The sequence below is a fragment of the Pocillopora verrucosa genome, chromosome 4 (assembly GCF_036669915.1).
Source record: "Pocillopora verrucosa isolate sample1 chromosome 4, ASM3666991v2, whole genome shotgun sequence".
In the NCBI taxonomy this organism is placed as follows: Eukaryota; Metazoa; Cnidaria; class Anthozoa; order Scleractinia; family Pocilloporidae; genus Pocillopora; species Pocillopora verrucosa.
Genome location: NC_089315.1, coordinates 4,604,805 through 4,665,005, shown reverse-complemented (window position 1 = coordinate 4,665,005; position 60,201 = coordinate 4,604,805). Strand labels below are relative to the sequence as shown.

Sequence of the window (60,201 nt, the reverse complement as noted above, 5' to 3'; positions counted from 1 at the left end):
AACAGTAAATCAACCTGAAGACAATAATTTCAATTGCTTACACTGTATGACTAAAATATTTCCATATTGATAGCTGCTACTGTTGTCATTGTCAATTTTGATACTGTTTAAAGCCTGTTTCTATCAGTTGAGTATTCTCCACCAAGTTTGGTCTTCATTTGTGAGGTCTACATGTACAAAGGTGTATTCTGATCAAAGATGGAGCAAAAAGAAGGAAAGCACACCTTTATCATTTTAGCTAATGGCCCAACATAAAAGACGTCATTTTGAATTGTGTTCAACTTCAGTTGATAACTCCAAGTACTCAGGCAAAAATTTTGGCCTTTGTCCCACACCCCCCAGATATTTGAACAGAAGACTATAGTCCAACCTTGGGGACAATAGAAAACCCAGAAGGGGAGGCAGGGGATATAATGCCATGAGGTAAAAAAGTAACACAGTGACCACAGACTGTCCTCACTGTTAAAGAACCACAAATTATCTGAAGAACACTAGCTTTAATCTTTGAACATTTGCTGAAATTCAGCCCAAACCTATTTTAGTTTGATCACAAGGATGTATTTTTTCCATGTTTTTCTACCATCAGGGAAATGCGCGAGCTTCACAAATACTCGTCTACATAAATTTGCTTAACAATGGTTTTTAGTGGATATTAGGGCTACAGATCTAAGATACTGTCTCAAAATTACCACTCTCTTGTTTTACCTAGTAAATGGTTGTTAAGGCATCACCAGTGTGTTTATGATAAGCAGAGGCATTACCCAGCTCTGTCTTATTTAGCTTATGATAAACTTATCACAACACAAAGATATTTAATTTTCTCTAATAATTAACCTCAATGCCCGTAATCTTCTTGGTCAGAAAAAAAAATTGTTTTGATAATTCACCTGACAACCCATTAAAGCAGGAGATTCTGCCTAATAGAATAACCAGTCTTCCGAAGGGCACAAAGATTTTCCCAGCAAAAATCATTTTGAATTTCATTCTTCACCAAAGCAAGGTCAATCTCTGAAGAATAATGAGGATCTTTACGAAATACCCATTCTTGAGAGAAGGATAGAAACTCTTTAGAGAAGAATCACAAAATGACACTCCTCCCTGACAAATATTGAGTCTTCGGGGAGGAACAGTAATACTTCTGATAAACTTGCTTAAATGTGAGATTCTGCTGAAATGAATATCGTATCTTTTGAGGTAAGCAGTGTTTCTATTCAGAAGAATACCTTAATGCCTGGCTCTTGTCAGAAGAGTTTTGTTTTCTTTTGGTAGAAAAGGAGAGGGAGGACTACAGTCCCTTCCTTGAGTACCTGATTTATTCTCCCACGAATAACAACTCTTCTCTGGGGTCAAAGAATCTAGACTTATAAATTCTTCTCTGAAGGGGCATGAATCTTTCATAAAAAATCAATTAATTTTCAAAAGAATTGAACCAAAGAGTGATACTGAAATAAGAAAGCTATTGAAATTAACAATAATATGCATCTAGCAAACAGTGATAATTGTAGCTTGCCTTTTTTCTCTCTCTTTTTGTTTTTGTTTTTTATTTATTTGAGGGTTTGTGTAATTTCATGCTGAAATAAAATGAATGAGGCCAGATTTAAATCCAAAAAAGAGAGCCGAAAGCTCTTTAAAGAACATGGGATAAGTGAATAGGGTAACGTCGATATATGCAATATATCATAAAATATCATAAAAGGTTTAGTATTAATTTGAAAGTTGTTATTCTAAATGTCACGCATCATGAAACAATTAATGTCCATTCAACTAAAAATAAAGCTCGTTTACCTCGGTAATCGACGCCATTATTGAGCTTCACCACGACAGGACGGCCTATGATTTGCTTCAGGAAGTCACTTGGAGTTTGTTTGCGACTCATGTCTGAATTGCTGGAGCCAAAACACGAAATACAGTATACTCCGTAGTTTTCAAGATGGTGGTGCTTGGAACTCGTCCCAGTATTTCTCGCCTAGCTAATGAGGTTGGAAAATTATTAATCGTGGCCTACTCGAAGTGAAATCAAGGACGGGAGAATACTTCTTATTAATCTTCTACTCTCAGCTCTCATGTACGTTTAATTATAAATGAAATTTTTTTTTTCTGCTGTTGCTTAAAATAGCCCGTTTCATTTATTTACACCCTAACTTACCTAGAGGATGACAGGAATCTAATAAATCTGATAAAGTGGGACATTGTGGATAAGCAACAGAAGTTGCGAGAATAAATAAAGAGGTTCCTATATTTAACACAGGGTTGTTTCTATAGTGCACAATTTAACAAACAATGTTTTTTACTTTATTGTGCGTTTGCACTTATATATAACCCCTTCCGTACACACACCTCTCTTCCGCAATTTAACCCGTAGGACAATTTTGTAACTATATAAATATATTTTTTTGGTACATTTTTTAAAATTTCTATTATATAACCTCTGACCACCTCATTGATGTCTTTGCTGCATTCTTAAATCCTGGAATTGGAAAGCACTGAGATCATTTATCCTTACGACCAAGATTGCTGAGGTGTGCTCATGAATCTGCGAGGCAGGGACAAATTCGTGTGAGGCACACGTAAAAATTTGAGAAGTCCGAAGGTCGTCGGAGGCAGGCACTAGTTCACAGTTCATTCTCTGGCATTTTAGTCTCTGGTTTTCGTGGTCAGTTTTAACAAGTGACTGGATCATGGATCATGGAAGGATTTATCTTCTTGGAACCTCGTTAATCCTTTTATTCCCCGCATTCATCCTTTCCCTAAGGTAATCAGCTTCATAAAATTATATTTAGTGTAGCTTTTAAAGTTCTTTATCAACGTAATGTCTTTTTTATCATCGCATTCCTGAAAAATAGATGGTACATGTAAATATACAAGTGCAAAGTCTGTTGGAGGAAAACGAAATAGGTCTTGCTGTTCATTACATTTATCGTTGCTTGCGAAGTTTACTACGCAACCAGCTATTCGCTGGGAGACTGAAACTATGTTTTGGGGCATCTTTGAAGATACCTAGCATCACTTCATTTCAAGAATACAATTCATACCTAAATGTACCAACTCCTAGGGAAAATCTCCGATAAATAGTAAGTAATATACCAAGAGAAGAAATCTAATATTTCTACCTTCACCAAATCAACTTTATCTACGCAGTTATCAGCATCCGAAATCATGGGAAGCGTCAAACTCGTTTTCTTTGGATGAATGAAAGGGAAGACTTCTCCGCTCACTTCGACGGATCTACACGTGGATGAGTAAGAAAACCAATGGAATTCTGCAAAGGTGCAATTAGATTATGAAAGGAACGTAAATCGACTTTTTTTATCCAAGAAGTGATAGAGCTTTGTCTAGTTATAAAAAAAGGGTTCAGATTTTCGCCCGCACATTTGTTTGCTGTCTTTGTGTCATGGAAAACGGTTGAGTTCCTTTTTGCATGTAAATTTTCCAATTTTCGCTCTATATTTCTGTTCCCTGAAGGGAAAATTTCAAAGTCTTCACAGTTAGAAAATTTGGACAAAAAACTGTTGTATTCATTAAATATATTATCAGATTCCTCCCGTGCACGAGCTATCGAAGGTTTCCCAGCTTTATATGACGAAAGACTTGTAAGAGATGGTTTCCATGGATTTTGGCTCAAAACAAAATCATTTGCTTCAGCTATCGGTGCGGTCGGTATCGAGATTAGGAGCTTTAGAAATTTGGATTATTTCACAGTCTAATTTGAGAAAAAAACTATTTACAACAAACAAAAAAGAACAAGTATTATAAAAACCAAAACGCAAAAAACAAAACAGACTATATTTGAGTGGCCGAGCGAAAGAAAACCGCGGGTGAAACGCGATGGCTTCGTGGCTTCACCCCGAAAAGAAAAGCAACCAAAATCTTCTTCCACCTCTGCGACAGAAATCAAGAATACCAGTCAGAGTGACTCATCTGAGCAGCGAAAGTAAGGGAAGTTTGGATGAAAAAGCGCTTCTGCATAGAGATTCAGACAGAAAACTTCAAAATAAGCGGCCATCGCGGATTCCGATAGTGGTGGATGAGAAGAAGAACAAAGTTGATACTAAAGAAAATCTACCCGTGTATTTTAAAATACAAGGAGAAGAACCTCTTGGAAAACATTCAGGTATGTTCTTTTCCTAGCAGCTTCATTCTTTTCATTCAAGTGTTACGTATGGCAATTTAAGAGATCAAAGAAAACGGTTTCAGGTGAATGGCTGGAATAACTCAATCGATTGTATCATACCATACACCGTAGGTTTGATGAACTGAGATAAATTGTATTACATTTTTACCGAAACCATGTTATACAGGGTTGTAAAAAGACATTTTTTTAATGTTTTCGATTTATAAAATTCGACGAGTAAGACTTTTTCTTAACTTTAGTTCTTATCATTGTGGAAAAGAATGTTACGAGTCGCCATCATTTATTATTCTGTTTATTTCTTTATGCAGCTCTTCATTTTCTTACATCCTCTTATACTTTTATTTATTTATTTTCACCTTGATTTCCTGATTTAAGTTCAACCCCAGCATGTAGAGGTTTTGAGCCGTAAAAAAAAAACAAAAACAAAAACAAAACAGGAGAGAGGCCGCTGTACACCGCTCTTATCAGCTATCTTGTTTATTTCAATCCACTTGCTTAGTTGATGCTCGTTTGCACAAACTGGAGGCAGATTCCTACATTTAAAACTTCACGATATTTTCTGAGGAAATTACATGTTAGTGAGTGATTTTTGTCAGAAGGAAATAACAAGTGATTTTCATACGATCACAGGTATTAAGCTAAAAGATACTCAAGGAAAAGAGGAAAAGAAGAAAGCAAGTACCATTTCTTCGACCGCAGCTAAATATGGCAGTTATAGGCGTGCTAAAGAAACGATGCCAAACGTCAGGCGGCGAATACCACGACAACTTACACCCTTAGAGACAGACTCGAAACAGGTAAATCTAATAAAAATCGATGATTTGAAGTGAGACAGCGAGAAACCCTTTTCATGAGCAAAAAAAATAGGTGAAAGACCGTAATAAACACCGTCTCTCTGGAGGACGTGGAAGTTAACTTGAATTTACGTTTCTGAGAAGAAAAGTGAGAACGCCGAAAAAAGAATAGTGCATCCTAATTAGGACTCATGACCACCGCGTTTGTCTCGGCCGGTTGACACTTTACTTTTAAATAAACAGGTCTGCAGCGATGAGAAAGAACCACGAGAAGAAAGCTCAGCTGGTGAGGTATCATCCTCAGCCAGAACAGAAGATGTCACGCCAGATTTTGAATGTAACGTTGCACCTGTGCTCGAGGAAGAGCTCCGTATTGGGGCCGAAGCAGATTTCAGTGGCAGTGAGTTTGGCGACGACTTTGAACGTCACTCAAAATCTAGCGACGAAAAAGCAATGCCCAACGTACCCCCATGGCTAAGAGAGGAGTGCAAGTTAGTATTTTAAATAACTTATTTTGTTGTTGTTGTCTTTCTCTCTTTTATTTACACTTCTTGCGCCAGACTTCGAGAGGTCGGCGCGGCGCGCAAACATCAATTTTTTTTCGCTGACTTTTTTTGTTTTTACTCGTGCAACGGACTTCACAGAAAAAGATAATCTGCGTAGTCTTTTCATTTGCAGTCAGTGAACTCTTGTTTATGAATTTCACGTTTTGAGGTAAGTAAGGAAGTGTATGCGCGTGATACCATTTAAAAACTGTAAACTGTAGACAAAGAAATCGCAGAAAGTAAAGCCGGAAAACTGAGCGAATTCAAGCCTTTACGGCGTCTGAGCTCATTGTTTCACAACAAATGATATCTGGGCATCAAGCCGAGGGCTCGATCCTCGTCGAAGCCTAAAATAATTTTTTCAGGCTTTTTTTGTGCGATCAATTTGTCATTTATCACCTACAGTTCATTTGGTATTTCATACTTCCTAGATATAGAACATATTTCCAAAAATAACGAGGTATAATTTGACACTAAAATAAATAACGCGAATTGTGGATTTTTGGAGGTTTCTATGACTCAAGATAGTAGTAAAATTGGCGGCCTACGTTATCCTTTTTTGGTTAAGAAAACGATCCCAAATTTTTCAAAGCCTCAAGGTTTTGCTCAATATTGAAAGTTGTAATATTCTAGGCACCCGTTTATTTTGTTTATGAAGCGAATTCTTCACTCTAATGACCAAGATTCCTTGAGGGAGTTGACTATTAGAGACTTCGATTTAGTTGATCAAAATAAATTTATTTTATGCAGGAAGAGAGAAGAAATCACCCTTAACAAAAACATCGTGAAGGATGACACCGCCGTGACAAACGCGGCACAAAATATCAGGCTTGAACCAGAGCTTGATACAGAGGACAAAGTGGACAAATGTGGTTTGAGCGAGGAAGAGTTGGACTGTAGTTCTTTCACTGAGTCCAGCGGATACAAAAGGAAAATGGCTGAGCTGGACGAAAAATCCAGACGGCTCAAGGCACAGTTTGCAGAAGAAAACAGACAGGCTATCGAATCTATGAACAAGATCGTAGAGGAGATCAAACAGAGCCAGGCAAGGGAAGATAGCATTACAAATGATATACAGGAGATGAGACGGAGACAGGATGAAATAAAAGACGATCTTAAACGCCTTGATGAGATTGGCCAAAGACGAGAGCTCGAGGATAAAAAATGGAGAGAGAGGATAGAAAAGAAAAAGAAAAAAGTCGCACGTAGACTGGAGAAGATAAGAGCCGAACGACGTAAATATCAAGAAGAGACAGCTGATGAAGACGGCTCAACAGAAGAGCACGAACAACCGGATGAGAATTTAAATGAAAATCGAGAAGGGGAGAAATGCAAACATGTCACCATGGAGAACAAAACTGTTGTCAGCGAAGAAATTGACGACAACAAAGTGCTATATGAGCCTCACGAGATCAAAGAGTACAAAAGTGTGAAGGAGCTGGAAAAGAAGCGGAAAAAACTAAGACGGTTGGAGAGACTGGAAAAGAAGGCAATTAAAAGAGAGAAGTTAGAACAAAGAGAACGAAAGAAGATCGAAAAACAAAAGCGAAAAGTTGCTCGCAAACTTGAGAAACTTTCAGGTAAGACTTCGAAGATTTCGGAAGGAACCTCAGAAGCTTCTAAATGTAAAAATCAGCCCATGGAGGCTTCGAATACTACGACGAAGGAGAACTTAGATGAAACACCGAGAGTGAGTAAAAGTAAACCGTGCACCGATAAGACTTCAGATGGGAAAGAGTCCAAGCAAGTCCAAGCAGCTCATTTTCCTGGATTGCCCACCAATGGAGTGGAGGTTGAGAAAATTGAAGAGAAATTGGCTGAAGTTGAAAATAAACAGCATATAGCTTCAGATTCAGGCGCACCCGCTAAAGTAGGATGGGAAAAAGAGTCTTACAGTGACGCCGCGAAAAAAAAGGAGAAGGCATGTAACTATCCTGACGAACAGATAAAGAGAATCGATGACAATACTGATGCCGAAGTAGTGTCCGCGGGGAGAGAAGACACACTAGATGATATATCTATCGAAGAACTTGGGTTGGAAGAGGCGCTAAACTTCGATCAAGAAACAAAAGGTGAAATTCAAATGGGGCCCGAAAATAGAGACTTCCTCTCGGACAACTCTGGATCAGTTTTATCAAGGACTGGATGTCAAGAACCCTTCAGACAAGAAAAAGAGAAACGCCCTCAGGGCGAACCTGTTGCAATGAGTCACGTAAGCTATTTCCCTTCGCCTGATTGCAGCAAACACGATGAATATCGTGCAGCAGACGAGCCTGTTTACGAAGATGTCTCGGTTTCAAACTGCGAAAAAAACAACGGCTTTGGCGATTATAAGCGAGACCTTTTCAGCAGCTTTAGCCCAGTCACTGATCAGACATCTCCACTGACACGAAAGACGTCAGGCAGATTTACATCGTTTGACCTGCAGCCGTTGTGTCGCTCACCTGAGATGGGAGAGGAAAACCCAGTAATGGAAGACTCGCACTCGAATGTCAACGAATTATTGGACAGCGAACGCACTAGCCAAAATTATAGAAACGAGGAGGTCCCTCTACAACTAGAAAACAGATCAACCGAAAACAAAGAAAATAGTGGCGAGGATCAGTCGCAGTTAATGAGCAAAGGAAGCCATAACCATAGCGATGAAACACCAGAGCAAGTGAAGTGTCCAGTCACCTACCAAACTGCTCCCCTGACAAGAAAGGTCTCAGAAAGGTTTACACCGTTTTGCCTGCAGCTGTCGTGGCGCTCACCTGAGATGGTAGAGAACAATCTAAGATCGGAAAATTCGGACTCTATCGTCGACGAATCAGTTAAGAGCGAACACATTGACCAAAATGACAGCAACGAGGAGGTGCCTCGACAGCTCGAGAAAATATCTCCCGAAAACAGAGAAAACGATATCCAGGATCAATCGCAGTTGATGAGAGAAGAGAGTCATAGTCATAGTGATGATACATTCGATTTAGTCAATCACAGAGTCACTAACCAAACTACACCCTTTACAACGTTTGCTCTACAGCCGTTTTGTTGTCTACCTGAAGAGGCAGAAGATAATCAAATATTGCAAGACACAGATTCTACGGTCGACAAATTAGTGGACAGCGAGCATAGCAATAAAAAGTATAGTAACGAGGAGGTCCCTCAACAGCTCGAAAACAGATTCGCTGAACACGAAGTCAAGTCAAATAAAGATGATGCCAACCATACGACCTCCAGCGACATTCTCGAAGATTTTCAGGGGACGCTTTCCGAAAGTAGAGTTCCATGCCCAGATAACAAAACTGATAAAGATACTGACTCTGAAATAAGTTGCGGTGAAGAAACTCGCCGTTTATTTAAGACGGACCCGTTCGCCAATTTCGTCAAAGAAGCCGGCGATGAAAGCCGTACCAAAAAGGCACTAGCTGAGCTAATACAAGAAGAGCTGATATCTACATTGGAGAGTCCAGCTAAATGCTCTTTAGCTGTCGAAAATGGAAACAACAATGAGAGGCCTTTAAAAGGCAAGGGAAGCCCTAGCCACAAAGACGATATTTGTGATCAGTTTAAGGACAGAGACCAATTTACTGGCTCGTCTTTTCACTCACCTGAACTAGGAGTAGGCAATGAAAAGTTGGAAGTTACGGCCTCTACAACTAATCAATTGGAGGGTAATAAAGAAAACGAACCTGAGCGACCTAACTTGGAGGACTTATCTTATATGACTACAAACAACATAAAGTCATATAATGACGCTAACGATACATCCTGCAACGATATCCCTGAAGAATTAGAAGAGATACTTTTGGTGTCAGGGGTGTCCTCTCATACGGAAGAAGAAAGCGTTTACGAGACGGACGTGCAAGTAATTTGTAAAGAAGAAGATAGTTGTGCCTCTAGCTCTGACGCACTATCTACCTCCTGCCGTGGTGATATCTCGATGGGAGCTTATGAGATCGAAACGGAACGCAGAAAAGAAAACGTGTTAAGCGATGGAAGTGGACAAATGTACAACGTAGATGATATAATTGACGATACAGAAACAGCTGTAATCCCGGAGGAATTTAGATTTGAGAACCGTAACTCTTTCTCGGAAGAACAAAGTGAACATTGGCGCTTAGAGATAGAGAACACGTTATTAGCTTGTAACTACGAGAAGGAGCAACTCGAAAAAGAATTGGCTGAAAAGGAAGACAAGTCCTGTAATGATGTCGACGATACAGTCTATAGTGATAGACCCAAATGGATAGAAATGGGGCATACACGAGCTTGCAGGGAAATAAAAACTACTCCAGATAACTCGTCTTTCGTCCAAAATGATGACAAAACTATAGAGGGATTAAAGAACATCTTTCAAACTGGCGAGAAGCAAAAGATGACTGAAAATAAAGAAAATCATTGGAAAGAAGCCGAGGTCCTCGTTAAATATTCAGATGCCTCGTTCGATGACAAAAAAGGAAGTCTTTCTTCGATTGACGACAAAGGCGACTCCGTCCTACAACAACACAAAACAAAAGTATGCAAAAAACGAAAGAAGGTTTCCGATGACATGGCAAAATTTTCTTTGGTTATAGAAAATTCGATTGAGGACGAATTTATTGATGACTTCGACCGTTTCCTTGATGAAGTTGAGGAAGATATATTAACAAAGGAAAGCATGTCTCAGATTTCACACAGTGTTGAGAAAGAAGACGATGAGAAAAATGTTGATGAATGCGGTGCTTTGCCAAGTCACGAGCGATCGGTAGCAGCAGTCGTAAACACTTATGAATACTTATTCCAGTCGTTTAGTTGTTCACCTGAAGAGGCAGAAGATAATCAAATATTGCAAGACACAGATTTTACGGTCGAAAAATTAGTGAACAGCGAGCATAGCAATAAAAAATATAGTAACGAGGAGGTGCCTCAACAGCTCGAAAACAGATTCGCTGGAAACGAAGTCAGGTCAAATAATGATGATGCCAACCATACGACTTCCAGCGACATTCTCGAAGGATTTGAGGGGACGCTTTCAGAAAGAACTGCTCCTTGCTCAGATGACAAAACTGATAAAGATACTGACTCTGAAATAAGTTGCAGTGAAGAAACTCGCCGTCCATTGAAAACAGACCTGTTCTCCGATGTCATCAAAGAAGCCGGTGATGAAAGCCTTAACAAAAAGGCGCTAACGGAACTAATACAAGAAGAGCTGATATCTTCATCGGAGAGTCCAGCTAAATGCTCTTTAGCTGTCGAAAATGGAAACAACAATGAGAGGCCTTTAAAAGGCGAGGGAAGCTCTAGCCACAAAGACGATATTTGCGATCAATTTAAGGACAGAGACCAACTTACTAGCTCGTCTTTTCCCTCACCTGAACTAGGAGCAGGCAATGAAAAGTTGGAAGTTACGGCCTCTACAACTGACCAATTGGAGGGTAATAAAAAAAGCGTACGCAAGCAACCTAACTTGAAGGACTCATCTTATATGACTACAAACAACATAAAGTCATATAATGACGCTAACGATACATCCTGCAACGATATCCCTGAAGAATTAGAAGAGATACTTTTGGTTTCAGGGGTGTCCTCTCATACGGAAGAAGAAAGCGTTTACGAGACGGACGTGCAAGTAATTTGTAAAGAAGAAGATAGTTGCACCTCTAGCTCTGACGCACTATCTACCTCCTGCCGTGGTGATATCTCGATGGGAGCTTATGAGACCAAAACGGAACGCAGAAAAGAAAACGTGGTTAGCGATGAAAGTGGACAAATGTACAACGTAGATAATATCATTGACGATACAGAAACAGCTGTAATCCCGGAGGAATTTCGATTTGAGGACCGTACACATTCTTTCTCGGAAGAACAAAGTGAACACGGGCGCCTAGAGATAGAGAACACATTATTACCTTATAACTACGAGAAGGAGCCTCAGCAACTCGAAAAAGAATTGGCTGGAAAGGAAGACAAGTCCTGTAACAACGCCGACGATGCAGTCCATAGTGATAGACCCAGAGCTACTCCAGATAACTCGTCTTCCGTTCAGAGTGATGACAAAGCTAGAGAGGGATCGAAGAACATCTTTCAAACTGGCGAGAAGCAAAAGATGACTGAAAATAAAGAAAATTATTGGAAAGAGGCCGAGGTACTCGTTAAATATTCAGATGCCTCGTTTGATGACAAAAAAGGAAGTCTGTCTTCGATTGATGACAAAGGCGACTCCGTCTTACAACAACACAAAACAAAAGTATGCAACTTTGATTCGTTGAATGACAAAAAACGAAAGAAGGTTTCCGATGACATGGCAAAGTTTTCTCCAGACAAAGAAAATTCGATTGAGGACGAGTTTATTGAGGACTTCGACCGTTTTCTTGATGAAGTTGAGGAAGATATATTAACAGAGGAAAGCATGTCTCAGATTTCACACAGTGCTGTGAATGAATGCAGTTCCTTACCAAGTTACGAGCGATCGGTAGCAGCAGTCGTAAATATTTCTGAGTATTTATTCCAACAAGAGTTTTCTAAGGCTTTGGAAACTACTATACCTGACAGTAAGAAAGAGTATACATCGCAATCGGAAAAGTCTTCAGAGGAAGAACTCGAACTAGAGAAAAGGAAATATTTGGCGAAAGATGTCTACCGATCAGAAGATGTTTCTGAGTACAGATACGTCATTGGAATAGCCCTTGACAAGTTGAATCACATAAACTCAGTGCTAACAGACGCGGGAGAACAGTTTCTTGACAGGAGAATAAAACATGGACGTTGCGCCGTACACGGGGATATCGACTCAGGTACAAGGCTACTTAACAGTATTGATGTACTCAATGATAACGTTAAAGGCGCGGTGAAAGATTTCAAACTTGCAATTCAAATGACTGAGGTAGAACCAAAGTTCCACAAAGAAAACGACGTGGTGAAACTTGGACAAATTAGAAAGGAAAATACCGAGCTTGAAATACAGATAAACGTCATTAAGGAGGAACTTGAGACGTACCAAAAGAGGATAGAAAATTTGCAGGCTGACCTGGATGAGAGCAAAGATGAAGTAAGGCGACTACAGTTAAAGGAAGAATACAAAGAAAGGGAGGTGTCTAATTTAAAACGTGATATTCAGAGCAAGGAGCGAAAATGGGAAGAAGGAAATGAAACCGTGGAAAAGGTTATGGGGGATATAAAAGAATTATGGGATGATGTCGATTTCTTGGAGGAAAGCTTAAAGAACAGTCAAAAAAGCAATGAAGATCTGATGTTTCAGGTTGATGAGCTGAAGAAAACGATAAAGGAAATGAAAAAGGAGTATTGGATGGAACATAGTCGCGGTGGGTGCGGGCATCTACGCGAAGAAGTAGAATTATTAAACGGATCCCTAGAATTGAAGGAACAGCGATTAGTTCTGTTGGAAGGACAACAGGCTAGACAATTTTCTCAGCACGCAGTAAAGGATAAAGAATTGAGTGAACTTAAAGACGAAAATTTGAGAGTAGTCAGCAAATTGGAAGATCAGCTTGCAAAGCTTAGCAGAGAAAATTCAGCGCTCACTACGGAATTGTTAAAAGTGTCAGGGAAGGACGATCAAGTGGGTGAAGTGAAGGATGAAACGTCGAGCATTATAAAACATCTCAGGAAAGTAAAAGTTGATTTAAGCCAAGAAAATTATACGCTAACATCAGAACTATCACAGGCGTTGGTGGAGAATGAATCTTTGAAGAAAGCAAACAGCCAAGTGTCGAACATGATGAGGCAATTTGAAGATGAGCTTGCTAGGCTCAAGAAAGAACACTCCATGACAGATCTGCGAGCTGCATCAGACGAGAATAACCGTTGGAATGGGATTAAAGAAGAGACGTTTGGTGTTGTGCGTCAACTTGAAAATAAAATTTCGAGACTTCTGGAAGAAAACTTAACCATAGCCGTGAAATTGTCGGAGGAATCAGAACACAAGACACAGTTAAACGAGCTAAAATGTGAAACAACAAAAACGATTAGCGATCTTAATGATGAAATTGCGAAGTTGCAAAGGGAAAAGTCCATATTGTCCTCGGAACTATCAGCAAAGGAATCAGACAAAAATAACCAGTTGTATGAGTTAAGATGTGAAAAATGGAAGATTGAAAGAAAACTTGAAGGTGAAATCACAGACTTAAGTCGCGAAAACTCCACTTTGACCGCAAGACTATCAAAGGCATCCGAAACGAATGACAAGCTCAAAGAACTGAGAGAACAACTGGTGGCCTTAAGCTGTAACAATAGCGCTCTTAAAGAAGAGTTAATGAAAATTAAAAATCGTTCTGCGAAAGATTTGGAAAGTGTTCATAATGATAGCTGTGAATTCGCTCAAGATGAAAAGTGTTTAAGTGGAGGCCAGAAAAAGAAAAGCCCTGAAATCAAAGTTTTAAAGAAACGCGTCCGTCGATCTGAACGAGAACTTGTTATCTTAAGGAAGTTCCTTCGACAAAGGGGTCTTGACTTTGGAGAAAGGCTAACAAGCGTTGTTGATGGAGATGTAACAAGTACAGGCGACGAGGAAGTGAGTGCAACGGACACTTTGCATCTTTCTCGAGAAGTCAGGCTGGACGAAGGTAAAAAATATAAAGTGCAAGAAACGGAAAAAACCATCAGAGATCTCCGACAAACTCTGCAGCAGACGGAACGTACTTTGGAACATACAAACAGTGCTTTGAGATTGAAGACAGAGAAAACAGATATTTTAGAACGCTGCTTGAAGGAAAAGGAAGAAATGCTCCAGATGAAAAGCCAACAGAGCAAGCAGGACATAGAGCAGACCGAAGGAACTTTGAGATGGCAGAAAGAAAGAACTGAGGAACTTAAGGTTCAGTTGAAAAATCTAACTGAGGCGGCGGAGGCTTTCATGAAAAGTAAAGCAAAGGAGGTGGAGGAAGCTAACTGCTGTATCAAGGAGCAAGATGAGACGATAAAAAATTTACTCGAAGAGATAAGGCAGGAAAGATGTGACAAGGACCGCCGCGTATTACAGTCTGAAAGAATAGGAGAACTTGAGACTCAGTTGCAAAGAATGGAAGAAATGAAAAGAAGCACAGTTCACCGAATTGATGCCTTGGTGCTCGAAGTGAGGAAACAACGTTCAGAAAAAGAGCGTTTAAAAAGGGTCATAGAAGCTAAAGAGTGCACTTGTTGTGAAGACAAAGACCTTATGAAGATAACTGAAAATCAAGAGAATCAGTTACGCAAGAAGGATGACCTGACAAATGCCACTCTCACTTTAAACAACAACAAGAGGTCACTACAGGAAGCTAATAGCACTATCGATATGCTACACAAACAGTTGGAGCGGGAAAAGTCGGATAACGAGAATCTGAGAAGGGCCTTGAAGGCGTCAGAGTATGATACTAATGAAAGAAACAGATTGACTCAGAAAATTGAAAAACTAGAGAATCAACTACAAGAGATGGATGATCTACGGGAAAATACTTTACGGTCTCTTCAGGGAAAAGAATGGTCGTTAGAAGAGGCTAGTAATAAGATCAAAGAATTAACACGAGAAATAGCACGAGAAAAGTCGGACAAAGAGTATTTCAAGAAGAAAGTCGATGCTGGAGAGAATACCTCTAAAGGGGAGAGATTACTATTGGAGAAAACAGAGAAGAAGCTACGAATAATGAATGAGAGGCACGACAGGGCACAAGAATCTCTTGAGGCTAAAGAGCAGAAATTGAATGCAATGCACGATGGAATTGAGAGAAAAGACAACAAAGTCAAGAAATTAAAGAAAGAGCTCCAAAGGGAAAGGTCTAAGAAACGAAGTCTTAGAAAGGCGATGGAAACAACTAAATCTAATGCTCAGAAGCAGAGGGAGCTATTGGTTGAGAAAGATAACGAAGTGGACAAACTGAAAGAGTTAGTTTATGATTACAAGGAAAAGGTTGAAAAACTCAACATTAACTTGACAAAGCTTAGAAAGGAGATTGAAATCGCCAGAGAGCTCCTGGCTCATAGGAATTTTGAGAATGACAATTTGCTGTCCCCACAGGGAATAGAACATAATCGCCTGAAGCTCGTTAAAAAAGAGACCATCAGAAAAGCAGAACAGACGGGTTGCCTAATGGCACAGGTGGGAAAAGGGCTGAGGAACTTGGTTCAAAGACAAAGAGAAGTGTACGCATCGAGCCTGATAATGAAGAAGACGGAAGCCTATACAGCTAGTGTTGTGGAAAAATTGAGAAAAGATTTGAATGAGAGAGAAGAATCCGTGGAATACTTAAGGAGTTGTTCGCAAGACAGTGCTAACGAATGCTCGTTCATGCGACGGCTGCTTGAAGATATTCAATGCGAAAATGCTCACCTCAGACGGTGTCTGGGAGACAAGGATGAGAAAGTAAGAATGCTCGAAACAATTGTCAAACAACTGGAGGAAGATCTTCAAAAGACACAAAAGTATTTAAAAGAAAAGGAAGTCGGGTTTGTTGACGCAAATGAAACCCTACGATTGAAATGCTCGCTTCTCACAACTATGGAGGCCAAATTATGTTTAAGGAATAAAGAGATTGACGAATTAACACAAACAAACAAGGAGAAAAGTTTAGAGCTAACTCGCATTGAGACCACCCTTAGAGAAGTGAAAAAAGAGTTAGATATTGCTGCATCCATCATCGAGAAGCAAAATGAACAATGTACTAACCTTAAGAATTGTGCAATGAGAAAAACCCGAGATGCGGAAGAGATGCATGACGAATTGAAACGCTTGTCAACTCAGCTTGTATGTAGCAAGGAGGAGAAGTCAAACCTTCACAGAGCAGTGTTAGTTGCCACATCGCGCTTGGAATATGAAAGGTTTTTCGCAGAAAGAAAACAGAAAGCTCTACAGGTGGAGGTGAAGACGGGTTTGAAAGAATTCAATACCAAAAGTAAACAGTTTTGGGATATGAAGATGGACCTTCGGGAGGCTGCAGCTCGGATCTCTGTACTTGAAGATGAAAAGGCAGAGCAAGAGGAAAACTTGGCAGCCTTTAAAGGAAAAGTATCACGAGAACTTGACCTATTAAAGGAGACACGGCATGAAGGAAATGAAGAGTCGAGTTCGCTTCAGTTGACGATTGGTTCAGCAGAACGTGAGATAGCCAAGCTGACAAAGGAGAATCAAAAGCAGTTCAGGATTGAGTTATTGCACAATGGGCTCGAAAACAAGTCTTCTGAGTCGTCATGTGAGGTAGGATATTTTCATTGCTAAGTGCAAGACGCAAGAGCGAGTAAGAACGACCCGAAAGCGCGAGACGATTAACACGAAAACTAACTAAATTCTGCTGTTAAGTTATATTTTTTAAGTGTTCAGGTTTAATTAACAAGGCGGAAATTGTGACACGCATGTTTTTTAAACATGCAATTCATTTTTGTTCATATCATCTACAGAAAAGTACCTTTCGCACCCTAGAAACCACGAGAGGAAACGCTTTGGCAGCCAGTAGTCAGGGAGACACTCAGAGTAAATGGTCAGTGATATTCTATCCTAACTAAAACGTTATAATAAAGTTTTTGGTAAAGTTGCAAAACCCGTGACTTTTTCCATTTTTATTGTTGATTATTCAAACATTTCACCGAAAAACAAGCTAAACAAAATTTAGGAGGTCTTGGAACCTGACGCACTCCATGATTATTACCAACGCCATAATGCTGGGATACTCATCACGCATTAACAATTGTCAGATAATGCGATTACCTTCCAAGGTATTTCCATAATTTCCCCAGGTTTTCCCTGTCATCTTTTATTGGGCGATTTGATAATTAAAATGTTTCCTACTTTTCAATGCAGGGTGAATAACTCCAGATTTGAGAAACGTTTTGAAACAAGGGGAGATAATCGTTTCAACCGCACTGGTACTATCACAGCTCGTGGATCATCTAATACAGTTTCGATCCTCCTCTACAATGGTTAAGGTTTTGCAGGTGGACTTACTCTGCGAAATATTAGCAAAATGAATGAAACGTAACAGTATTTCTGTGCATCCTTGAAAATTTTGCATGCAATTGGTATAATCGTGAGATTTATATGAGAGAGTGTTTGCCTTTCTGCAAAAATGGATGTATTTTCTATGCTTTCGTGCATTGACATTAAGTGGAAATATATGAAAATAATTTAAAGTTGTTCGTTTTCGTTCTGTAGGAGGGAAGGGAACAATGCGGAATGGGTGAAGAGGTAACATTCTAAATGGAAACCAAGGGCCCTAACTTTGATTCTAAATGGGCCTTCCCCTATCCCTCAGTCCTTCTGCTTTCGCAATATTCAATTGGAGCTCTCTAGATTCACGTCCGTTGGAGCTCAACTGGAGGGAAAAGGAAAAAAATCCACACGTCGGCGAAATAAAAAATCCCAATTTCTACTCATTTTGTTCTTTAATTCGACTTCATTTACAGACTTTGCATAAAAGTGTGCTGGGTCAATGGCTACAGATAGATTAGAAAATGAAATTCATCGTGACTTATGAAATAATGTCTAGGATAGGTTCCCAACACGACTTTTTTTTAATCGGCTCAGTTATCTGATCACTCCAAGGAAAATATTTCAAAAGAAAATAATTTTTATTTCCGTTCAAACTTTCATCAAAGCCTTAGAACGAAGCCAATGTTGGGTCTAAAGCGCAGATAAAGCCTATAGTTACTTGATACCACATATGGTTCACTAGCTCTATCATCTTGTTAGATTGATGTCAGTGTCTGATTAACTAGTCATAAGCTGAATTGGAAACTATACAAAGACTGCACAGGTTTTCAAAATTAATTGAATGTTATAGTTAAACGTCTTGGATTGGTCCCTTGAGACACTCTAGCCAACATGCAAACATCCAATTAAGTTTCACTCTAGCAAGTGAGGTAAGCGAGTACTTTTCTCTCACCACTGTAACCAATGCGTCCATGCTGAACGGCTAAGTTATCCAATGCCAGTAGGTCTCCTGCTCGCCACTGAAAACCAACTGCGCATGACCAGGTTGTTGCTCGTATGTGTTGTATTACTTCCGGTTCAATCGGACTTCCGTCTCCATAATATGTGTTGGAAGGGCATTCGTCATCCGGGATACCTTTACCAATAAACGTGGGCATAATTTGGTAATAAGAGCTGTGCATGGCCGCTATCTGATTGAACCAAATCTTATTTCCGGTCTGCGGGTGCTGTATCGACACAGGTCTGTTTTGCCAGAGACGTAAGTCTTGCGTTTCATTCCAGCTCACGTGGTACCCTTTACCTTTTGCTCGCCTCTCTGCTTCCTGAAAAATTGCGTCATTAATCAAAGCGCGAGGTCAAAATGATTGGATATTGACAAAGTACTTTTGGCGTTTTATTACAAGAGCGAAGAGGAGAAGTCCACTGGGAAAATAACAGGGACAAAATAACAGGGACAATATCCTGTACTTATGGGAACCTCTTGCCGGTTAAAAATAGAGTTTATATGGATTACTTATCAAGGCAGCGCGTAAGGAGAGTTTGCACTTTGAATAGTGTCCCTTAAGACTCATCCTACTTTGTTCCCTCTTTGCAATTTTCTCTTTGTAAAACAAGAATTAGGCGTGATTTATTTTTGCCTTCAGGGTGCTCAAGTCTTAGGGCTTGGAATGTTGGACTGACAGGGCAAAATAGACGAGTGGCTTACCTAATTCGTGGTCTGACACATGTCGATATAAGCCGGGAGTAGTTAGCGTCGTTCATAGAGTACTGACAAATTTAGATTAGGAAGTAGTTCCTTATAACTTATTCAGCCTAAGAGGGCAGGAATCTTTTTTGAGCACGCCTTTCTGAATTCAATACCAAAGAGTAGCAAATCGTACCTTTTTATCTTCAGTGCCAAACATGTGTTGCCAATTCATGTATTCATCGTGGGATTTGTCCCGCAAATATCGTACATATCGCACACCCTTTTCTTCAAACTTCGCCACTACTTTGGGATCCAATTTGGAAAGGAGTTCGCTGTTCTTGACCAACGGTGTTTCACCACCACAATTATCGTCAGCCTCCTTTACACTGTAAAAGAAAAGCTAAAGAAAGATAACAATGAGAGGACATGGTAACGACCCACGCAAATATTTGGGGACAAGGTGGTACCCAGTCCATCGTGTTGCAATGTTTCCGCACGGTCAGAGATGCATAAGGGAGGAAAAATTGAAAATTGAATTGAAAATTGAAAATTCTTATATTGATAATTGCCCAATATAAGTCTATAAATTAAGTCTATGAGGGAGAGTGGCCTCCTTTCAAGCTTTTCTTTAGTCTCGTCACGCAACATGGCAATGACAATAACAACAACAACAAAACACGACAACAACTGCAAAAACAATATCTCTCACGACAACGAACCTTTTTGGGCCAAGTATTGAGATAAGACATCTCGTTGTGCGTATCCATAGTAACCTCTAATGGATCGTCGCTAGCGGTATAAGTCTTCACACTTTTGTCAACTTGTTTACGATATGTACTGCCACCGACCTCATACGACAAAGGCTTTCCGGGAATGTTACCAGCAATAGTCGAGAAGTCATCGGCTGTTCGAGCCGGAAGGCCACGAAACAAAATAGCCGGACATTGTGAATGATTTTCTTCCATGAATTCCATACACTTCGCGGTCAGTTGAGCGAGAGAGGCCTGGTTAGGATTGTGGACGCGTACACCAAGTGGAAGGGAATCTCTTGGTTCCGCTAAGAACTCTGGGAAACCACCTTGTGTGGAACCTGGTGTAAACTCTCTGTCACGTAATTTCGACTTAAATTTAGTAACAAGTTCTTCTCTTGGCAATGGTTCAAAGATCTCTGTGTTTGTTTTACTTTTGTTCATTGAAGCAAAGCGAATGCCATGAACCATAAACGCTGCCCTGGCAAAAATTTGGCTTCCTTGGTGAGGGTGATACACACGACTGACCAGCATGATCTATATATTAGACTGAAATAACAAAGATGAGTGAATTTTGCTTAAGACGCAGTCTCTCTAAAAACCTGTCCGGTGCGTTTCGGGTCAAAAATCGATTTCTTTCAGATTGTTGCAAGGAATCAGTCTTAGTCTAAAAGAAATCGAAACCACCTTAGTTTTTTTCAAATAAAGCCGAATGTTCCTTTTTTTTTTTGAGCAAAAATCGCTTCAGCGCTCAAATGCCTGTACTTAACATCACCGATTATTAAAAATAGCACAAATTGCCTAGCTCGTCTTTTCACAAAATTCTAGTCAGAGGATTTTATTTCGTTTCGCACATCTAGATCAACCCTTCATAGGAACAAAGCACATAAGTTTTGTTTTTTTCAAACGGTTATTTTTCAAAGAATTTTTGTTGCTTTATCATGTAAATTGGCCACCGTAAAGAGTTCCTTACGCTGACGTTTCGTGCGCAAGTTCTTTGTTACAACGATGGACTAACGCTCGAAACATCAGCTTCAGCAACCCTTTCAGGAGTCCAATTTACATTATCAATTCATTTGATAAAACCAACTTATTTCGTAACAACCCCCACCGAAGCAGCACCACAGTTAATTATCAACTATTTCAGATCCCGTGATATGAAAGACTGCCCCATATTCTACAAATGTGTCTTCACAAAAATAGAAAGCAGTGACATTTCTTGAAACTCATAGCAAACAATCGCAGCGAAAATTGTCTATCCATTGGAGTGTAATAATCTCTCACCATCCTCAACAGTACATGACCAAAACGCCTACGTTGCCTTTTACAACGACGCGCTCCTCTTCTTATCAATTACTTTAGAGTAGAGCAGAGTAGCAGCGATTTGGCGGCTAGAATTGTGAAACTGGAAATACTCAGTGCGCATGTTCACGGCGAAAACTCTCTTTCTTTCTCGTGAGAATTAAACAGAGAATTCGATATTTTCCCAGAAAAGATTATAATCCCAGATTAAGTTCAAATCGGAGATATGCATCTAGTATTTTCTTCGAGGGAGAATAAAAACTACTGGAAAAATAGGAATGCAAAGATCACCTTGACGCCACATTCGAATCGATGATCCAACGGGAGTTCCGCTATGAAGTTAATTCCCCTTATTCCTTTGTCTCTAGGGGATTGTAACCGCAATACTCGTGGGACCCATGCCTACGCCTTATTCTCAGTTTCGATAATCTACTACTGGATCGTACCGAGTAAGACGCGCTGTTATATTCACATAAAGATCCACATTTGGTCAAATGTTGATCGTAAAATAACTCCAATAAAAAAAATTATTCCCTTTACAGTTTGGAAGGAAACAACAGGCCTCAAACCTTAAGACCCCTGCAAGGTTTATTGTCAGTTCGTGCCATAGACAGTTTTGTCTATACCATGACGTCATGCAACATGGCGTCAAGGTTCTGCCCCCTCCAGCCCCCTGTTCGCGGGGGCACGCTACCCTATACCCCTCCACCAATGTAGAACAAACAAAGGATTTGATCCGGTAAATTGGCCACACAAAAGCTGACAAGGCAACGGATATTACAGTTGCAGTTGACGAAGATATTGGATACCCGTACAAGAGTTAAATTCCTTAGCGAAATGAAAAAAGCAGTAAGGAATGCATGCAAAGGATAAAGTCTTCTGAGTAATGATGAAACATAAAAAAAGATTTTACGCCAGAAACCACAACCGTAATTTGGCTCAATCGCTGTGAATAAATACAGTAAAATTTTACGCCGTTAACCAACGGCATAATTTCTTTAAGTCTGTAGCTACACCTGCTATAAGATTTTATTTCGTTAACTAACGGCATAATTTATTAAAGTCTGTAGCTACGCCTACTGAAAGATTTTACGCAGTTAACTAACGGTGTAATTTCTTTCAGTAAGAATAAATACATACAGTTAAATTTTACGCCGTTAACTAATTTTTCTAGTCAGTAATCTACATACTGTAAGGGCCTGTTTACATGGAGGTGGGGGACCCCAGGTAGGTAAGGTAACCCGCCTAGCCGCAGTCGAAAAATAAAACGCGTTTACATGCAATCTTACAACCCCGGGGTGCTGGGGTGTTGTGGCACATGCAATTAAGGAGTCTGAGCAGAGGCGTCCTAAGCTCACATCTCGAAAAAGACGAAAGATTAATTCTCGGACACATATGTATTTATTCATGAAAGCGTCACGCGTTGTGTTACGCGGTGTTTGGTTTCGCGAGAAACCGTTGGCTTAATACGTTATACAGGATAGTTTGGGAAACCAAATAAGGTCGATTTACAACGCTAAATATTCCGAAATGTGAACATTTTACACTCCTTGTGTGTCCGTTGCGGTTTCTGGTGATTTCTGCCATGAGACGGCTAGGAAATGTACAAAGTTTTAAAACACACGTTTCGCTTTTGAGCTTTTTGACATGAACGCAACCCCCGCAACCCCGACACGTTTACATAACAAATTGTTACCCCGGCTGACAGGGTTACCCTAGGCGGGTCACCCCACCTATCACGTAAACGTGATCAAAATAAAACAGGAAATTATATGAACAGGCGGGTTACCTCACCTACCCGGGGTCCTCCAACTTCATGTAAACAGGCCCTTAGCACGTATCACGCCGTTATTCTATAGGGATTGTGACAAAATTATCAATCGCTTGTGATGAAACTCAATCGTTAATGCTAGCAACAAATCTTACTCGTATATCAATCTAGTTTCCGTTCAGAAATGGTCCACGTAAGTGCTGAACCTCAATCGCTTGTGTTGTTGCACCACACGCCGTTGTAAGATTCCAATTGGAAGCCCTTATTATAAATCGCTAGTGTTCTGAGGCAGATCGATAGCGCTAAATATCAGTTATAGATTTTTGTGTCAATCAATAGTTTACAACCTTTATGGCTTGTGATATTTTTAAAATACAGCAATCATAACGATGTTCGACAAGCCACTTACAAGCTAAACAAGCGGGAGACTGGTTCAAGTTAGAATCACTGACAAGTCGATACTAAGCGCTAACGACTGATGTTTTGCGGTAGCAATTGCAATTTCTACTCATTACAAACAATCGGTGTCAAAATTGACGATTGACAGCGTGAGCGTCGTTTTACAAAGCGCTGTGACTAAATGCCCCGAGCACTATCTCAAAATAGATTAAATGCTTGGCTGTCAGAAATTTTCTCAGAATTTCCACTGAACGGTTCCTTCAAACTTTTGAGGAATATCAGATCTTTGCTAGAAATGTCACGCGATTCTAAAAATTAACTTGGTTTTTCAGTAAACATATTCGCCGACCTTCTGCATACTCTGATATCGCTCGGTTGTCGACACATAGAAATACGCTATTGTACGCTACTGATCGGGCTACTACGCACCGTCTCGAATAGACATAATGCCCGGTAGTTAGAACCATATTTTCTTAGGATTGACGTTGTCTCTGGTTTAGCTCGGATCGGACGTGACTTTGAAAGGTTTATCTAGTATTTCCTTTGAGAGAGAATAAACATCATTTGAAGCATAAAAGGACATCACTCTCCTGAGGGCTGTATTTGAATCGATGATCGAGTAAAACTTATTGTGAAATACCGCCATCGCGTCGAGTCCAAGTTGTCCAAGTTACGGCGATTTGATAGTGTGCAAGATGGTTTAAATGGCAAAACTATTTCCATGTTTCTTTGGTTTTGAAAATTTGCCAGCACTGGAGCGTACAGAATAATACTTTCTTAATCTGCATTAAATCGACTTGCGAAATCGACTTGCGAAAATAACTCCGATAATTTGAACTTCCACTCTAGATTTTTTCAGAAAATTGCAAATATAGCCGAATCTTAAGAATCTATCCCTTACCTTTTCTCAGCGGTTGCAGTTCCTTTTAACTCCAATGATCTTTAGTTAGGGTTAGGTTAAGGTTAAATATTTGCATTACAGTCGAATTTGAAAGTAAACCAACGGCAGGGACTGAAAACAAATTAACGAAGAAATATAGAACGGGGAACGGGGGACGGGGAACGGGGAACAGAGAACGGAGAACGGAGAACGGAGAACGGAGAACGGAGAACGGAGAACGGAAAACGGAAAACGGAAAACGGAAAACGGAAAACGGAAAACGGAAAACGGAAAACGGAAAACGGAAAACGGAAAACGGAAAACGGAAAACGGAAAACGGAAAACGGAAAACGAGGAACGGGGAACAGGAATCCGGAATCCAAAAGGAAAGGAGGGAACAGGAATAGAGACTAGGAGTGAGAGTAAACGCCACCGAGAAGCGGTAACAGGAAATCAAATGTTCAGTTCTTTACGTTCCATCTAACCAGTAGATTCCATGCTGCAGTGAGTCACAATGATTAGTAATAGATCACATCACAGATGAAGTCAAAATGTGGTAAAAACAAAAAGGTGGCACTCGAAGCACAGCCACTGATATCCTTACCACATTTTAACGTCTAAAGAGAAGAAGAAATGAAAATTGGTAATGGTGACGTCATCTGTGCGTCTGTCAAGAACCAATCAAAATGCACGCGCACTGAAGCTTATCATATGATTCTTTATTAAGAAATCTCCAGCATGGAAGGATAGTTGGTATACTACAGCACAAGTAACATGAAATCTAAGCCAGATGGGCTAGAGGGAATACTTAGGACCTTTTCTAGTCTAGCTCGCTGAAATATTTGAAGACAATTACAATCAGAATGATGAAATAACAGGAACGGGTCCTTAAGTTTGTCGATGAGAAATTCACGATTAACATCAATAGCGGGCCCCCTGCCAAAATAAGAAAAAAAACGCTATTTTGTTAGTGCACGCGTTTGTAACGTTTGTAAAAAGCATTGATTGTAAGACAGCGCCGTGCGATATTATCGTAAGCGATAAAGGTGTTATTCCACGTCAAGGAGATTCTGTCTACAATATCAACAGATTTTCAATTATGAATGTGTTAAGAAGAAAGAAAATGTCAACCAAGGTTCATCGTTTCACTTAAGTCCATATGAAATGTGCGGCAGGGAGTGTAGAGAATCGATATTTCGATATTGAGTGTTGAGGCGCACAACCTACACGGTTGAATAGTTATATACAAACAGACAAAGCGTAGCAATTTACTTAAGAGATGTGACATTTGAGTTAAAGAATACAACTGTAATGCTAATATTCTCTTGCTTTCTCCCAAGCTGAAACCACCAGAAAAGGCTTCCGACATTACCTTTGGCGACTTAGCCGATTAAGGTGCACAATCTGCTTGGTTGAAAAGTTAATCGCAGAAAAGAAACTACTCAATTTGCAAACAGACAATGTGAAGGAATGCACTTAACAGATGTGTTATCTAAGTGAAATAATACTATTGTAATGTTAATATTCTTTTTCTTTCTCCCAAGCAGAAATCACCAATGAGGGCTTCCGGCATAGCCTTTGACGAATTCCCAATTTCAAAGGCGCACAATTCACATGGTTGAACATCAACTTAGTTGAAAAGTTACTTGCAGAAAATAAACTTCTCAATTTGCAAACAGACAACGTGAAGCAATGCACTTAATAGATGTGACATTTGAGTGAAATGTTACAATTGTAATGTTAATATTCTCTCGCTTTCTCTCAAGCAGAAATCACTAATGAGAGCTTCCGACATTGCCTTTGGCAAATTCCCAAGTTCAAAGGCGCACAATTCACATAGTTGAATAGTTATTTATAGAAAATAAACTTTTCAATTTGCAAACAGACAATATGAAGCAATGCACTTAATAGATGTGTTATCGGTAAAGTTTCCGCACAGCCCCATACTATTGTAAAACAAATCTGTTTTCCCAATGGAAATGTATTGTATTTGTTATCGTTTTCTCTGTTCAAGAACTGAATGTATAATGTAGGATGGGGCTGTGCGGAAATTTTACCGTGTTATCTGATTGAGAGAATATAATTGAAATGCTAATATTCTCTTGCTTTTTCCGGAGCAGAAACCACCAGAAAAGGCTGTCGAATTTGCCTCTAGCGAATTCCTACGTTCAAAGGCGCACAATCCACTTGTAGTTTGCACTTAATAAATCGGTAACATCTGAGTGAGAGAATACAATTATAATGTTAATATTCTCCTGCTTTCCACTAGAAAAGGCTTTCGACTTTGCCCTTGGCAAATTCCTGCGTTCAAACAGTATATTAAACTTGGTGTGACGATTCATCTTCACACTATAGCTAGGTCACTTTGTTTGTCTTGAAAGAGAATTATCAATTTACCGTATGTGAACTCGCAGAAGGAAATAATTGCAAGCAACAAACAAGCAAGGCTCTGAAGTCCTATAAAAGAGGTTTTACTGTACGGAAAGGTAAGACATTACTGGTTTGTACTTGGTCAGATTATCGTCAAGGTTTGAAGAACTGAATTTTTATATGAAGCAAGGCTGATCGAAATAACTCCCAACTTGTTCCAACCAAGCTGCAAAAACAAAGCATGCTTAGATTTCGCTTTTAAAGAACCAATAGTTTATGTATTACAAGACACACTGACTTGGAAATAGATTTGTTGAAATAAGATAATTCCTTAAAGTGCCGCTCTCGCTAGGGGTGATCCCCTTGGAAAAAAGGTTTTATTTTATTTTTTGCTCATGAAAAGGGTTTAGGACACTTGTCTCAAAAATAGTTTAGTAGTTATTCAATTCTCTGTTTTTGCGTCGTCATAAGCCAAAACTGATTTTTGGCTAAACCATCCGTGTGGACAGCGATTGAAAGTGTAAATTTCACAGATTTTCTCCAACGCGCAACGACGCAATAATATGGCTCACGGAATTTTATCTTACTACATGTTGCAAGATGTATTCAGTCAGTTCACAGACAAAATATGGAAACTTCACCTGAAATATTCATCATATCAGCGTGATCAGAGGATACCCTTCTCTTAAACCATAATTTGCACATCAAGAATTCACAGAGATGTTCGAAAGAATTCTCAAAGTGCAGGGGTTAATCAGGTCAAAAAGGTATATCAGTGCATAGCTTATACGCCAATAAGGTCTCCGATTGCCTCAAACCCGCGGTAATATGTCTAATTTTCATCCACCAACATCTTGAAAACAACGCAAATCCATGTGTTTGCTAAATTGCGCTCGTGTCAAAGATCATTTACATAATTCTGAAAATTGACCAAGATCTCCTTTTGACTGTTCAAACTTCGTTTGCTTATCTTCTAATTCGAGGATTTTAGGTTTTCAAAACAACTGAATGGAGAATAGATGCCCAGTTGTCCTAAAACTTTGCGTAAACGTGATCGATTGTAACGCTTGCGCGCTTGCGTGACTTACAAAGTGAACAAGGGTGATCGGAAGGCGCCTTAACGATAATTTTCGTTGAAATATTAGGTCATGAACTACGCACAGTGTGGATAAGATCAAAATAAAAGAATAACATTTGACACTCTGGTCATTACAGATATATCGCGTAGCTTAACAGGACACACAAACAAGTTAAAATACGTCACAGTGTTTTTTAAAAAACAACACGCATATATATGCATACACTCTGAAAGAACTCTTGTAGTTTCTCCACCGAGATTGAGCACACGGAACGCAATGAACCAGCCCTCCTTTCTGCAAATTTGTCTCCATCATTAATGATTTGACACTATAATGGACCGCTACGCTTTTGAGCGACAAACTCGACATCCCTCTGCGACCATCAAAATGGATCGTGAGGTGTTATGTTAATTTTTCCCTTGTCATGACCTGTTTCGCGGGTTATGAAAAGTGAGACCAAAATTAGTTAACGTGAAGGATTAGAATCAATAGTTATTAAAACGGACTGAACAATTTTACATTTGACAGAGGATTTTAATTTGTCTTTTGAAATGTTTACTTGATTCGTGAAAAGCAAAGATTGTAGTGGCTGCGAGTATTTCAGTCCTGATTTCTTAGCTGGAATGCCGGGACGACGTATCGAGTCATTCGAATTGCTTTCAGCTATCCAGCGAAATCCTCAAGTAAAAGTTAATTTTGTTCCATTCCGATCATTCTAACCTCGAAATGGAAAAACAAAACAGACATGACTAAATCGAAGATTTTTTTAATATCCTTCAGAACTTTTTTCTCTTTCATTTCGAGAAGGGGGTTCATAAGTTGTTTTATATAATGAGCCATTAAGCCCCGCGCGCGCAATCCCGTAGAAAACCGTAGTGAAGGCTGACGTGTATCGGGCCAGACGGGTCGACGCAAACCCCGGGCCTCCCACCTCGATTAGCTGAAGTGCTCTCCTGCGGTTGGGGAATAACTTATCCGATATGTCATTTAAGTGGTAATCAACTTAAACTAGTTAGATTTTCAAGCGATCTGTGTTTGGTTTCAACTCAGTCTCATCGCATATCTCTCAAAATGTAATTTGATCAGTTGCCTTTAACCATAGTGATATATGCTCTGCTCTGAAAAGTTGCCTTGCCTTCTAAAATCGACGCTGGAACGCATCGCGTTGGGGAAATGTGTTTCACTACTAGAATTTAAGAGCTAATTTGAGAGCTAATCAGAACATTTCTTGTACTCAGAAGAAAATGCCGGATCTACGGCGTAGAATCTTGGTTATGAATTGCCAAATTTTGAGAAAATTCAAGCTCTTGATGATGACGTGTCAAAGACAGTAAGGACTTTTTTTAATTAGCAAACACCAATTTTAATTAGCTAACACCAATAATCTTAATTTTGTTGTTGTTGTTGTTTTTTATCCAAAAAAATATCAATCGACTTTTGAAAAACTAACAAGATCAAACAGTTGCATATTTGCAAGAGGAAAATGAAGTCCTAAATCCACTGAGTAATAATTACTCTTGATAAACTCGCTAAAATTCGATAACATGTTCACAAAATGTATCTATGACCAAAATGTATCTATGACAATTCAAGAGAAGTTAAAATTTCCATGGGCAGCAATAGATGCCAGATCTGTTTCAGGACCGCGTAGAGTGAGGGGCTGGGGGCTTTAGCCCCCAATTTTTCGCAAAAATAAAAATAAATGAAACAAAGAATAATTTAACAAAAATAACAGAGCCAAAAACAGCCCCCCCTCTCAAAAACTTGCTGCGCGGTCCCTGTGTTTATGGAACGGCTAAGTCTTTCAGCAAAAGATTCGAAACATCGGCGAGACTCTTATTAACTTCAAAAGTAATATAAAGGACACTATTTTTTATTTTTTTTTTATTCCTATCAAATTGTTAAAAATACGAAAATACCTGGACGTTTACCGGTTTCAAACGGTATGTCTCACAAATTATTCAGATTTAAATTCCTCACACAGTTCTCCACCGTTTCTATGCAAGCAGGTTATGGAACCAATTACTCGTACGTTACAATGCGATTGCAAAGAGTTTGAAAACAAGGCTTAGGCTTTTTACCATATTGGCAAAAATTCTTTTTAACTCTAGTCATGGTGCGCTTTTTCACGCATAAGATTGGGGGCTAGATAATTCGCTAACTTTTAAACTGCAAAAGCACATTTTCATTTTTTTTTCGCTCTAGTTTTCGCCTTGTTTTTTCAAAACATGCAAATCTATGTCAATATGAAAGCGATCTTCTCAGTAATGAACACTACTTGAGCAGTAGTGAAAATTTTATCCGCAGTTCAAATATATTCACAGTCGTTTATTCACCACTTTACGGGCTTATTTGGAACCAACATGATAACCAGCTCCCAATTGGCTTGTTAGCTCAGATGGTAAAGCGCTGCACCGGTACCGCAGAGGTCACGGGTTCAAATCTCGTACAGGCCTGAATATTTTTCAGGCCTTATTTTCACTAATGCTCAAGTAATGTGTATTATTGCGAGGATCACTTTCATTCACTTCTTTATCCGCAATTCAAATATGTGACTTTCATAGATTCACAGTCGTTTATGCAAATCTGTCTTGTACACAAAGGAAAGGGGATACAATGTGACATATCATTATTTTGTAAATAATTGAGAGCATTTTTGCTACTTTTCTTCACCGTTACTAAGTAACAGTCAGAGGCCTGGGCACGAGATGGATGTTTCAAACACAGCTGTGTACATATTAATGACTGTTTCGCTAATCAAAGATGCGTACATCATTCTTTCTTTCTTATTTCATCGCCTGCCATAAACTCGTCCTTGAATCGTGAATAGACAACGTAGAAAATCATTTTAAGTCATTTGGTTGCCCGAAATGTTTATTTGAGGATGAAAATCAAGGCAGATCAAGTTTTGATTGCCAGGCTAATAGAAACGATTGCTACTTCTTCGTGCTAAGCTCTTGTCACGCAAAGGTGAAGACACAACTTACGATAAAGAGTGAATCTGATCCTCACACACACAGTGCTGAGGGAGGAAAGTACGTACTGCTTAAAGGTATGAAATGAAATGAATTTATCAAAATAACAGGTGAGATATTTATGTTCTCACACTCAGCGATGAAAAAGTGAAGGACTGCGTGTGTTTGTTGCCTCTGTACTTTATTTGTTGCCTCTTTACTCTTAAGCCCAAGATGTCAGATGTGGTCTGTTACATATAGTTTGTCATACCCAACTTAATTTTTCTACTTACTACATAATTTATTATCCGTTTCCCTTGAGCAATACAATCATTCGAATCATTGAGTAGATCCTTGGGGGAAAACAATGTTCCCTAATCTTCTTGTATCCAGTTGATGAGCTGAAAAATGTGAACCTAGAACTGAGTTAAAATCCAATTGAAGCTCTAACCACTCCAGCATACGCGCGAAAAACTGATTAAAAGCAAGGATGTGCTCTTCGGAGCTTTGCTCGTATTACTTAAATATTGCTCTTTTACTCGATGAAAAATACGGTTTTATTGAAATTTCAGCTCATAAGCTATATTCATACAGGTAATTTTAAACAATAACAAGCATAATTTTGGACAAGAGAATTTGTGCTCGTGTTCTTTTTGTTTTGGTTTATGGAGTAAAACAAATAAACGCGCTTATTATTCAGTAAAACAAAAATAAAATTAAATACAAGCAACGTTCTAAACTGTCAATGAAAGACAATTTCCTAGACAACGCTTCTTAATAGCAATTATTTTAGACAATACAAATATTTTTGCGAGTCAAAAGAAGTTTGAACTCAGCGGTTTAAAGTTCGAATAATTTGAGAGACCTTTCTTCATGTTTTCAGCTTGCAGTTGTTTTATAACAGGCGAAACACTTGTATCGCCAGCGAATCGTGGTAATGAAAACTGACTAATTCTGCTGCTTCGCAATCATTTGGCAATGAGGATACTTAGTTTACAACACGTGCCAAAAAAACTAAACGCTATCAAGGTACAGCATGACTCCCTCTTACCATTTAACTTAACAGATCACCGTAATAAATTATAATTTTAACGAACTATAATTGTACCTCGCCAAATAACTTTGGCTCAGCAATTTCCTAATCTTTTTCTTCATTCAGTTCTTACCTCAGTCTCCTTTTTTGACTGGCCTTTATTAATAAAGACGGGGAGAGAGATAATACGTTTCACTTACTTTGTTTTGAATCTAGTCTCTTACATCTAGCTCTAGATATTTGAGATTTCCACACTTATAGAGATCTGCAATATTTAACCAAATGGTTAGAGGACAATAATCTTGTTTGAAATGTTTCCAACTGTGAGTGCCTATTAGTTATCTCCCAAAGGCACATAGGGCGTGGTTGTAATTTACATTTAATCTTCTTAGATAAGCTATACCTTGTGAAATTACTCTATAAAACACCCAGGATTAGTTTTTGACATCTTTATGTCGTGGAAGGCTCACGCGCAATATTTGTTTAAAAAAATGTGTTGACAAGAAGTAAGACGGAGTCTCCGACGAAGCAGTTCTGCCGATTCACTTGAATTAAAGATTTCGTTCATTTTCCTGTATGTTGTAAGAAATTCATGAACTTATACCAAAACCACAATCAGCTTGATCGGATCTCTTTATTTTACTGAGTGTACGGATATAGAAGTTTACTTGAGAGAAGCGAATCACGACGAATATTTACCACTTCAAGGGTTTATTTGGAACCAACATAACGACCAACTCCCGGTTGGCTTGTTAGCTCAGTTGTTTGAGCGCTGCACCAGTATCGCAGAGATCATGGGTTCAAATCCCGTACAGGCCTGAATTTTTTTTTCAGGCCTTATTTTCATTACTGCTCAAGTAGTGTTCATTACTGCGAAGATCGCTTTCATATTCACGTCTTTATCCGCAGTTCAAATATGTGACTTTCATATATTCACTGTCGTTTATGCAAATCGATCTTGTACACGAAGGAAGGGAATACAATGTGACATATCATTATTTTGTAAATAATTGAGAGCATTTTTGCTACTTTTCTTCACCGTTACTAAGTAACAGTCAGAGGCCTGGGCACGAGATGGATGTATCAAACACGGCTGTGTACATTCTTTCTTCCTTATTTTATCACCGTTTTCTCTTATAAACTGGTCCTTGAATCGTGAATAGACAACGGAGAAAATTATTTCAAGTCATTTGATTGCCCAAAATGTTTATTTGAAGAAGGAAATCAAGGAAAATCAAGTCTTAATTGCCGGGCTAATAGAAACGATTGCTACTTCCTCACGCTAAGCTCTTGTCACGTAAAGGTGAAGACACGATAAAGAGTGAATCTGATCCTCACACACAGTGCTGAGGGAGGAAAGTACTTACTGCTTAAAGGTATGAAATGGAATTAGTTTATCAAAATAACAGGTGAGGTATTTATGTTAATTCTTACACTTAGCGATGACAAAGGGAAGGACTCCGTGTATTTGTTACCTCTTTACTTTAAAAGTCCAAGATGTCAGATGTGGTCTGCTACATATAGTGTGTCATACCCAACTTAATTTTTCTATTGACAACATAATTTATCATCTGTTTCCCTTGAGCAATACAATCACTCGAATCACTGAGTAGATCCCTTAATCTTCTTGTAGCCTGTTGATGAGCTGAAAATGTGGACCTAGAACTGAGACAAAGTCCAATTAAAGCTGATCGCTTCAGTATGCGCGCAAAAAAATGAATAAAAGCAAGAATGTGCTATGAAGCTTTGGATTTTAAACAACTACAAGTATAATATTGGATAAGAAAATGTACGCTTGTTTTCTTTTTGTTTTGGTTTATGGAGTAAAACAGATAAACGGGCTTATTATTCAGTAAAACAAAAATAAAATTAAATGCGAGCAATGTTAAAAATTGCAAATGAAAGACAATTTCCTAGACAACGCTTCTTAATAGCAATTATTTTGAACAATACAAAAACCTTTGCGAGTCAAGTGGAGTTTGAACTCAACGGTTTAAAGTTCGAATAATTTGAGAGACCTTTCTTCATGTTTTCGACTTGTAGTTGTTTTATAACAAGCGAAACACTTGTATCGCCAGCGAATCGTGGTGATTAAAACTCACTTATTCCGCTGCTTCACCATCATTCAGCGATAAGGATACTTAGTTTATTACACGTGCCAGAAAAACTAAACGCTATCAAGGTACAGCATGACTCCCTCTCACCATTTAACTTAACAGATCACCGTAATAAATTACAACTTTATTGAACTATAATTGTACCTCGCTAAGTAATTTTGGCCTAGCAATTTCCTCATTTCTTTTCTTCATTCAGTTCTTACCTCAGGCTCCTTTTTTGATTGGTCATTACTAATTAAGACGGGGAGAGAGATGATATGTTTCCCTTAATTTGTTTTATATGTAGTCTCTTACATCTAACTCTAGATATTTGAAATTTTCACATTTATAAAGATAAGAAGTATTTAACTAAATAATTAGAGGGAAAAAATCTTGTTTGAAATGTTTCCAACTGTGAGTGCCTATTATTTATCTCTCAAAGGCACATAGGGCGTGGTTGTAATTTATATCTGAATCTTCTCAAAAAAAGTTATATCTTGTCAAATAACCCAGGATTAGTTTTTGACATCTTTATATCGTGGAAGACTCACGCGCAATATTTGTTTAAAAAAAATGTGTTGACAAGAAGTAAGACGGAGTCTCCGTCGAAGCAGTCCTGCCGATTCGCTTGAGCTACAGATTTCGTTCATTTTTTTTTTGTATGTTGTAAGAAATTCATGAACCTCTACCAAAACTACAATTTGCTTGATCGGATCTCTTTATTTTACCAATTGACAGACATCAAAGTTTACTTGAGAGAAGGCGAATCACGGCGAACTTTGTTTGTCATAACTTTGGAGGACAAATAGAGAAAACTGAGAAACTAGATTGAAAACATATACCAATGTTGTGTTTATTATGTCTGTATCTTATCCATCGAGGCGGCTTTTGTAAGGGTAACCGAACCCCTTACCACGCCTCTCCACCCTGCGTCTTGCCTCAGTGAATTGTTCCCTCTTTACCCAGCGGTTATTTTCGCGAAATACATGCAAACGTGGCATCATATTCTAATCAAGCCTCGTTTCACTGTTCTTGTCGATGACGAAATCAAAATGTCGCTGTGAGTTTGCTTCGTCTAATGAAGCAGTTGTATGTTGCAGTTCCTACACCATATGGGAATGAAAGCTTCAGTGACGCTGTCGATTTCCACTTGTGGAATCGAAGGTAAAAATTAGCAGAGTAGCTGCTGGAAAATTCGGCGCTGGGTAAGGACGAATGATAAGTTGAACGAAAACAACATTACCTGGATCAGTTTACTACGAAAAGACATCGAAAGATGACAGGACCATTAAAATAGATAATCTCACATTGCTTGCGTCCTTCTGAGGCAATTGGATATTTGCACTAGCCGACTTTCCCTCGAGCAGACGCTCCTATCACATGGCCAACCTTCTCTGCCTTTATTCATCAGCTCCCACAAACATTTCATCACACTGTAATGGATTTTTCAATAAAGAATTTTTCCTCGGTTATCCCTACTAAGGGTTAGACTAATTATGGTAGAAGGACTTGGCTCTTTAATTCAGCAGCGCGGAATTTTTCTGAATTCCCATTAAGCAGTGCAAATGCCGAGAGCACACAGATTTTCTTCCCCCCAGCAAGACTTATTTGTTCTCATGATAATGTGTAATGATGATGAGGGATTTCTATAGCGCCATTTCCTTGAGCTAACGGTGCTGTATAACACTTTGAGGGGGACTTTGGCCTGACTGCATTAAACAGTTTACAATTTTGTTGAAACGATTTCGGAAACGAGGCCAGATCACAACACCGGAAGCTACATTTCCTACTCCAGCTCTGCTAGAAGTGCTTGGGCTTTTTATCGTGACTTTTGATGATGTTTCGTTGTAACTTAAGTATATTTTATGCTTCAATGAAATGATATCACTTTGATTCGTTCATAGATATCACCCTTCGAGCTGATAGGCCACCTTGTTAAAATAAAGTTTTTTTCAACTTTACTGCAACCTCTATTAGATAACGAGATATCTCAACAGTTCAAGGGGCGAAATAACCAACGGTAAAAGGGAATGAAACTTCACTTCTCAACTTAAAAAAAAAACCATATAACTCAAGATAATAGCCTTCATAGAAAAGTGTCTCTTTAGCATTTTTAGACCCACATCTTTCTCAATGTAGTCTTCATACAACCACGTTCTACTACGCTTTTTTTCAAATAGTTCATCCACAATTTCTCCATCAATCTTTCGTTTACTTGAATTTCTGTTCCAAGGACGCAAACGTTTTCATGTGGTTCCGGTAAGAGTACAGTTTTATGCTCGTTCTTTCTCCCGCTCTTTCTTGAGATGCGCTTACCCTTTTGTTTATATTTCTAATTGTTTCTTTCCTTAGATAAATTCAAATTAAAAAAAAAAATGCCAATCAAGAGCCAAACAATTATAATTAGAGTATTAGGAGTTAAGATCTAATGATATCCTTAAAATAAGTTGTTTAAAGCGAAGCATAGGAATCCTCAACAATTTTATCACCTTTTTAAACTTCTGATTATCTTTTGTTTTTGATAGTCGGTCGAAAGCTTTTGTTTTATATCGACTATTTTGACACTATCAATTAACTGAGATGATATAGAGGGGTTTGTGCCATATTGGCTAAAATAAGTCCAGTTGTGACAGATGTACTGAGAATATTGACTGGATTGTAGCGGAAAGACCTTAATGATTAACATTGAAAGTACACGTATATGATATACGGTTTTAGTCGCCAGTGTCACTTCCACGACTGTCTAATTTTTGATCTACACGAATTTTGTTCAAGACAATCTTTTTCTTCCTAATTCCCCTTAAATAATCTTAATTTTGTTGTTGTTTTTGTCGTTGTTTTTCATCCAAAAAGGTATCAGTCGACGTTTGAAATACTAACAAGATCAAACAGTTGCATATTTGCAGGAGGAAAATGAAGTCCTAATTCCAGTAATAGTTACTCTTGATAAACCCGCTAAAGTTCGATAACATGTTCACAAAATATGTCTATGACAATTTAACAGGAGTTAAAATTTCCATGGGCAGCAATAGATGTCAGATCTGTTTATGGTACGGGTAAGTCTCTTAGCAAAAGATTCGAAGCATTGGCGAGACTCTTATAAACTTCAAAAGTAATATAAAGGACACTATTTTTTCTTTTTTTTTCATTCACATCAGATTGTTTCAAACGATATGTCATTCAAATGACTCAAATTTAAATTCATTGCACTGTTCTCCACCGTCTCTATGCAAGCAGGTAATTGAACAAATTCTTTTTACCATATTAACAAAAGTTATTTTTGACTCTATTCATGGTGCGCTTCCTTGCATAAGATTGGGAGCTAGATTATCTACTAATTTTTAAACTGAAAAAGCACCTTTCCATTTTTTTTCGCTCTAGTTTCCGCCTCGTTTTTTCAAAACATGCAAATCTATGTCAATATCAAAGCGATCTTCGTAGTAATGATTACTACTTAAGTAGAAGTGAAAATTTTATCCGCAGTTCAAATGTGTGACTTTCGTATATTCACAGTCATTTATTTACCACTTCGCGAGTTTTTTAGGAACCAACATAATGACCAGCTCCCACTTGGTTTTTAGCTCAGTTGGTAGACCACTGCACCGGTATGACAGAGGTCATGGGTTCAAATCTCGTACAGGCCTGAATTCTTTTTTCAGGCCCTATTTTCACTACTGCTTAAGTTTCAACAGTTTTTAACTTTCATATATTCATAGTCGTTTATGCAAATCTATCTTGTACACAAAGGAAAGGGAGTACAATGTGACATATCATTATTTTGTAAATAATTGAGAGCATTTTTCCAACTTTTCTTCACCGTTACTAAGAAACAGTCAGAGGCCTGGGCGCGAGATGGATGTATCAAACACGGCTGTGTACATTCTTTCTTCCTTATTTTATCACCGTTTTCTCCTATAAACTGGTCCTTGAATCGTGAATAGACAACGGAGAAAATTATTTCAAGTCATTTGATTGCCCAAAATGTTTATTTGAAGAAGGAAATCAAGGAAAATCAAGTCTTAATTGCCGGGCTAATAGAAACGATTGCTACTTCCTCACGCTAAGCTCTTGTCACGTAAAGGTGAAGACACGATAAAGAGTGAATCTGATCCTCACACACAGTGCTGAGGGAGGAAAGTACTTACTGCTTAAAGGTATGAAATGGAATGAATTTATCAAAATAACAGGTGAAGTATTTATGTTAATTCTCAGACTTAGCGACGACAAAGTGAAGGACTCCGTGTATTTGTTGCCTCTCTGCCTTAAAAGTCCAAGATGTCAGATGTGGTCTGCTACATATAGTGTGTCATACCCAACTTAAGTTTTTTACTTACAACATAATTTATCATCCGTTTCCCTTGAGCAATACAATCACTCGAATCACTGAGTAGATCCTTGAGGAAAAAAAATGTCCCCTAATCTTCTTGTAACCAGTTAATGAGCTGAAAAATGTGGACTTAGAACTGAGTTAAAATTAATTGAAGCTGATCACTCTAGCATGCGCGCGAAAAAGTAAGTAAAAGCAAGGATGTGCCCGTTGGAGCTTTTCTTGTGTTACTTAGATACTTCTCTTTTACGCAATGAAAAATACGGTGTTATTGAAATTTCAGTTCATAAACTATACTCATATAGGTAATTGATCGCCAGAATATGTTAAGAAGCTTTGGATTTTAAACAATAACTAGTATAATTTTGGACAAGAGAATGTGCGCTCGTGTTCTTTTTGTTTTGGTTTATGGAGTAAACAGATAAACGGGCTTATTATTTAGTAAAACAAAAATAAAATTAAATGCAAGCAATATTATAAATTGCAAATGAAAGACAATTTCCTAGACAACGCTTCTTAATTGCAATTATTTTAACGAGTCAAGTGGAGTTTAAACTCAGCGGTTTGAAGTTTTGAATAATTTGAGGGACCTTTCTTCATGTTTTCGACTTGTAGTTGTTTTATCACAGGCAAAACACCTGTATCGCCAGCGAATCGTAGTGATGAAAACTGACTAAATCCGCTGCTTTACTATCACTCGGCAATAAGGATACTAGTTTACAACAAATGCCAGAAAAACTAAACACTACAAGGATACAATATGACTCCCTCTTACCATTTAACTTAACAGGTCGCCGTAATAAATTATAACTTTATCGAACTGTAATTGTATCTCACCAAGTAACTTTGGCTCACAATTTCCTCATTTATTTTCTTCAGTCAGTTCTTGCCTCAGGCTCCTTTTTTGACTGGCCATTACTAATTAAGACGTGGAGAGAGATGATATGTTTCACCTAATTTGTTTTATATGTAGTCTCTTAAATCTAACTCTAGATATTTGAAATTTTTACACTTATAAAGATCTGCAGTATTGAACTAAATGGTTAGAGGACAAAAATCTTCTTTGAAATGTTTCCAACTGTGATTGCCTATTATTTATCTCTCAATGGCACATAGGGCGTGGTTGTAATTTACATCTGAATATTCCCAGAAAGGCTATATCTGGTGAAATTACCCAGGATTAGTTTTTGACATCTTTATGTCGTGGGAAGCTCACGCCCAATATTTGTTCGAAAAAAATGTGTTGACAAGAAGTAAGAAAGAGTCTCCGTCGAAGCGTCCTGCCGATTCCCTTGAGGTACAGATTTCGTTCATTTTCCTTTATGTTGTAAGAATTTCATGAACTTATACCAAAACCACAATCTCCTTGATCGGATCTTAAGCGAGTGTACGGATATCAAAGTTTACTTGAGAGAAGGCGAATCACGACGGCTTTCAAGACCTTTGTTTGTCATAACTTTGGAGGACAAATAGAGAATGAAATACGTGAAGGAAAGCTTCAGTGACGCTGTTGATTTCCTCTTGTGGAATCGAAGATAAAAATTGGCAGAGCAGCTGCTGTAAAATTGGGCGCTAGGTAAGGACGACTGATAAGTTGAACGAAAACGACGTTACCTGAATCAGTCTCCTACGAAAAGACATAAACAGATAACAGAGCCATTAAAATAGGTCTGCCCAGATAATTACACATTGCTCGCGGATATTTGCACTAGTCGACCTTCCCTCGAGCAGACGTTCCTACCACAAGGCCAACCTTCTCTGCCTTTACTTTTTAGCTCCCACCAACATTTCATCATACTCAAATGGATTTTTTTAACAAAGCATTTTTCCTTGGTTATCCCTTACTGAGGGTTAAACTTAATTATGGGATAAGGATTTAGCTCTTTAATACAGAAGCGTGGAGTTCGCACACAGACTTCCTTACCCCCAGCAAGACATATTTGTTCTCATGATAATGTGTAATGTTAATGAGGGATTTCTATAGCGCCATTTCCTTGAGCTCATGGCGCTTTACTACACTTTGAGGGGGACTTTGGCCTAACTGCATTCAACAATTCACGATTTTTGAAAAAATTAATTTGTAGATGTCTTCAATTTCGGAAACGAGATCAGACCACAACACCGGGACCTACGTTCCCCTCTCTCTGCAAGAAGTGTGTGGGCTTTATATCATGAATTTGATGATGTTTCGTTGTAAATTAGGTATATTTTAGAATTTTGGTATGATATATGGTGTTGATTCGTTAATGCGGGTAAATTTCAAGATGCAAGGCCTCCATGGATATCAGCCTTCGAGCTGATAGACCACCTCGTTAAAATAAAGCTTTTTCAACTTTACTTGAACTTCTATTAGATAACGAGATATTTCATCAGTTCAAGGGGCGAGATAGTCAACAGTAAAAGGGAAGGAAGCGCATGAAACTCCACTACTCAGCTACGAAAAAAACGCATTCAACTAAAGATAATAGCTTTGATTTAAAAGTCTCTCTTAAAAATTTTTAGACCTACAAGTGGCTCAGAGGTAGGAGACACTGTCAATCAGTATGCTTTCATGTGCGTTTATAAGTTAATCTTTAATGTAGCCTTCTAACAAACACTTTCTACTGCGCTTTTTTCAAATATTTCCATCTAGAATTTCTCCATCAATCTTTGGTTTACGTGAGTTTCTGTCCCATGAAAGCAAACGTTTTCATGTGGTTTCGGTAAAAGTGCTGCTTTATGTTCGCTCTTTCTCCTCTTTTTTCCTGAGCTGCGCTTGCCTTTTTCTTTATGTTTCTCACCGTTTCTTTCGCTTGATAAATTCGAATAAAAAAAAAAACGAAAAAATGCCAAACAAGAACCAAACAATTACAATTAGAGTATTAGGAGTAAAAATCTACTGATAGACTTAAAAATAAGTTGTTTAAAGCTAAGCATAGGAATCTGAGACAATTTTATCATCGTAAAATACTTTTTTAACTTCCGAATATCTTTTGTTTATAGCAGACGGTCGAAAGCTTTTGTTTCATACGGACTATTTTGACACTATCAATTGACTACATTCATTCATTACTTTGAAGACAGAAGAAATCGTGTTGAACCGGTGTGAATGAAATAGAAATATTTAAATAACAATTTTCAGTTAACCGCGAAATTGAATCGTAGTTACTGGGTTTCAGTCTCTTTAAAGCTTAATCTACATCGCATTTATCGCTTTTAAGGATACAAGAAACGCGAACGACTTGGTAAGCGCCAATTTTCCCGCTATTTTCCCTTGAGCCACAGGTCGCGGTTGATCGCTTCTTACAGGTCCGTATCTCGAACTGCAGGTCTTTGAATAAATAACCAATAGCTTACCACATAAATACCATATTGTGTAAGCAAATGAAGCAACCTGAAAAGTTTTTATCTTGGCGTTAGAAATCAGTTCTTTAAGTATTGAATTTTTTCTTACAAAAATGTGATTTTAGGCAACCATGAGACGAAAGAGAAGATTCAAGACTCAGCTGGCTTGCGGTGGAGTACTTGCTGTCCTGTTTACTGCTTTGGCTTACCATGACCTAAGCAAGGACATTACAAGCGAAAGTACAGCAATCACAAAAGAACATTCAGGTAGATCATGATATCGTAAACAGTTCGATGTACCTGTAAGGAAAACAGTGAAACAAAAGGTTTTTATATTTTGAAAACAAATATTTTGTTTGACGTCTGATTTGAATACCACCTACAAAGTAAACAAATATTTGTTAGTGGCAGGCCCCCCCACCCCCAGAAGTGAGCCTTCGTAAGATACTCGTTTGATTGTAGATCAGATTCCACATTCAGTATTTCTTCTGGAAACGTTCTGTGTTTAAAACTTATCATCTAAAAAATCAGGTGTCCTACGATTGCAGCTTCTCTGCGGTATTGCCATCAATAACCACCACGCGAAAACTGGCCTTGCTTCCCATCAGCGTTGGTTTTTCAGATCCCTCAGCTTAAAGGAGAATGATGCTAAATCCAAAATATATTTCTTTTGTAGGAAATATATTAGAGAAATTGTTTGTAAGCCTGGTAATCTTGCTGATGGGTCATTGCAGTTAAATATACTCGACTGGGCAAATGAAAGCGATGCAGTTTTTCAAAATGGAAACTTAATAGATTCACGAAAATTCTTAAAGTAGTTCAGTAGCTCACTGAGCTAATGGTTTATCAAAACGATCATAGGCTAAAGTTTTACCTCAATACCAATTTTTGAAAAAGAAAAACGATAGTTTCCAGAGGCGCAGAGTACCTGTTTCATTCACAGTTTTTCAAGAAGCAGTGACATTGTCAGATAAGTCTTGTCATAACAAAAAAAATTAACACCTACGCACCGCTGAATTATTTGGCTTTGCAATACAATCATCTGCATGCTCGTAGTTCCCTCGAAACTAAAAAGCTCAAACAATTTCTAATATGGGAATTCCCATATCGTCTTTTATTAACTTGTTTATTTCATTATTACCTTAGATGTGTCATATTGTCTTCATTCTTATTCAATTAGGCACTTAATTCTGAACAAATGCAAGAGCCATTCCCCTCCCTATAAGATGAAAAGTTTTCTACTAATTTCCTCGGGTAATTATTTGTTTGCTTTATTTTTATACAGTGTTAGAATTAATTACATTCTTTTAAAATCCCTTTTAGAAATATCTTTTACGTCAAGGCATCTTTCAGCTCACAAAACCCACAAGCTGAAAAACTGCACGCCACCATCGATAGAGGAGTTCCCGAACGATTTTTTCAACCAGAAGCAAAGGCAACATGGCGCTGTTATTGTTAACTTTGCTGTCGCTTTCTACATGTTCTGGGCCATAGCTATAGTGTGTGATGATTATTTTGTGCCATGTTTGGAGATCATCTGCGAGAAAATGGATCTTCAAAGTGATGTAGCTGGGGCTACGTTTATGGCCTTAGGAAGTTCAGCACCTGAGCTTTTTGCTTCTGTGATTGGTTAGTAACCTGACATATGGTATCTCTCAGTTATTACGCGAGCCATGATTGGTCAATTTAGAAGGCTGAATTTCACGGTACGACCCGCTAAATTCAGTCGGGAATTTTTTCGTGCTTTCACTGAGCAGTTTATTTTCTTTTTTAGGTGTATTTGTCACAAAAGGAGACATTGGGGTTGGAACTATTTTAGGATCAGCAGTTTTTAACGTACTTTTTGTGATTGGTGTCTGCGGCATTGGGGCAGGCACGGTAAGCTAAGTAAAGCATACATCAATCAGCAAAATAATACAGGCTTCTCATATGCCAAACACAAAATGCTTTTCAATAAGTAAACAAGCCTTTTTATTGCCTGTAACTCCTCTTTGAAGCCTTGATTTATTTCAAATTGTCAACAGTATCTTTTTCTGGTTTTATTCTATCAATTTTGAACAAATCTTTCTAACTTTTTATCTGTTGTTGTTGTTGTTGTTGTTGTTGTTGTTTTCGCTCTACCTGAACAGAAATATCTTTATTTAAATTGGTTTAAAATTTTTTCCTCACGTTCATGTTCACTTGATTCCTTTAGGTTTTGTACCTTGCTTGGTGGCCTTTAGTGAGGGACAGCATGTTCTATCTGTTCAGTCTTGTTATACTCATGTTGGTTCTTATGGATAACATAGTCATCTGGTGAGGAGGTTTCAAATAATTATCGATAGCATTTAAACTTGCATGTGATGATCCGATTGCTAACTTAACAGTGAGGAAAGTGTCTGAAGGGGTAAAAATGGGATCTAGGTTTTGTAAGCTGGTAAATTTTAAAAACAATTTGGCTCAAATGTTGTCCGGAAAAAGGAGTAATGTAAAATTTGATCCGGGAAATTAAATCCGTGCACCCACCCCTCCCCGCCTTTATTGATAATCATGGTTTTTCATTGATTATCTGTTCGTTTCCTGTTCTAACAAACTTGAAAATCACTAAAGTTGATTAAAACTTCATGTTCCTGTTGAACACCAGCTAATTACCTGACCATGGTACACAATCCTGGCTGGGCCATGAATGAGAATGATACACGAAATAGAGGTTTGGGAGAAAAAAAAGGAAACAAAACTCCAGATTTTAAATTCAAAACGAAATCAGTGGATAAAGTTGAACCAGTTTCACTTTTTTGAAAAACTTTCCTCTAAAAGTATTCATGATATCTCCTCAGGTCAGAAGCCACGGCTATGGTTTGCTTCTACTCAGTCTACCTTCTGATTATGTTTTTCAATCCTCGCATCGAGGCATGGCTCTACAGGGTGACAAACACAACTAGCCCTGAATACAAGTCTGAACTTCACGCTAATAACGGCAAGAAAAACGGGTACTCAAAAGTTCCCGGAGATGACTCAGAAAATACTGAATTTGAGAAAAACAAGGAGAAAGACGATTTAGAAGAAGTAAAAGAAGACAACGAACACAATAAAAAGGAGGAAGAAAAGGAAACGAAACCTGTATTCTCTGGTAAAATTTCCATTTGATTCTCTGATGTACGTGTACGCTGTACATGTTTCAAGTAACTGATAGGGATTTTTTACCTCCGTGTGCAAAAACTTAAAAGTGTTGTGGCTTGATACCTGTAGTTATTTCCACAATTTTGATCATCACGGGCAAAAAAAGATGTTAGAGATCCCTGGAAAGATAGTAAAAAATAACAGTTCGGTGGAAATAAAAGAAAACAGAATATGGATTGTTAAGGATGGAGAAGAGTCCTCCGCTTGTCGAAGGTTACAAGCTATGATGAAACTGTTGCCATAGGAATAAATCCATAGGTTCTAAAAAGAGAAAAGAAGGACTAATAAAAGGTCTTTCAATGTTCTTTTTTTTTTTTTTTTTTCAATCCTCAGAAAGCGGCGAGCATTTGGCTCATCACTATGAATATGATCAACAAAGACCTCACGAGGTCCCAGATCTCACCCTAGGAACGCCATTGAGTCCACCGGAAGGAGTCTGGGCTCGCTTCTGCTGGGCGCTTGGGCTGCCAATCAACATTTTATTCTATTTCACAATACCAGATGTAAAAAAGGAATCTTGTCGTAAGTTCGTGGGATTCTCTTTTGTGGTGTGCATTGTGTGGATTGGTGTGACGTCATACATTCTTGTTTGGATGGTTACTATAATTGGATACACTTTCATGATTCCTGATACCGTTATGGGACTTTCTCTTGTCGCTTTCGGTAGCAGTGTTCCCGACTGCTTATCAAGCCTCTTTGTAGCGCAGAAAGGTGGGTGGCAAATTTGTCTCATCGTTTTATTAAGAGTTTGTTTTCTGCAGTTATTTTTTCCTGTTTAGCCCTCGACGGATCTTGTGACCACCCAATATTTATCGCATCCCCCGTGGGGGGAAGAGGCTGGGACTAAAAGGACTATTGGGGTCCCCCCTTCGTTTAGGAGGAACGAAGGGGGGACCAGTGCGTCGCTAATGAAAAGGGGGACTGTCGGAAATTGACTGCCGATTAATTGTTGATGCAGAGGGGGGGGGGGGGGGGGTCACAAGGATATTACATAGCCTTCACGGCGGGGGAGGGAATCTGGTAAATTTATCTTTACACAACTGGTGTAACTTGGACAGTACAACAATAAGCAACTATTGGATGAGTTTGAACATGTTACTATTAATTATGCGAGGTCTGAGTTATTCGCCGAAGGCGGAGACTGATAACACAGTTACGACTTTTGATAATTCATGATATCGTGAGAAAACGGAATTCTATAATTTTTTTATCCTACAGTTTTTTTAATAATCTGTACAAGAAGAAACTTCTCTCTGAATTTGCAAAAGCTTGAGAACCAGCCACAAGGGCAAGGGCCTTGGAAGCTAGGCAGACTTTGAACTCGGCATATTATTCAATACCTGATGCAGATGTTAGGTTGTCATGTCTACTTCACAAGCCATTGTCTATTGACAGAATGCTCTCTCGACCAATCAGTTTTCATACTCAGTCTGATGCATGATAATTGCAATTCAAGGTTTTTCAGAGAGAAATAAATACCCCTTACTGATCGGGTTGATATCTGTTCTGTAAATTTAGGAGCCGAATTTTAGCCCCACGATTCATGGCTGAGTGCGAAGCGCACAGGTCATTATCGAAGGAGGAAAAAGAGGATTTTTGACACGACGGAATGACAGGCCAAAATTAGCGAGGCATTTATCATTTCCCTTCTGTTTCCGACGGGTTCTTCAAAAACAAAATGAATCAATTTCAAATCTTTGTTCTACTGTTAACACGATTCAGCTTATTAACGTAAACACTAAAAGATCTAAACTAACATTTTCCAATCTTACTGATTTAAAATCACAAATTAATTTGGTGGCATAAAAAATTTTACCATTTAAAGTGACCGCAAAATTTAACCCTGAGGCATAAAACACATTGCGTAAAACTTTATTGCAAACTTAGGATAATGGTCGATCCCAGGATTAAAATTCGGAACCCACTCAGTTGCCATTATTTTTTTTTTACTTTTCCTGTAGGTGACGGAGATATGGCCGTGTCGCACACAGTTGGTAGCAATGTATTCGACATCCTGTTGTGCCTAGGAATTCCCTGGCTTGTCAAAACCACTGTGTGGGACTATGACTCAGCCGTCGTCATCAACAGTCACGGACTCTTCGTCTCTTGTTTCTTCATTTTGGGCTCAATAGCTGTCACACTGTTTATTATTTACTACTATAAATGGGTTTTGGATAAAAAAGTGGGCTGCATCTATCTTATATTTTACTTTATATTCATGGGCATATCTATCTATGTGGAAATGAAAGCGTTTGGGAAGTACAACCCGCCTATGTGTATCGTAGACGTTTGAATTTCAAGGCCTATCTACATTTGGAAAGCCATTAAAATTGGCCTTTGTTATATTTCAATTGACATGGTGTTCGTAGTTCAACTTGACTGTATGTACTTGAAGAATACTCTGGTCGAGGGTTTTAAACATGAGATGCAACTTTCCTCGATGGCATTCAATCGTCCATGCATTCTAGAATACCAAACAGTTAGAAAAAAGACTGACAGAGAACAGTTAACATCCATAATAGTATGTCAGAATAACTTGAATCAATCTTGTTTCTTGTACTAGTTTCGCCTTTAAGAGAGATAGAACACCTCGGCGACTAGTTTCCTACTCCCATTTGCCACGAACATATACAAAGAACCATGCTGATGATATCATTTGAAGACTTTTCAATTCCAAAAGGATGGATAAGATTTTAAGGCAATGTTATTCTTTTACAGGTTAATCTATCCTACACGGAATTTGCACGAAAAATGACAACAATCCTTGCTGTCATTTTGCGTGCCATTAAACATGCCATTAATCACGGGAGTCAAGGGCTCTGCTGGATTAAACGTGTTTTAAGACACACGCTATTTTTTAAATTAGATTACGAAAGACAATGACTCTACCAGAAAGGAAATTTGTGAGAGTAGGAAAGTGATTAAAGTTTTTGGTGTATGCAACCAAAAAATAATTTCTTGCTTGGGAAAAATTTTAAGTGCTTTACAGGTGTAAAAAGGTGAGGAACTTTCCACCGGGTGATTAATGAAAAGGATAATATTATTCAGATCAATGCAATAAATATCTTCCTTTTTTGAAATATCTTTTTCATTATTTTGGGGTGTACGGTAAAGGAGCTACTTTTATATTATATTACACTGAGAAATTGTTTTTAATCTGATATATTAAATGGGGCATAAGAATTTCCAGCCCTGAGAAAAACAATAACTGCACACGCGTAAACTAACGATATTTTATAACGTGTGTTTGATGTCGCTAAATAGCTGGTAACACGTCACTCTTTCGCGCCACTCTCGTGAGTAAAGTCGGCTTTTCTTGTCAGTGAAGGCCTATGGTGTTTTTATGATAATAAACAAACTAATGTAAGGTTTCTTTTAGATATGAAATTTCTTGTCTCATGTTCAATGCGATATCTCACAACTGAGCGCAGCGAACAAGTAAGATATCAGATTGAACAGGAGAAGAGAAATTCCCCATCTACAAGCAACCATGTATGACCTTATTGCGGCAACAGTATGTTACTGACAAAATACACCCACTGAAATAATTTTACAATCTTTTTAGCGCAGAATATTACCACACGAACGAGAGTGGCTTGGGTCATTTTAGCTTTTCGTTTTGCTTTGTTATTTTCACTTTCGGTTCGATTTGGATACCATGGTAACGGCTTGACAAGTAATATCATTCCTGCGATAAATTATGAAATTATCAGGGGCCAACTGGTTGATGTTAATAACACTTAAAGTTGAAAAGCTTAACTTGAACACTGACATTTTCTTTACTGGCTTATTTCGAGAGCTAGAGAAAGATTCAATAAGTGTTCAAATTCCCTTAAGATTAAAATGCTACTTTAAAATACGGCCTCTAATCTTCGCGAAAAGATTTTAAAAACATTTCTAATTTATCAAACATTATGCACAGCTGTCACGTTTAATCATGAATCTTAATGTCATTTTCGCATGAATTTTTATGCTAACTGCATGGAAAAAACACATGACTACGTTATAGAGAATGCATACGAGTCACAGGCGAAGGTAAATTGCTGGAGGTAAGAAAAAAGAAAACGTTTATTAACAGCCTTAAGTTTAACACTTCAGTTAGGACAAGGCCAAAATCGAAGTCAAAACAATCCCGTTGTGAAACGTAGCAGTTGAAATATTACGGCGATGAAAATGTTGCGTCAATCTATTGTTTGATCTAAAACGTAACGTTTAGTTTAATAATATTTATTCAACGCCAGAACATTCTTTATCATCTAGATAGCATTAAGCTGATCCCCCTTTTTAAATCATAGTTGAAAGCCCAAAAATTAACAATGAAAATAAAACCAACAAGGGCAAGATGTGTCCTTGTCATCAATTATACATGGCCATTGATAATACAAAATGTTGATTCACTTGTGTAATTTGTTTTTACTGTCTTATGCTTTTAATTTGACAGAAAAATAATCTTCTGCCGGAAATCGCTTTAGATTTAAAAAAGTTCGCTTGGTTTACTTTGAACTGAATTCGAATTTTCATGGTAAAAATGTTCCTATGGTTCAAAAACTGTAGAAATTTTCAGCGTTTTCAAAGGATACGCATAAATAATTTTACTTAATGTCAAAAACACGAAAGCATTAACATCTGCCTACGTTGTGTTTGTGTCTCTTTTTGAAGGGAAGAACGTAAATAAAGATTTGTCGATCAATGGTTTTGACCTTTAAAAAACCCATGTGTTGCGGGTTTTTTCTAAATTTTTCTGAATCGCGATGGCAGATCGGCTGATAATTTTCTAGAATTCCAGGTTTCTCTTTCCATGTCGAGCTTCTAAGCAACTTGGGATTTTATGGTGCATCGTGAGTTATCAGTCGGTTTTAGTCATATTTTCGAGTTTAGTTGATCTAGTTGTCATTCTTTGGCATTTCAAAGTGTCTCAAAATGCTTTCGTTCAAAAGATCTTGGAAGGTGTTTACAGTCGTGTTGAAATATCCATGCATTTCTTTTGTTGTTATTCTATTTCATTGTTTTTTTTTAATGTGTCGTCTGATATGAGCAAATTTTAGGAAATAAAATTTCAAACACCCACCAACTTCACAACTGTCCTCAAATTAAGAAAGATGTTTTTTCGTCTTGTCACGAGCGTGGGACAAAGAAAAATTCTGAGCCCCCATGAGGAATCGAACCTCAGACCTTCGGATTTGCGCTCCAATGTTCTACCACTAAGCCACAAAGACTCTCCGGTGAGTGGAGTCTATTACGAAGTTTTAATGACACACATCCTACATACTGCTAGGATCAGCAATGTCGATAGAGTAATGTTTTTGACAGAAAAGTAGAGATGGCAAGTTTTGAGCTCGGTGATGAGGTTCGATTCCTCATGAGGACTCAGAATTTTCTTTGTCCTACGCTCGTGACAAGACGAAAAATCATCTTTCTTAATTCTTCACCGAGCTCAAAACTTACCATCTCTACTTTTCTGTCCTCAAATTGTACTCAAAAGGTCAATTTGTTAAATTAAAACTGTTCAAAGTTGCCTCCTCGCAATATTCTAGGATTGATCTCTTTGCTAAAAATGAAAAGGTCACGGAAAGTTGTCAGCTACATATGTAGAAGAAGTTATGGAACATTCTCATTGATATTTTTGTCAAGGGAACGTAAAATTTCAAATCTTACTTAAGAAAGAATCTGTAGTCTCAGCTACACGTATGCAAGAACGTGAGCTGACAACATTCACTCAAGCTAAATGGTCTTCTAGTTGGAGCAAAAGAAAGGGTAAAAACCAAAACTGATGCTAATCATTGAAATAATAACAATAAAAAAGTACAGTTTTTACAGCTATTTAATCGGCAAAGGACTGGTCAAAGAAGGCCGCAATCGCTATTTAATTACAACTAGAAGGCTTAATAAGAGTGCTTTGTATGTTCTTCGCGATCGGCACATCCTCAGTTCTTCAAATAAAGTTGACCACCTGGAAAAAACATTATTCTTTGAGGAAACATGACGAGGTGTTTCATTGACAAAGTATGCATATTCATTGAATTAAGAGATTGAATTTCAGCTTGAAATTTAAATTATGATCGCAGCTTTTTATATTCTGAGTGAATTTGGTGAAACTTGTGTTTTTTAAATTTTCGTTTGTACAGTTTTACCCGGCATCTGCAAATCACCAATCATCATGTATGTTAAAACTGAAAAAGTCGCCGCCATATGAGAGCTATCATTAAGATCAAATCGAGCGATGCCTAGTTTTTGGTGTGAAAATGACTTTTAAAACGTTTCTCTCAGCAGAGAAATATGAAAAAAGATAATTTCCTAATTATCCATTTGCATTGGGAGAATAGAACTTTAATAAACATAACAAACAGTCTTTTCAAAAACATACCCCCGCTCTCCCCTTCCTAAAATCTATTTGCCAGTTGCATTTATCGATTCAGTTTCAATGGAGACCTAGAGATCCATAACTGGGTATTTCTTTCCTCACAATAGCATATACCATCACTTAAATACCCTTAATGGAAAAATAATAATAACAGACAAAATAATAACCTTTTATATGATAAGCTGAGCTGTTCACGCGTTTTGATTGGTTATCACTTATAATCTCTAAGAGAACAGACGCATAGATGACGTCACCATTAGCAGTTTTTCGCTTCTTAACTATGTGAAACAAATTGATTCCATTTTACCATGTGAATGTGCAGTACTAGATCACAGAAACGTTAAAATGCGGTAAGAGCATTAGCGAGGTGACACTCGCGGCTGCGCCTCGAGTGCAAATTTTTTGGTGTAACCACATCTTGACGTCATCTGTTATCCATTAGTGACCAGACATCATAGTATCTATCTGTTAAATTTGTAATACTAATACAACTTTCAACTAAAGTTTGTTTTGAAATAAATGACGAATGAGTGCGGAAATTAGAGAACTCTTTATCAAAAGACAAATAAAGAAGTCTCAGCTGTTTTTTGCTCTGCTTCGAAACATTTAAGAAGGGGCTGCAGCACTCAAAAACTACATAAAAACACTTCATTTAATCTCGTATTTCTCCCGCTTCCCATTTCTTCGAGCCCCAGTTGCCACCTGTTCTATGCTTTACAACCGAACAGACTACAGTTGATGCGTCTTTATTTGCCGTACGTTTGCAAATTGCTGAAAAAAAGTTAGTATTTCCTGAGAAAATGTTCCGAAAGAAACTTGATCTGTAAACGGAAATTAGCTTCAAAAGTCAATTCAACGGCAAAAAAGGTTTCAAAAATTAACAAGAGAATTGCGGCTAAGGTAAATGTGTTATTTCATTATAGTGCACTTGAAAACGTGAACAAAATGAAAGAAAAGCTTTTAATTAGTTAATTTATACAGTTAAATTGACGTCGACGTCCTTCAAAAGCTAAAGAAAAGGTGTTTTAACATTCATGACAAACTCCTTAAAACCACTCATATTATTCCTTCTTAAATTACATAATAGGGCAACCAAATTTCAGTTCTTGCATTAATCAAAACCCAAACAAATTACAGCTCTCAAAGCAATTTTAATGTCCAGCTACAACTTTTGCAATTGTTTACCATTCAGTAGATTTGGAAGGCTGCCATTTTCAAAGCACTCATACGTTACATCATTTTTTACTATTGTTTCGCCGCTTCAACAACACTTGAAGATGACAGACTGTTCATACAAACACAGTCTCGAGAAATATTCATTGTGTGTTTTATTTTTTAGGGTTTTTTTTTTCAAGTTTCATGTGAACAAAAGATTGAAAACATCTGTGAAGCTTAGCCGTGTCATGGCCACTGCAAAGATTCGTTATGCGTTGATGTGATTATCATGTTACATCGCCTTAACAGATAACGACAGAAATCAGTTACAACAGCAAGCCGACAGTCACGCGTAGAATGTCTATGGAAAAATCTGTGCTTCGAACAGCGCTGACCTTTGGAGTTGCTCGTCGCTTTTTGGTACCCAAGTGTTTCATTTTGTATTCTGCCTGTGTTCAAGTGTACACTTCAGCCACCGGTGCAGCGCCAAATCAAAGTTCTCCGGCTTTTTTGCGAGCGTCTGTGAGCCCCTCTCCATCTTTAAAATCCATTGCGAGAACTACGAGACTTGTTGAGGAAACAACAGCATTGGAGATGTTTAATTCAACAAATGTGAGTTTAATGAACATGCCAAAACCTTCCAGTGAAGTTCTAGTCTCAAGCAGACATGCAACAGTGGTTATTGAATCTTCCATTAGGACTAATACAAACTTTAGAGCCAATGGCGAGCCAACAAACAGAGTACGCGTTGAACATGCCGATGAGGACAAGAGCGTCGTATTCTACAGAAAGGTACGTTGACTGATGTGTTTGGCTCGTCACAGTTATCATCACCTACCAATTACGATAACTAACCTAATTTAATTTATTTCATTCATTTCTTCCCTTGGAAAAATTAGGCCTTGCTAGTTAAGGAAGGACAGTGCAAGAGCTTTCGCATTTATCGCGAGATTGTGATTTCTGAAATGCCAATACCATACGCTTCAGATTCCAATCGGCACACTACATCGTATTTGGGGAGAAAGGCGAAAAAGTTATTCCGCTGGCGGATAGGTGCAAGGGACTGTACCAGATCTTAGGAAAAATGAAAAAAGGAAAAAATTACCCTGTCTAGCGTGCTTGCCTGTATGGTCATGTATGAGCCATACACCGGGGGTATTTAGTCCCCCACCCCTCGTCCCAGGGTGTAAATTTGCATTTACGTAACGAAGGGGGGAAATACAACGTGTTCATGGTTTTCAAATGGCTGCTTTTCCTAAACTTGCCCCGTTTACTAGGGATAGAATTCTAACGAGCTAGACTCAATCAAACTGTTTTATTCCACTCTCGTATTCGCCTATGTACAACGGGTGTATAAAAAGCTACTCTGAAAATTTTGTAAGAAATCACATCTACATTGTGATTGGTTGTTGCTAAGTGCTGACTTAAAAGGTCATTCAAGGTTGCGTTGATCATGTAAACCGATCAACGTCCCAAAATCACTTAAGGCGGTGCTTCTAGCTCTTGACATCATGTTCACACTCATTATCTGACATGTGTCGACGTCACGCACGAATCACAAAGTCTCCGACATGCTTTGATATTTCTGTTTCACAACCTTTGTAAGATATATTTGGCATTTTCTATCGTTTAAATAATGCTATTTAATTACCAAGTCTCTATAGTTAAAATAGAACTAAAGCGGTATAAAATGTACTAAATGCAAGACGACACAAAACCAGAAATTAACAACGACATTTAAAGGCCAAAAAACAGCTGGCGTTGTTCTGATCTTTCACTCAAATAGCTGTGTTTTTTTAACAAGATAATTAGGTTGTATCAACTGAGTTGATAATGTAAATTAGCCACTGTAAAGAGTCTCAAAGCTGACGTTTCGAGCGTTAGTTTTTCGTCAGGGCGAGTTTTCTATACATATGTGTAACGGGATCGCTTGACTCTCCATGTATATACAGCTGCTTCAAGAAATTTTGTTGGAATAAAACAGGACAAAAGTGCACGTGACAATCTCGAAACAGTTGAATACGCACACAGCGATCAACTTGCGTGAGTTTGAAATTTGCTCTAAGAAATGGTTAAGATCAAATTGAAAACGAAAAAATTTACAATTCAGATTCTGGACTTGGACCTTTAGTCGAGTGAAAACACCTTCACTGTGATTTTTTTTAGCCGACTACTGGTGTCAGAGATCGATATCCTCCTAAAGGGAACCTAAGCAAAGGCATCTCATGCAATATCTATTCTTTCTTCTTCAGATTGGCGGTTGGATAACCCTGGGCATTGTATCTACCACCCTTTTGTTTCTCATAATCACTCATTTTAGCTCTATATATCACGTCAATCAGAGAGGACGGATACCGGATCCATACTGTTCCGTGTCTCAAAAATCACAGGATATTTGAATGGTTGGGCTCATCGTCGACGTGCAAATCGGCTGCAGGCGGCAAGCGTATGGGACTGGTGCTAATATCTCACAAACACAGAACTTTTGTAAGAATCCAGTCGAAACAATTCTTGAAGTGGTGGACATGTCGAGTTATTCGCTAGGATGTAGAATGATCACTTTCGACGAAGAATTGAGTCAAGAAGTATATTAGACATTTGCGTTTGGGGAGTGTATTACTTACGATCGAAAAGTTACACCTCTGTTGAAAAATAGGAACTTTTAGAGTTAGGGTTCTATTTTATTTCATTTATTTATTCATTTGCAAAATTTAAACAGACTGGCTCAATTCAGCTTCAGAGCTGGTTTCAATAAGGGCCTGTATAAAACAACAAGGCCAGACCACAACACCGGGAGCTATGTTCCACACGCTTTGCGAGAAGTGCAAGGGATCCTTAACGTACCCTGCTAACCAGTACAGAGAATATGCAAGCGTCGGGGCCCATGATATATCGTCCTTATCTGAGAAGACTAGAATTTCTAACCATTTTCGAGGCTAAAACCCTCGACTTCCTGCATTGTAGTCAGGTGTTCTACAACACGAGCTAACGAAACCACTGAAATTAAAATAAAGATAATCTGATATACTGAGAGATCAGCAGGAAAAAAAGCATGCTGAGCATGGAGCGACCTAGCTTCTTTTGTGATTATCTCAGTGATTTTTATTTTATTTCAGAAATGCGCAAAGTTCAATAAGAGAGGTTGCAGGATGCATTCTGACTTATCAGGGTGTCTGAGCTACTTGCGCTTATGAATTAAAACTAGCTCTCTTGATCTAGCCGTACCGCTCACAATCAACAAAGGAGGATTTGGAGCCTTCAACCTATTAGTACAATGTCTAATGCAAATTCACAACTGAGATTTTGGAAGCTTGCACGCCATGTTTCTAAAAGGAGCCGCAAGCGAATCCAACGTCATACATCATTAGAATAGAAGCGTCTTCATCACTAACTCTGCTCTGAGTAATTATTTGGTTTTATCTTTTATTATTTTTTTTCTACCAAGATCAACCCATTTTGTCAATAGAATTAATTGTCACTCGTAGGTACACAATTTTCTGACTTTAATGACTTGATTATGTAACATGTTCTGAGATGTATACGAAAAGAAATCGCCGGTTTCCTCGCTGGATAGGCTCGAATTTAAAGAAGCAGTCGCATTGATTGTAATTGTCAATATTGCCTGTTATCACGAACACCTATTGAATTGGATAAATACAGTTTGAGAAAGATCTGGCACATGACACAACTGCTCCGTGTTAAAAATAGCTAAAGATGAATTCATTATGTGAAGCTTAATGCGTCTTACGCAAATAACGGTTTGAAAATTTTCTATGAAATTCCAGCAAATAACAGCTTTACTACGATTAAGAAAATCGTTGGGATACATCTGTGTTTTCGATCAATATAAAGTTATTAATAATGCCAAGTTCATCACCTTCGGTTTATCTTGATAACTTAATCATCTTTGCTCTAGCTGTTACTTTTTGATTCAAGTTCTGTTCACTTTTTCATAATTTTTGTGAATTCTTGTCGTGCGTGTAGAAGATTAAGTTTTCCCACGTATCAAGCATCCATAAGTTAAGTATATGAGGTGTTAATTCAAGTTGTACTCATAATCAATGGAACATTGCAAATTGACGAACATGAATAATGCATATATGATATTTCTTTGTTGAGTGCATCACCACAATTTCATGTCTATTATCCGTAATTCATCACACGAAGTAAAGCTTTCAGTGTTACTCCGTTATCTGTGTTTCCCGCATTTGTTTACGCTTCGCCTCCATAAAAGTTCACGAAAAGTTATAATTAAATGGCCACCATTGTGTGCCATTTATAATAGAGTTGTTGTTTCAGTTACGCAAACAAAACCGACTTTATAATAATTGCAACGAAGACAAGAATCAAGGTCATGTAAGCCGCAAACAACTCCAGATCGAACGTTTCTTTTTCAAGGCTTGTATCCGTTAGGTTCATGGCATATCAGTATTACAAATCGTACATCTTTGAAGTTGAACTCCAGTCTTTACATGTACAAGATCGCGGCGAAGAGTTGGATGTCGTAGGATATTTGAGGATGAATTTAATCCATGAGCTATATCCAGTGCAATTTAGTTGGTGTGGACATCAAAGAAACGGACAAACGTTACCTTAAACATCAGCGACTCCACGCAAAGACTTTCCTTATCACGGAATGCTTATTAATTTTTGACTCTGAGCATCTTTGACTTATTTCAGATCTTTTATGTTTGTTACTGATTGGTAAATCAGAAAGACAAAACAGCTTTTGAAATTTTGTTCTGGTTCGCTGGAGCCCAAGGAGAATGACGTCACCAATGCATAAGTTGTTCGACAGTTTGTTAAGCTAATTATTAATTGCAATTTTGGGCTTATTTATACTCCAAAAAGTCTCAAGTGAAAGCCACAGTATAAAAGGAAATCAGTTTTGATATCTTCCTCTCTTGACACTGAATTTGTGTCAGCATTTTTCAGTTTCATTAGTTCATTACGTTTGTTCAGTGTTTATAGTTCGGGTCGGTAGATGATTAAGAATTTTTCTTTTAGGCAGAGATTACATCTTTTACTTGAGCTGTTGTACGGCGAGTGTGATGAGAGAATGGGCCAGGAAATAAAGTGCTCGATGTTGTTGTCTTAGAGGGTCCAGATGTGCCTGCTGAGTTCAGTGGAGTTTTTGTGTTTAGCGTGGCGGAATGATGCGATGTGGTTTCTGTATTTTGTTTTGAAGTCCTTCTCTGTGAGTCCGATGTATGTTTCTGTCGTGTTGTTGTCTTTGCGCGTGACGGTGGCTTGGTAAATTACTGATGGTTGGAGGCAGTTTCCGTCGAGTGGACATGCGTTCTTTTGTCGGCAGTAGCATGTCTTGTTATTAATGGTAGTGGCGGCGGCGGTATCATCAGCCTTTATGGATGCGGTTAGGATGCGTTTTTTATGGTTGTCGATTATTTGTTTCGTGTTGTTCATGCAGCTGTAACCGATCTTGATTGTGTTTCGGTTGAAGATTTTTCTGAGCTTGTGATTTTTTGGGAAAGTGTTTGTCTACTAGGGCGAGGAATTTGTGTCCGATGTTGGTGCTGGTGTTCTTGCTGAAAGGAGGGTTGTACCAGAGGATGTTATTGCGTTGTCGGTTTTTCCGTTTGCATGTTTTGGCTGGTTCGTACTGTAGTGTGTAGTGGTATCCACTTTCGTCGAGTGCTTTCTGGTATGGAGGGGCGGCTTGGTCAAAGGATGCTTTGTCAGATGATAGGGACGACAGACGTTTGTTGATGCCGGCGGGAATATTCTTTATGGTGATTGGCGGGTGGTTGCTCTCGCGGTGAACGTATTGCAGTGAAGTATTCGGCTTTGTGAATGGCTGATAAGTGCTTCGTTTAAGGTTAAATGTGACTTCTAGGAAGTTGATTATTTATTTGTTAGCCTCTATGGTGATGCGTAGACCGTTATTATTGAAGATGCGATATATTTCTTTCTTGATGCTCTCTGTTTTTCCTCCCACAATATATACATCGCTCTACTCCTATGTATTGACCACTGTCTTACGTAAGTCAAATTACTCTTTATATATATATATATATATATATATATATATATATATATATATATATTTATTGTTTTTTTAGAGGGCACGGTAACGAATCTTGCAATCTGATTGGTTCTTTACCCGGTCAGTATTTTCCTATCTCTGCCCACGGGCCACGGTAACGCTTTCGTGAGTCGCCGAGTACATCCCAACTTTCGTTGTCATTTTTCATAAATATACCTCGTTTTCCGGCTGGGCAGTATTTTTAAGCAAATACGTCGGTCACTACCTCAAGCCGATAAATAACTTATGAATCCTCCCTTTTCTCTCTATCAAATCACTTTGGTTGACAGAAAAATATTGGTTTCAGAATGAATTTGTATAAACAATAGTGTCATTACGTTGGTTGACAAGCGGCCTAAAAACCGTCTGCAATTAATTTTAATCGTTCACAAAAAGTACCCAGAAAGTTGAAACGTGAGGTATTTGGTTACAGTTAAACTGAACGATGGAACTTTCATTCATTTAATATCTGAATTTTCTCGAGCAATTTGTTCATAGTGAAAGAGCGAGCGAAGTTTTAATTTAAGTTCTACAACAAATATACGCTCCTGGTGAGTCTTTCCAATTCCGTTCAATTTGGACATTTGTACCTTAAATTGCACAACAGAAATTGAAGGAATTGAGAAAAGGCTGCATTAAATTCCCTTGTGTCTCGTTGGAGTGTGCCGTTCGAATTTAGTTTTTGTGAAGGAAAGATCAGAGTTAAACACGCCATTACAGCAAACAAACGAGCAAACTCTCACAACTTCAAAATAAAAAATTGAATTTACTCACAATTACCTTCCTCGCCGTTTACTTAATGAACAGAGGTAAATCTTCGTACATGAATGAATGGTCGATGAAAGTAAATAATACTTTCCGTTAGATCATTAACTGATTTTTAAGAAAACATTGTCGTGACAGGCCTTGCCAAACTAGTTCTGTTGGTTTTCAAATGTTCCTACGATTTTTTTTTTCTTGCGCGCTCTCTAATTGACAGGTGTCAGATTGTGACAGATACTTGTAAAAATAATGTTTCAAAGTTTGTTTGGAAGCCTTTTAAATCACCTTTATCGTTACGGAAATGAAAATGTTTCGCTGAGGTATCTCTCTTAAATTTGCATCACCTCTATTTTAACTACCATTTACTCACTCAAAAATTGTTCAGTTTATGGAAGATCTTGCCGTATTTACGGCCATAAGTCATTCGGGTTCTCTCGGAAAGAATTTCGTCAAGTTTAAAAACAATAAATATGTTATTTACCGGCTAAGGGTCGGTCCGTATGGTGAAAAACTGTGACCTCGGTCTTGAAAATGCTGCCCTCGGCCTACGGCCTCGGGCAGTATTTTCAAGACCTCGGTCACAGTTTTTCACCATACGGACCTCCCAGCCGGCAAATAACATATATATATTATGAGATGGAAAAAGGGACGCAACTACATTTCCCGACAAGCCTGTTTCGTGAATCGCTTCACTCTTCAGGGGTTTAATTAATTAATAATTAATTTAATAATAATAATTTGATAATAATAATTAATTTAATTAAACCTCTGAAGAGTGAAGCGATTCACGAAACAGGCTTGTCGGGAAATGTAGTTGCGTCCCTTTTTCCATCTCATAATATTTATTCTGCTCTGCTTCAACGTATTGAGCACTGTTCCACGCGAAAATCGACTTGCAGACTTCCTATATATATATATATATATATATATATATATCCATATATACCCAGGCATTTTTTATTTCTTGATTTGAAAAAATACTGAAAATAATAATCTCTTGTAATCGTGCCCGCTGAGACGTAAGTACAAAAACTATCAAAGAAAATTTCGAAATTCGCAAAGACGGTATAGGTACACGTTGATAGCCTGCGTAGCAGTGATATACGGTCTTCAAGAACACTGATGCTTGTAGTGGCAATCTGTGGGAACTGATAAAACGTACATTGGCATACGAAAAGACACGAGAGAAACTTAGAGATGAAAATCGCCTTTCTGTAGTGTCACAAATTAAGATATCTTGAATAAATTTTTTATTTGCAAACAGTGCAAAGCTCAGATTTTACTCACCGCTCACTCGGCAAGGGTCAACAAATGCTCCAATTTTCTCATTTTCGAAGTATACAGACAGAGTCGATATGATTAATTTTAAATCATAGGGCATAATTCCGCGTTGGATTGTCG

General features: G+C 38.3%; 4 protein-coding genes across 9 annotated transcripts; 3 read left to right on the top strand and 1 right to left on the bottom strand.

Annotated features, from left to right (window-relative positions):
* The first annotated feature begins 3,825 nt into the window (after positions 1 to 3,825).
* On the top strand, positions 3,826 to 17,344 carry LOC131769892 (golgin subfamily B member 1-like). Its single transcript, XM_059085611.2, has 9 exons — positions 3,826 to 4,111; positions 4,763 to 4,929; positions 5,170 to 5,417; positions 6,222 to 13,662; positions 14,257 to 15,023; positions 15,456 to 16,244; positions 16,320 to 16,620; positions 16,821 to 16,900; positions 17,221 to 17,344. The coding sequence occupies exons 1-9, from the start codon at positions 3,826 to 3,828 to the stop codon at positions 17,342 to 17,344; spliced, it is 10,203 nt and encodes a 3,400-aa protein (XP_058941594.2).
* Positions 17,345 to 17,854: 510 nt separating this feature from the next.
* LOC131769905 (dapdiamide synthesis protein DdaC-like) lies at positions 17,855 to 24,252 on the bottom strand. Its single transcript, XM_059085629.2, has 4 exons — positions 24,159 to 24,252; positions 19,756 to 20,334; positions 19,230 to 19,436; positions 17,855 to 18,671 (listed from the first exon to the last, which is right to left on the bottom strand). Exons 2-4 carry the CDS (start codon positions 20,317 to 20,319, stop codon positions 18,267 to 18,269), a joined length of 1,176 nt encoding a protein of 391 aa, XP_058941612.2. The 5' UTR covers positions 20,320 to 20,334; positions 24,159 to 24,252; the 3' UTR covers positions 17,855 to 18,266.
* A 6,107-nt stretch (positions 24,253 to 30,359) lies between these two features.
* LOC131769913 (sodium/potassium/calcium exchanger 4) lies at positions 30,360 to 47,559 on the top strand. 5 transcript variants are annotated; one of them, XM_059085640.2, is made up of 9 exons: positions 32,715 to 32,949; positions 37,751 to 37,823; positions 41,446 to 41,587; positions 42,644 to 42,949; positions 43,095 to 43,198; positions 43,515 to 43,615; positions 44,137 to 44,429; positions 44,813 to 45,190; positions 46,441 to 47,559. In XM_059085640.2, exons 3-9 carry the CDS (start codon positions 41,452 to 41,454, stop codon positions 46,770 to 46,772), a joined length of 1,650 nt encoding a protein of 549 aa, XP_058941623.2. In that variant the 5' UTR covers positions 32,715 to 32,949; positions 37,751 to 37,823; positions 41,446 to 41,451; the 3' UTR covers positions 46,773 to 47,559. The 5 variants fall into 5 exon arrangements, with proteins under 5 accessions (XP_058941622.2, XP_058941623.2, XP_058941621.2 ...); XM_059085639.2 differs by lacking the exons at positions 32,715 to 32,949; positions 37,751 to 37,823 and adding an exon at positions 30,360 to 30,638; XM_059085638.2 differs by lacking the exon at positions 32,715 to 32,949 and having other exon boundaries at positions 37,506 to 37,823.
* Positions 47,560 to 48,453: 894 nt separating this feature from the next.
* LOC131769914 (uncharacterized) lies at positions 48,454 to 55,369 on the top strand. 2 transcript variants are annotated; one of them, XM_059085644.2, is made up of 3 exons: positions 48,454 to 48,528; positions 52,305 to 52,787; positions 54,248 to 55,369. In XM_059085644.2, the coding sequence occupies exons 2-3, from the start codon at positions 52,353 to 52,355 to the stop codon at positions 54,392 to 54,394; spliced, it is 582 nt and encodes a 193-aa protein (XP_058941627.2). In that variant the 5' UTR covers positions 48,454 to 48,528; positions 52,305 to 52,352; the 3' UTR covers positions 54,395 to 55,369. The 2 variants fall into 2 exon arrangements, with proteins under 2 accessions (XP_058941627.2, XP_058941626.2); XM_059085643.2 differs by lacking the exon at positions 48,454 to 48,528 and having other exon boundaries at positions 52,198 to 52,787.
* Positions 55,370 to 60,201: the final 4,832 nt, after the last annotated feature.

Bases quoted from the DNA above. Each gene is read 5' to 3' on its own strand.
- LOC131769913 (XM_059085637.2), top strand. From the start codon at position 39,195: ATGTCGTGGGAAGCTCACGCCCAATATTTGTTCGAAAAAAATGTGTTG. The intron at 43,199-43,514 runs GTAAGCTAAGTA...TGATTCCTTTAG, and splicing joins GCGGCATTGGGGCAGGCACG to GTTTTGTACCTTGCTTGGTG. The intron at 45,191-46,440 runs GTGGGTGGCAAA...CTTTTCCTGTAG, and splicing joins CCTCTTTGTAGCGCAGAAAG to GTGACGGAGATATGGCCGTG.
- LOC131769914 (XM_059085644.2), top strand. From the start codon at position 52,353: ATGTCTATGGAAAAATCTGTGCTTCGAACAGCGCTGACCTTTGGAGTT. The intron at 52,788-54,247 runs GTACGTTGACTG...TTTCTTCTTCAG, and splicing joins GCGTCGTATTCTACAGAAAG to ATTGGCGGTTGGATAACCCT.
- LOC131769905 (XM_059085629.2), bottom strand. From the start codon at position 20,319: ATGCTGGTCAGTCGTGTGTATCACCCTCACCAAGGAAGCCAAATTTTT. The intron at 19,437-19,755 runs GTTCGTTGTCGT...ATCTTTCTTTAG, and splicing joins TCAATACTTGGCCCAAAAAG to CTTTTCTTTTACAGTGTAAA. The intron at 18,672-19,229 runs GTACGATTTGCT...GCAATTTTTCAG, and splicing joins TTGGCACTGAAGATAAAAAG to GAAGCAGAGAGGCGAGCAAA.
- LOC131769892 (XM_059085611.2), top strand. From the start codon at position 3,826: ATGGCTTCGTGGCTTCACCCCGAAAAGAAAAGCAACCAAAATCTTCTT. The intron at 15,024-15,455 runs TAAAGGGGAGAG...GGGAATAGAACA, and splicing joins GATGCTGGAGAGAATACCTC to TAATCGCCTGAAGCTCGTTA. The intron at 16,245-16,319 runs GTTTTTCGCAGA...CAATACCAAAAG, and splicing joins TCGCGCTTGGAATATGAAAG to TAAACAGTTTTGGGATATGA.